The sequence below is a fragment of the Eubalaena glacialis genome, chromosome 4 (assembly GCF_028564815.1).
Source record: "Eubalaena glacialis isolate mEubGla1 chromosome 4, mEubGla1.1.hap2.+ XY, whole genome shotgun sequence".
NCBI lineage: Eukaryota > Metazoa > Chordata > Mammalia > Artiodactyla > Balaenidae > Eubalaena > Eubalaena glacialis.
The window spans coordinates 55803505-55863560 of record NC_083719.1 but is presented as its reverse complement, the minus strand read 5'-3'; the positions used below and the strand labels follow the sequence as shown (position 1 = coordinate 55863560).

General features: G+C 37.7%; 2 protein-coding genes across 4 annotated transcripts; one reads left to right on the top strand and one right to left on the bottom strand.

Moving 5' to 3' along the window:
• Positions 1-4142: 4142 nt before the first annotated feature.
• On the bottom strand, positions 4143-4856 carry LOC133089752 (high mobility group protein B2-like). The gene has a single exon (XM_061187890.1). It carries the CDS (start codon positions 4806-4808, stop codon positions 4215-4217), a length of 594 nt encoding a protein of 197 aa, XP_061043873.1. The 5' UTR covers positions 4809-4856; the 3' UTR covers positions 4143-4214.
• A 6550-nt stretch (positions 4857-11406) lies between these two features.
• On the top strand, positions 11407-59807 carry LOC133089751 (survival motor neuron protein). 3 transcript variants are annotated; one of them, XM_061187887.1, is made up of 10 exons: positions 11407-11537; positions 25942-26013; positions 27492-27611; positions 28483-28683; positions 28833-28988; positions 30464-30544; positions 31643-31753; positions 46635-46685; positions 54190-54215; positions 59488-59807. In XM_061187887.1, exons 1-8 carry the CDS (start codon positions 11454-11456, stop codon positions 46680-46682), a joined length of 873 nt encoding a protein of 290 aa, XP_061043870.1. In that variant the 5' UTR covers positions 11407-11453; the 3' UTR covers positions 46683-46685; positions 54190-54215; positions 59488-59807. The 3 variants fall into 3 exon arrangements, with proteins under 3 accessions (XP_061043870.1, XP_061043871.1, XP_061043872.1); XM_061187888.1 differs by having other exon boundaries at positions 59472-59807; XM_061187889.1 differs by lacking the exon at positions 54190-54215.
• Positions 59808-60056: the final 249 nt, after the last annotated feature.

Sequence of the window (60056 nt, the reverse complement as noted above, 5' to 3'; positions counted from 1 at the left end):
CACGAGCCACAACTACTGAGCCCACATGCCACAACTACTGAAGCCCGCGCCTAGAGCCTGTGCTCCGCAGCAAGAGAAGCCACCGCAATTAGACACCCGCACACCGCAAGGAAGAGTAGCCTCCGCTCGCCGCAACTAGAGAAGCCTGTGCAGTAACAAAGACCAAGCACAGCCAAAAATTAATAAATAAAATAATAAATTTAAAAAATAAAATAATAAAAAAAGGTATAATGAAGTCTGCTTGTATCACAAAGATTCTTTATGGGTCTGATTTCTGTAATTCTGTCTTCAGAATTTCTATACAGAATGGTAAGCCTTGAGTACAAAGAGCTTGTTATACTTTAAGCCATATCCTTTATTTCCTTTTTTTAAAAATGAATAATTTCCATGTTTAAAATATCCTGTGTAGTGGAATGTCTTTGGGCTTTTAAAATTTTAATTCTTAAAAATCTAGGAAAAACTATGGTGTCCGAAAGAACATATGTATTAGGGTAAGGAAGATCTCTAGGTTGTAATTAATCATTAAAATTTAAATGCAGGGGACTTCCCTGGCAGTCCAGTGGTTAGGACTCTGCCCTTCCACTGCAGGGGGTGCAGGTTTGATCCGTGGTCAGGGAACTAAGATCCCACATGCCACACAGCGTGGCCAAAAAAAAAAAAAATTAAATCCAAAATTCAATGTTCTTGATTAAATTTTATGGCACTTACTTAAATGAACTCATTATTCAGATAAAGCATTTAATTTTTAACTTCAATGTGATTCTTTAGGTAAATTCTTAATTGCCTTTGGTGATGAGGACCTATTAAAAAAAATTCAATTGAAGAATTGAATTATTTCTATGGAATTGTCAATCATGGTTTTCTATTAGATCAAATTGAGTAAAAACACTTATTAAACTGCTTCTTACAACTTTATCTACTGAAGTACTACTTGCTATATAGTAATCACATATTGGAATATATTGTCTTTACAGATGGCCAAGTCATGAAAATATCACTGAGAAAAGAAGAATGACTATAAGTTGCTCAAATGCACTTCCCTATAAATTCCAGAAAGATTTAAAACCTACTACACGCTTTTCCTTTTGCTCCTTAAAACCAAACAAAAACCTTTTAGATAGCCCTAATTAGCTAATACACATCAAAAGATCACAGGTAGCCTTTTATTGGAGCATTTGCCTGGGAAAATTGATTTTAAAATAACATAACTTTTATAGAAATACTTTCTATGTCACATACTACTCTTGCTCCTTTATCAGTTGGATGTGACTTTGCTTGCTGGTATATCAGTACAGGAACATTTCCTGGCACTATGGTTTGGTGGTTGCACGAAATTGCCTTCCAACCTGGCTTCAATCAAGACACAATGCTATTGGGAATTCCCTGGCGGTCCAGTGGTTAGGACTCCGCGCTTCTGCAGGGGGCCTTGGTTCAATCCCTGGTCAGGGAACTAAGATCCTGCAAGATGCTCAGTGAGGCCAAAAAAGAAAAGAAAGACACAATCCTATTGAATACTTGCCTTTTATAAACTTGTGTCACAAAGGCTTTTGTCGAGGACTTTTGGGTGGGGGAGGGCATCAAGGCTCATTTGGCCTTGTACCACTCAAAGTATCTATTAGGGTGGCTTACGAATGGACATTTAATATAGAGTTATGTATTTTAATGTATGCTTGAAGAAATTTAACCACATCTAACCTGTGATTTCATGGTATATTGAAATTTCTGTTTGCAAATAGAATCATTAGTTAACTTATTAATAACTACAATAATTATTTGAAAGGATGAGACACTCCAGAGTCCAAGGAAAAGTTGAAGACTCAAGGCTTTGGAAAGGTCAAGAGTTAGAACAGCTCCAGGTACTATGAGACAGTTCTTTCCCACAGTGCTGATATCAGGTTGAAATTCTGACAACCATTTTTAGTATTTATGTCACACACAGTGCCTCCAAATGGACTAGTTTGGATTATGTGTACACTCCTCAGTGATAGGAGTGCAGGTTGCCTAAGTTGACAGTATCACTAAGACTATCCAGTGAGGACTAGGTGGTCCCCCAAACAAACCTGGGGTTCTGTTGCCAGAAGGAAAGGGGAATGGATGCTGAGCAGTCCAATACTCTTATTCCAAGGCTATGACTGGAGTTTAAAAATACAGATAAATGATATGGCAAATCGTGGAGGTAGTAAGTGATTGTGTGTGGTGTGGGAAACTATGACGAAGCTTAGAGCATTCTTATCTCTATCAACTTTCAAACCCCCAAAATGCAATGCCTACTCATTATAGAAAATTGGGGAAAGGCAACAAAAGGGCTAAAAGAAATTTAGCAATAAATTAGGCAGTTACTTAAAAAACTAAACATACTCTATCTAACCCAGTAATTGCACTCCTGGGTATTTATTCCAGTGAAATGATAATAAAGAGCATATATTTTAAATGTACATGTTGATTGACCTTTACATATAAATATTCCACCCAGATCAAGATATGTAGACATTTCTAGCACCTTAACAGGCTCTCTGTGACCACTTTAGATTATACCCTCTATCAGATAATACCTATCACCATGGATTAGTTCTGCCTGTTTTTAAATTTCATGTAAGTGGAACCATCTAGTATGTACTCTTGTGAGTTTGACTTCTTTGCTCAACATTGTATCTGTGTGACTCCTCTGTCATGTGTGTAGCAGTAATTCAGTCTTTCATTGCTGTGTAGCATTCTGTTATATGAAGATAGCATGATTTAGTTATTTACTTTTCATGGACATTTGGATTGCTCTTAGTTTGTGGCTATTATGAATATTTCTGCCATAACATTTATATAGATATCTCTTGGTGGTCACAAGCACTTATTTCTGTTGAATATATGCCTAGGAGTGGAATTCTTGGTCATATTTGGGGTATATAAAATAGTTGTGTATTTCTCTCAATGCTCATGTAAACGTGTGTGTGTGTGTGTATATATATATATATATAAAATTAAGGGAGGTGGGGAGTTTCCTAGGGCTGCCATAACAAATCACCACAAACTTGGTGGCTTGCAACAACAGAACTTTATTCTCTCACACTTCTAGAGGCCAGAAGTCTAAAAGCAAGGTGTCAGCAGGGCCAGACTTCCTCTGAAGATTCTAGGGGAAAATCCTAGATTGCCTCTTCTAGCTTCTAGAGGCTCCAGGCTTTACTTGGCTTGTGGCAGCATAACTCCTATCTCTGCCTTTGTCTTCACGTGGTCTTCTTTTCTCTGTCTTCTTCCTGTCTCTTCTAAGGACGTTCGTCACTGGATTTAGGGCCCAGTCTAATCCCGGTGATCTCATCTCAAGATCCTTATTACATCAGCAAAACCATTTTCCCAAATAAGGTCACATTCATAGGTGTCTGGTGGACATATCATTTTGGGGACCACCATTCAACCCAGTACAGGGGAGTTTTTTTAAACAAAAATGGGAAACTTAGTTGTAACTTGGTACTTTTTTGAAAATAGCCATGGCTACAGGTCAGTGCATACAGGTCTAACCATGGTATGGTTGTACAGTAATGTATCCAGTCATTTGCTTACTCGTGGACAATCAGGATGTTTGGAAGCTTTTGTCACTATGAACAGTTCTGTAATGTATATCGGCATCCTTATCCCCATGTACTGGTGCATTTATTTCTCTAAGAATCAATTCTTAAAGATAGGATCCCTAGGGCAAAGGTATACTTGTTTGTAATTTTAACAGATATTGTCCAACAAGAGTTTAGTTCTTCATATCCCCATGTCCTCAATAACATTAGATATTATTAATCTCTAATAATTTTGCCAACCCGAGTGAAAAATGGTATCTTAGGTTATTTTAGTATAATTTTATTACAAAATTTTTTTTAAAAAACAAAATGCAACATTCTCATTCTAGAAAACCCCAAATTTACTATTGATACTAATTTCTATGAGTTTGCTGTGCTACCATACACAAGTCAAGAAGTTAAAGAAACCATTAAATATTCAGAAACATTCAACATCAGAAGCTTTAAAATCTAACTGTATGTAGTAACCCCTCAAAAAGCTACAACCTGCATTTTTAAAAAAGTATTTTCTATACGAAGAATCTTATCAGCTATACAAAAATCTGTACAGTTTTTATACTGAAGCTAATATTGAGCTGCACTTGAATTCACATTCTTAGCAAAACAATTGCCTAAGCACACACGCACATTCCACACACATCATTACAGGATAGCCATTTATTCCTCATCTTCTTCCTCTTCCTCCTTATCTTCTGGTTCATTCTTCTTGGAGCCTGTTGGCCTGCCAGGGCCCTTCTTTCCCGCTTCACTCTTGCCCTTGGCACGGTATGCGGCAATATCCTTTTCATATTTCTCCTTTAGCTTAGCTGCTTTCTGTTCATTGGGTTGTTTACCTTTGGCTGACTGCTCAGACCATATTTCACCCACTTTTTTTGCAGTATCTCCAATGGATAAGCCAGGGTGTTCACTTTTGATCTTTGGGCGATGTTCGGAGCAAAACCGGAAGAAGGCAGATGGAGGCCTTTTAGGCGCATTGGGATCTTTTTTCTTTCCCTTCTTGTCACCTTTGGAAGGAACATAATTTTTCATCTCCCTGTCATAGCGAGCTTTGTCACTTTTTGCCATATCTTCAAACTTGGATTTTTCCTTGGCAGACATGGTCTTCCATCTCTCGGGACATTTCTTGGAGAACTCGGCGAGGTTGGCCGAGGAGGCGGGGTGTTTCTTCTTGTGCTCCTCCCGGCAGGTCTGCACGAAGAAGGTGTACGAGGACATCTTGCCCCGCGGCTTGTTGGGGTCGCCCTTCCCCATGATGCTGCGGCGCCGGCGGCGGCGGCCCGTCCACCTGGCGGTAGCTTTTTCTCACAGTACCGCGCAGTGGCCGGGTCAGACCGTGACGCTGCTGCTCGCGGCTCCGGCGTGAACTGGTCCGTCGCTAACGCAATCCTCCGCCTCTTGTTTTGCAGACTTCTCCGCGCCTGGTATCTTAGTTTTTAATTTGCAGTTCTCTGACCAGAGAGGTTGAGCATTTTTTCATATATTTATTGGACATTTGGATTTTCTTTCTTTTTAAATTTTTATTTATTTTTATTATCAGATTGATTGATTGGCCACGTGGCTTGCAGAATCTTAGTTCCCCAACCAGGGATTGAACCCGGCCCCTTTCAGTGAAAGCACTGAGTCCTAACCCCTGGACTGCGGGGAAATTAATTCCCTGGATTTTCCTTTTTTGGGGGGGGGGGTTATATATGTATATTTTAATATTTATTTATTTGGTTGCACGGGGTCTTAGTTGCGGCACGTGGGCTCCTTAGTTGTGGCATGCAAACTCTTAGTTGGGGTATGCATGTGGGATCTAGTTCCCTGCCCAGGGATCCAACCCAGGCCCCCCCGCATTGGGGGCGGACTCTAAACCACTGCACCACCAGGGAAGTCCCATGGATTTTCCTTTTTGTGAAATACCTATGTTTTTTCTCTCTGCTTTATGCTTTTTGTTTCACTTAGTCTTCACATGTAGGTACTACGATTATGTCCATTTTCATAGATTTCATAGAAGTTGAGATTTTGGTTAAGGAATTTACCCAAGGTCGCCCAGCTAGTAAGTGGCAGGTTAAGGATATAAATCCAAGCAGACAGAATACAGAGCTTCCAGAGTATGGGCATATGTTCATATTTATTGGCCCTTTTGGTTTTTTCTTCTATGAATAGCTTGCTTTGCTGTTATTTTTATTTGACAAAGTTTTTCTTTAATATAAAAGAATATTCGTTTCTCTTATGTTACAAATATTTTCTAAACTATTGTTTGTCCTTTCATTTTATTTATGTTGCTTTTGCCAGAATTTTTATTCACATGATCAAATGCCTAGTTTCTTTTTTTTAATTGAAGTATAGTTGATTTACAGTATTGTGTTAGGTGTACAGCAAAGTGATTCAGTTATACATATATATACCTATTCTTTTTCAGATTCTTTTCCCTTATAGGTTATTACAAAATATTGAGTACAGTTCCCTGTGCTATACAATAGGTCCTTGTTGGTTATCTGTTTTATATATAATAGTGTGTATATGGTAATCCCAAACTCCTAATTTATCCCCTCCCTTTCCCCTTTGGTAACCATAAGTTTGTTTTCTATGTCTGTGGGTCTATTTCTGTTTTGCATATAAGTTCATTTGTATCTTTTTTTTTTTTAGATTCCACATATAAGCAATATCATATGATATTTTTCTTTCTCTGGCTTACTTCACTTAGTATGTTAATCTCTGGGTCCATCCATGTCGCTGCAGATGACATTATTTCATTTTTTTATGGCTGAGTAATATTCCATTGTGTATATATACCACATCTTTTTTTTCTTTTTATTTATTTTATTTTTGGCTGTGTTGGGTCTTCATTGCTGCACACAGGCTTTTCTCTGGTTGTGGCGAGGGGGGGCTACTCTTAGTTGCCATGCACAGGCTTCTCACTGCGGTGGCCTCTCTTGTTGTGGAGCACAGGCTCCAGTAGTTGTGGCACACAGGCTCAGTAGTTGTGGCTCGCGGGCTCTAGAGTGCAGGCTCAGTAGTTGTGGCACATGGGCTTAGTTGCTCTGCGGCATGTGGGATCTTCCCAGACCAGGGCTCGAACCTGTGTCCCCTGCATTGGCAGGCGGATTCCCAACCACTGTGCCACCAGGGAAGCCCTATACCACATCTTCTTTATCCATTCATCTGTCCATGGACATTTAGGTTGCTTCCATGTTTTGGTTATTGTAAATAGTGCTGCAATGAACTTTGGGGTGCATGTATCTTTTCAAATTATGGTTTTCTCCAGATATATGCCCATGAGGAGTGGGATTGCAGGATCATGTTGTAGCTCTATTTTTAGTTTTTTAAGAAACCTCCACACTGTTCTCCATAATGGCTGTACCGATTTACATTCCCACCAACAGTGTAGGAGGGTTCCCTTTTTCCACACCCTCTCCAGCATTTATTATTTGTAGACTTTTTGATAATTGCCATTCTGACCGGTGTGAGGTGATACCTCATCGTAATTTTTAATTAAATGCCTAGTTTCTTTATTAACTGAAGATGCAGACTGACAGCCCACAGACTTGTCCTGACATGTTAAAAAAATTTTTTTTCCACTTTTTCTTAAATTGAAGTTTACTTGATTTACAATGTTGTGTTTATTTCTACTGTACAGCAAAGTGATTCAGTTATACATATATACATATTCTTTTCCATTATGGTCTATCACAATATATTGAATATAGTTCCCTGTGCTATACAGTAGGACCTTGTTGTTTATCCATTCTATATATAATAGCTTGCTTCTGCTAAACCCAAACTCCCACTCCATCCCTCCCCCATCCCCTCCCCCCCAAAATTTTTAATATGAACTTGAATGCCTTTGGGCAGGGAGTGGGTGGAATGAGTGGGGGGGTGGGGTGGAGGGATAGTCTCGAGGTAACTGATTACAGTACCCACCACCCCTTATTGCTTACTCCTCTTTAACTCATCTCCTTTACCTGCCCAACCCCCAAAATGTATTCGAGTTTTCAATCCTTGCATAGTTTCTTATTTCTATCTTAAAATCTCCTCCATCCCAAGTTTATAAAAGTCACCTAGAATGTATTTTGGTATATGATGTGAGGGTAATGAATCCAAGCCTTACATACTGGATGACTAATTAGATCTGTGTCATTTATGAATTATACTACCATTTGTCCATAATATCATTCAAATATTCTTCCAAAACATCATTTGGAATTTTCAACTTTCTGCTACGGTAATAGTTCAGTGAGCAGTCTTTTTTTTTTATTTTTATTGGCGTATAGTTGCTTTACAATGTTGTGTTAGTTTCTGCTGTACAGCAAAGTGAATCAGCTATACGTTTACGTATATCCCCTCTTTTTTGGATTTCCTTCCCATTTAGGTCACCACAGAGCATTGAGTAGAGTTCCCTGTGCCATACAGTAGGTTCTCATTAGTTATCTATTTTATACACAGTAGTGTATATATGTCAATCCTAATCAGTGAGCATTCTTGTACACAAATCACTGACACATCTCTGATCTCCTGACCCTAGAGTCTGAAGGTAAGGTAAGGGTAAGGAACTAATTAGTTTTGGCCTTCTCTTTTGTTTATTCGCTATTCTACATGACAATACCAATATATATTATCCTAACTGGAAACTTGATCACTAGTCATTTGAATCCTTTATTTTATCATCGGCAAGTTCCAAGAGTCACCGAATGTAGGTTTTTGGTATGAGAATTCCGTATGCACAAAGATTGGTTCCAGTTCATGAAGTTAAATTTTTTTTTCTTCTAAGATTTATTTTATAACCGTGTTAAGAAAAGTTCTACATCAGGGACTTCACAGCATGGCACCGTGGTTAAGAATCCACCTGCCAATGCAGGGGACACGGGTTCGAGCCCTGGTCCGGGAAGATCCCACAGGCCACAGAGCAACTAAGCTCGTGTGCCACAACTACTGAAGCCCGCGCTCTAGAGCCCGTGCTTAACAAGAGAAGCCACCACACTGAGAAGCCTGCGCATCGCAACGAAGACCCAGCGCAGCCAAAAATAAAATAAATAAATTTTTAAAATGTTCTACATCATTGTTGGTTAGATTACACAACAACAGTCTGCCTTGAAACCAGTATGCTGTTCTCAAGGTCATCAAAGACATTCTGTCCTTTTAGTTCTTCAGAGAAAAAAATGGTTTGACTTCTAATTTACTTCTTGCCATGTAAGATTTAAAAGCAAATACTTATACATCAATTTATTTGTGCAGCAATTAATCTGTGAAGCCATGATTTGCTGTTAACTTTAATCCAAACTGCCTGTTAGCATTTCACCATAACTTTAAAACTGCACCATGTGACAGTGGGAAGGTTACTTTAGGCAAAAGAGCTATTGCCAGGAAGGAGTTCTGTTTCTTTGAGCCTTTTTGGACTGCTGTTACTTTCCTCACCAATTGGATCAGATGCTAAGACATGGCCCAACAGACCCTCTTTGGGGCCTCTCATGTACCTGCCAGCTTCCTTTCCTGCTCACCTGGGGGCAGATAAGTGCTTTCTAAAAAATATTCTGGACTATCTACGTGACTTTCCAGCAAATTCTTTATAAAGCTGGGTAAGCTTCACCTCGGATATGGCCAGATCATCAAAATTTGAATTTTATGGAGGTCTACTTAATGAGATTCTTTCTTATGCAAGTGCAATTTATGCACTTGTGAATAACCTTCCTCTTTTTGAATCTGGTAGACTAGCCTGCAGACAAAAGTGCCAGAGCTGGGTTGGGTTCCCACAATTCATTGATTTACGAAACTTTTCTGGCACCACTTACTCTGGACTGGCCTGGTAGGAGGAACAGAGATAACAACATGAAGACGCCTGGTCACAGGGGCTGCTAGCAGGGAAAACAGAATACGAAAATAAAGTGTTGTGTGTACAAGGCAGAACCATGAGGACTAGCCTGTAAGAGGATCCTGGGGCCTCAGAAAATGAAGCTGTTCCTGCAGCTGGGGGATTTACACATTCAGCCATGTGTAAGGGGGACCTGCCAGGTGCCAGGCACGGTACTCAGATTGGCAACCCCCCATGATCATAAAGTTAAATTTAATGTTTACGTAAGTGCCTTCAAATCTGATGAAACGGTTTCCTTTGGAAATCCTCTACACTATGCTTTGAGTGCTTTGTCTATCATATGGAATAACTGTAAAATACGTATAGTGATTCAAATCTGGATGTCACCATCAAGAAAAAAAGAACGTGTTTTCTTTGAGGACGAAAATGCCATAGGTTCATTTTTGTTGAGGAACAAGGTAGGTGGAAATCTACTTATCTACTTCCTGATAAGTAGAAATACTTTTTCAACAAAGAACTTGCCATTTAAAATTCATTAAAGCGAATTCCTCCTTGAAAACATTATACTAAGTGAAAAAAGACACAAAAGGTCACATGTGATATGATTCCATTTATATGAAATATCCAGAGCAAGTAAATCTATAGAGACAGTGGTTGTGAAAGGAGGAGAGACTGTGGAGTGACTTCTAATGGATACAAGGTTTCATTTGGGGGCGATGAAAATGTTTTGGAATTAGATAGTGGTGGTAGCTGCACAATCTTGTGACCATACCAAAACCCACTAAATTGCATGCTTTAAAATGATGAATTTTATGGTATGTAAATTCTATCTAAAAAATAAATAAATAAAAAGAAACCTGGTTCCAAATTGTTTAAATTTGTGCATCATATGCCACTGTGAGAATTATGATTGAAGAAATCTAAGTGAGCTTTTAAAAAATACATCTATTTCTGGTATCTACAGAAGCCAAAGGAAGCCATCAAAGTTCCCTGGGTGACCTTTAAAAAAAAGAAAAAATTACAATAGGTACTTGGAAGCCATTTAGCAATCCTAAATGTTTAATAAAGAATACTGGAAAAATAGAGGGTAAGCTCGTACTAAGAACTAAAAGCCTGCTTGACCCATGTAAAGATAAACATGAAAAAACGAGCAAACAAAAAGCACATTCTTAAACAGAATACAACAATTCATCTCATGTTTTTAAATTCAGAAAGTTACTAGAGGGCTTCCCTGGTGGTGCAGTGGTTAAGAATCCGGCTGCCAATGCAAGGGACACGGGTTCGAGCCCTGGTCCGGGAAGATCCCACATGCCGCGGAGCGGCTGAGCCCGTGCACCACAACTACTGAGCCTGAGCTCTAGAGCCTGCGAGCCACAGCTACTGAAGCCCGCGTGCCTAGAGCCCGTGCTCTGCAGCACCGCAATGAGAAGCCCCCGCACAGCAACGAAGACCCATTGCAGCCATAAATAAACAAACAAATAAATACATAAATTTTTTTTAAAAAGTTACTAGAGAAGATTTGGGATAAGAGATATTAAACTAAATGCCAAGGCTGGGAAATGTTACAGAGATGCTGGATTCCAGGCATTTGTGTAAACGCTCTGTGCCTCTGTTTCCCATCTTTAAATGAGAAAATAGCCCCTAATTCATAGGGTTGTGAAAATAAAATTAAAATAAGTATATAAAACTCTTAAAAGCACTTTTTTTTTAAGCACTTTTAAAAAATGGTAGCTATATTATTATTGGTTACCAAGGGACTGCTTTTTATTTTACTGCTTGCTTACCCATATTTTCTAAGTGACCTGCAACGAACGCTAGTTTCCTAAGAGGATTTATTGTTTAATACAAACAAAAAAAACCTCTGGTCGAGTCACTCTAGGAACAGACGAAAAAGTGAAATCAAAGAATTGAGAGGATACGGAGAAGAAACACCAACGCAGCCGACAAGGGTAGGCGGCGCCCCCGGGCAGAGAACGCGGGGACTCCTCCCCGCCGGCCGGCGGCCCTCGGGCCGCCATGCTCTTCCGCTCCCGGAGGCCGGGCGGCGGAAGTCGTCACTCGCCAAGGGACCTAGCCCGCGCTGCGTACCCGGCAGCAGGTTAGCCATGGCGATGGGTGGCGGCGGCGGCAGCAGCAGTGGCGTCCCAGAGCCGGAAGACTCGGTGCTGTTCCGGCGCGGCACAGGCCAGGTGAGGTCGCAGGCGGCACTCTCCCCGACCAGCCCCCCGCGCTCTTTCCCCGGCCAGTCGGCTCACTGCGGGGCGGTGGGTCCGCATGTTTCTACATCTTTCCCCACTTGGGAGCCTCAGCCGCAAGCTCGTTCCTCGCCCAGTTTGAGCTCCCTAATGACTTTGAGCCTAGGCCCTATTGCTACTAGATTGTGCCTTGATCTTCCACCTCTCTCTCCGACTGGGAGGTGTGCGGGGGCAGGCCAGGGCGAAGCAGGGAAACCAGTTAGGAGTCTCTTGGAATAATCCCGCTGTTAGCAGTGGACAGCAGGTTACTTGGCTTCTGGATATATTTTGAAATCAGAGGCAACAGGTTGTGCACGGGTATACGATAATACAGTCTTGAGAGAGGAAAGTCAATACTGCAAGATTGCTCTGAACAGCTGAAAAGATGAAGTTGCCTTTTACGGAGATGAGGAAGACTGCAAGTAAGGCAGGTTTATAAGGGGGTAAGATTAGAACTCATTCTTGGGTGAAATGTGATTGGAGCGAGTTCGAGAGTGGGAGAGGAGAAATTCAAGGCAACATATGTGAGCAAATATTTCAAGTTTTATTGTGGGTACTGGAAGATAGAGAAATTGACCAATGGATGGAGAGGGAAGTGAGATAAAGAGGATTCTTAATTGTGTTTTTGTTTTTAAGTTGGGAGAAATGTTTCAGCATGTTTCTGGGCTGATAGGAAAGATCCAGTAAGGACGGTATAATTGACGTTGCAGGAAGGGAGAGAATTGCGCAAGCAACATTCTAGCGTAGTAAGAGGGAATGGATTTAGTCTTTGTTAGAAATATTGACAGTTCATGTGGTGACAGTTATATGGGTACAGATTTGTGTGGATGGGCAGATATAGTGACAGGAGATTATGAAAATTCTGTTTTGATTGTTGCTGTTCTCTCAGTAAAAGAAGCAAGGTCATCAGCCTACTAGTGAGGAGGGGGTAGGGGGCAGGTGTCGGAGGTTAGAGAAGAGAGAAGGTAGGAAGTAAACCTCTAGGAGAGTGGATGAGTGTTGCGTTAGGGAAATGTAGTGGAAATGTTGCTAGGCAACATTAAAGGCCTACTTCAGATTTGTGGTTATGAGTTTAAAGGAGACTAGATAGGACTTCCCTGGTGGCGCAGTGGTTAAGAATCCACTGCCAATTCAGGGGACAAGGGTTCGAGCCCCGGTCCGGGAAGATTCCCACACGCCGCGGAGCAACTAAGCCTGTGCTCCACAACTGCTGAGCCTGCACGCCTAGAGCCTGTGCTCTGCAACAAGAGAAGCCACCGCAGTGAGAAGCCCTCGTACCACAACGAAGAGTAGCCCCTGCTCGCCACAACTAGAGAAAGCCCGTGCACAACAACAAAGACCCAATGCAGACAGAAATAAATAAATAAATAAATTTATTTTAAAAAAAAGAGAGACTAGGCAGCATGATTGTATTTTTCGCTAGCTAAATTCAAATTCAGGTGTGTGAGGGCAGACACAAAGTAAATGAATAGGTGAAATTAATAGGGTTGTAGTTTTACCTAGTATGAAGTGAGAAGGGGGCGGTACAGGGAGTTGTCTTAATGACCGATGGTGGGATTAAAGCTGGCTAAGAAAGGAAGTGAGGACATTACCATGGTGAGAAACAGTTTAAAAAGTTGAGGATCACTGTTTTACCAGTCCCAGTGAAGTGGAATGATTGTCATCATCAACCTACTAGAAGGAATAAGTTGCAGAGCCTAGAAGGTGGTAGTTGGAGAGTAGGATTCTTGCAGTTGAGTTTATGGAGAGATTATAGTTAATGGTTATAATAAAGACCATAGAAGTGAGTAGCTGAGATTGGGTACTATAAAAGGTCATTGGTAGCGAAGTGTTTAAAGACGTAGCAAGGGTAGGGTATTGGAAGGATCACGTACATGGGTTTTTTTTTTTTTTAATTATCTCTTAATTTATTTGGTTTATTTTTGAGTAATACTTTTTTATCGTTATTTATTATTTTTTTGCCTGCATTGGGTCTTTGTTGCTGTGCACGGGCTTTCTCTAGTTGCGACGAGTGGGGGCTACTCTTCGTTGTGGCGCGAGGGCTTCTCATTGTGGTGGCTTCTCTTGTTGCGGAGCACGGGCTGTAGGTGCGCGGGCTTCAGTAGTTGTGGCGCACAGCCTCAGTAGTTGTGGCTCACGGGCTCTAGAACTCAGGCTCAGTAGTTGTGGTGCATGGGCTTAGTTGCTCCACGACATGTAGGATCTTCCCACACCAGGGCTCGAACTCATGTACCCTGCGTTAGCAGGCGGATTCTTCACCACTGCGCCACCAGGGAAGTCCCTGTACATGGGTTTTTAAATAACCAAAAATTATGACAGGATTAGTGTTGGAGGGAGTACTGGGATATAAACCTCAAGGAATGAGGAAGAGTGACCCAGGAAGATATAGATGATTGCAATGAGGAGGGATAGTGGACAGTGGAGTTTGGTGACAGGATTTTCAAACCTGGGAGTTTTTAGGGAGGAAGAATAATCTGGAAGTGGAAGTGAGGAACAAGGAAGATTCCTTCCTCACCTCTGGTACAGTAATTTGAGGGATATGGAGAAGAAAACATTTCATTTTGAAATGCCTGCAAGGAAGGAGGTGGGCTTCTCTTGGTGACTGAGAAACAGATATAAAGGCAGTCCTGATGGTCTGTTCTCTTTGCTATTGCTGTGTAACAAATCATCCAAAACTTAGTGGCTTGAAACAGTAATCATTTTTTATTCTCTCTCATAGTTTCTGTGGGTCAGGAATTTGTGAAGGCCTTGGTGGGCCGTTCTCCTTCAGACATTTCGTGTAGTTGCATCCACATAGTACTCGGAGCTACAGTAGCTGGGGACTGAGCTGCTAGGGATTGACAGGCCATCTCTTTTCTTCATGTTGTCTCGGCTTCTCCGTGTGGTCCCAGTGTGTGGGATGGTTCGATTTCCTTACACCCCTTTGTAATCCTTCCCTTTCGTCCCTCCTCATCTCCTGTCCCCAGACAACTGCTGACCCACTTTCTGCCGCCATCGATTAGTCTGCATTTTCTAGAATTGTACAAATATGGAATCTTTTTTATCTGGCTTCTTTTACTCAGCATAGTTATTTTGAGTTTCATCCATTTTCTTGTGTATATCAGTCATTCATTTCTTTTCATTGCTGTAGGATCCTGTTGCACGAATATGCTACAATTTGTTTATCCATTCACTTGTTCATGAACATTTGGGTTGCTTTCAGTTTGGGGCTGTTACAAATAGAACCACCATGAGTATTAGTGCAGAAGGCTTTGTATGGGCATATGCTTTCATTTCTCTTTGGCAAACACCTAGGTCATGGAGTAGATATATTTTAATTTTTTAATTTTTCTTTTTTTCCCATGCCTTGTGGGATCTTAGTTCCCTGACCAGAGAGTGAACCCAGGCCCACGGCAGTGAGAGTGCAGAGTCCTAACCACTGGACCACCAGGGAACTCCCTATTTTAATTCTTCTGGTTTTTTTTTTAAGTTGAATTTTATTGTTTTTATTTATTTTTATCTATTTATTTATTTTTGGCTGCGTTGGGTCTTTGTTGCTGCACACGGGCTTTTTCTAGTTGTGGGGAGGGGGGGCTACTCTTCGTTGTGGTGCGCGGGCTTCTCATTGCGGTGGCTTCCTTTGTTGCGGAGCACAGGCTCTAGGTGCGTGGGCTTCAGCAGTTGCAGCATGCAGGCTCAGTAGTTGTGGCACACGGGCCCTAGAGTGTGCGGGCTTCAGTAGTTGCGGTGGCATGTGGGCTCAGTAGTTGTGGCTTGTGGGCTCTAGAGGGCAGGCTCAGTAGTTGTGGCACACAGGCTTAGTTGCTCCGAGGCATGTGGGATCTTCCTGGACCAGGGATTGAACCCCTGTCCCCTGCATTCGCAGGCACATTCTTAACCACTGCGCCACCAGGGAAGTCCACTATTTTGATTCTTTAAGAAGCTGCCAAACTTTTCTTCCAAGTGATTGTACCATTTTACGTTTCAACCAGCAATGTATGAAAAGTTCCATTTGTTCCACATCCTTGCTAACACTTGGTATGGTCAGTCTTGTTAATTTTAGACATTCTAATGTGTAGTGGTGTCTTGTTGTTGTTGTGGTTTTAATTAGCATTTCCCTAATGACTGATGATGTTGATTGTCATTTCATGTGCTTATTTGCCATCCATGTATCTTCTTAGGCAAAGTGTCTGTTCAAATCTTTTGCCTATTTTTAAATTGAATTATTTTATTTTTTGTTGAGATTTGAGAGTTTTTTTGTGTATGCTAGATACAAAACCTTTATCAGATAGGTAATTTGCAAATATTTTCTACCAGTTTGTGAGTTCATTCATTTTTTCATTCTCTTAACTGTATCTTTTTGGGAATTCCCTGGCAGTCCAGTGGGTAGGACTCCACCCTCACTGCCAAGGGCCTGGGTTCAATCCCTGGTCGGGCAACTGAGATCCCACAAGCCGTGCAGTGCAGCCAAAAAAAAAAAAACACACAACAACTTAGTCTTGAAGGACAGCTAGGGTGTATATAAAATCCTTGGCTCATACTTTTTTCCCATAAATTTCTATGAGGAAGTCTAATACTAACTAGTTTTCTGTATTTTGTAAATGACTTGATCTTTTTGCTTAGAGGCTCTGAGAATTCTTTTTAGAGACTTTTGTTTATTTATTTGTTTAGCTTTTATTCTTCAGGGACCCCATTTATACATACGTTAAATATTCTTTGCCAGTCCCCACTTCACTTATTTTCTTTCTCTTTTTTTTTTTTCCATGTCTTTTCCTTGGTACCCATTAGATTTTCAGTCAAATGTATTCTTCTTTGGGTACCTTGCAGTCAGTATTACTTTTTCTTCCATTTCGTTCTTGATTTTGTTTAACTCCTCATTTGACTTTTTCCCTTTTGCCTTCTTTTCTCATCTGAGTTTTTAGAAATTTTGATTCAAGGTGTTTTTTCCCATATTGCGAATGCTAGTTTAAGACAATTTAATTTCAGATGGTTATTGTATTTTCTTCTGTTTGTGATTGTCAGTTGAGAAGTTTTATCACCTAAAATGTTTCTTCTCATAATAGCTTTGTATGGATGTCTTTGTTTGCTGTTCATTTTGAAATGTCTTGTAACAGTTTTAATGTGATGAGTTTGGGTTCCTATGTATTTGTATCCTACTTTTAAGAGTGCCCACTTCTATTGATACAGTGGAGTACACTTTCCTTTATTAGTAGTACCTTTTCCATTTGCAGAATTGATATATCTTCTGCTTTAAGAAACATCTCCCATTCCAAGGGGCAGCATAACCTTGAACAAGTCAATTACCTGTTTGTGATTACTTTCCTTATCTGCAAAATGACTTAATGATTTTTAAGTACTTTTTATCATATAGCAAGATTAACAGTTTTATATCAGAACATATTTTCTATGTATAATGGAGATTAACAAGAAAATGACAAAAATTCACTTTACAACTAAATGAGTTTTATAGCAAACTTCTTCGGAGCTCATTGATTGACTAATATTGTACAAAATCCAGCATACTAATTGATGGTGTTTTATAACCTGTCTTCCCATCACCAACATTATGTATCCAAACTTACCTTCAACTACTCTGTAGCGTGAGAATGAGTCTAGTTGGACTTGTTGCTTCACTGATCTGTCAAATACAATTTGTTTTATTTTTGTTTTTAATTGTGGTAAAAAAAAACCCATAAAATTTATCATCTTAACCACTTTTAAGTGTACACTTCAGTAGTGTTAAGTATATTCACAGTGTTGTGCAGTAGATCTCCAGAACTTTTTAATCTTGCAAAACCGAAACTCTACCCATTGAACAGTTCCTTGTTTCCTGCTCTCCCACAGCCCCTGGTAACTGCCATTCTACTTTGTTTCTGTGAATTTGACTACTTAGGAGCCTCATATGAGTGGAATCATACAGTCAGTGTGTTTATTTTTCCTTACATGCTCTTTTTGGCTCATGGTTGTCCTTGGAGTGCTTTCTATTCTCTTTTCTATCTATCTAGATCCTTTTAGTTTTTATTTCCTAGCCTGTTTCCTCCATGATCATCCACCATACATTCCTTTCCCTTTTTTTTTCCTTTTTTTATTGAGGTATAATTGACATATAACATTATATTAATTTTAGTTGTACGACATAATGATTTGCTATTTATACATATTGCAAAATGATCACAGTAAGTCTAGTTAATATCTGCCACCATACATAGTTATAATATTTTTTTCCTTGTGTTGAGAATTTTATGTCTTTGCAACTTTCAAATATGCAATACAGTGTTACTAACTATAGGCACCGTGTTGCACATTACATCCCCGTGACTTATTTACTTGATAACTGGAAGTTGGTACTTTTTGACCCCCTTTGCCTGTTTCAGTCCCCTCCCCCATCCCCTCCACCCCCACCTCTGGAAACCACCAATCTGTTCTTTGTATTTATGAGGTTGGGGTTTTTTTGTTTGTTCTGTTTTTTGTTTTTAAATTCTACAAATGAGTAAGATCACATGGTATTCGTCTCTCTGTCTTACTTACTTCACTTAGTGTAATGACCTCAAGATCCATTCATGTTGTCTCAAATGACAAGATTTCATTTTTATGGCTGAATAATATTCTATTGTATATGAACAGTTATCCCCTGCTTTTTAAAAGTTTGCTTTATACCACTTCACTTTTATAAAAGACCTACATTAGTAACTATTTTCACTAACTGAAGGAAATCCAAAGAGGATTTTTGCTTTTATGAAAAAATAAAATAAAAAAAGGTGAAAAGCAAAAATAACATTCAGTGTTTTGTTTTGCAGCAAGCCATTATAGAGGCAGCAGGCAACCCAAGCAGTGAGAGTGGCACCACCAAGCTCCTTCCCCAGGAGCTACACTCAACATCTCAGCATCAAGCCACCATAGCTTTGAACTGTGCCTGTGAGCATCTGTACTTTATCCTGATTTATTTTGTTTATCCATTAGCAAGTTGTGTTCTAACATAATTGATTCTCTGCTTTACTCCATTTCCATTTACAAAAGCTTTCATAGGAACACTACTTTCATATAGTGGGGGAAACCTGTATACATTTTCTTTTTTAAAGATTTATTTATTATTTATTTATTTAATTAATTTATTTTCAGCCGTGTAGGGTCTTAGTTGTGGCACGCAGGATCTTCGTTGAGGCATGCAGCATCTTTCATTGCAGCACACAGGCTTCTCTCTAGTTGTGGCATGCGGGTTTCTCTTCTCTAGTTGTGGCACATGGGCTTAGTTGCCCCGGCATGTGGGATCTTAGTTCCCTGACCAGGGATTGAACGCACGTCCCCTGCATTGTAAGGCAGATTCTTTACCACTGGACGACCAGGGAAGTCCCTGTATACATTTTCTTTATCCATTCACCCATTGTTGGACACTTAGATTGTTTCCATGTCTTATCTGTTGTAAAATTTTTAATTTTTTGAGGAACATTCATACTATTTTCTATAGTGGCTGCACCAGTTTACATTTCCTACCAACAGTGTACTGGTGTCCCTTTTCTCTACATCCTCATCAACACTTGTTATTGTCTTTTTTTTCTTTTTTTTTTAATAAATTTATTTATTTATTTTTGGCTGCGTTGGATCTTCGTTGCTGTGCAAGGGTTTTCTCCAGTTGCGGCAAGCAGGGGCTACTGTTTCGTTGCGGTGTGCAGGCTTCTCATTGTGTGGCCTCTCTTGTTGCGGAGCTCAGGCTCTAGGTGCGCGGGCTTCAGTAGTTGTGGCACGCAGGCTCAGTAGCTGTGGCTCGTGGGCTCTAGAGCGCAGGCTCAGTAGTTGTGCCACATGGGCTTACTTGCTCCGTGGCACGTGGGATCTTCCTAGACCAGGGCTCAAACCCGTGTCCCCTGCATTGGCAGGCGGATTCTTAACCACTGTGCCACCAGGGAAGCCCAGTTATTGTCTTTTTGATAATAGCCATTCTAACAGGTGTGAGGTGATATATCACTGTGGTTTTAATTTGCATTTCCCTAATGATTGGTGATGTTGAGCATCTTTTCACGTACCTGTTAGCCGTCTGTATGTCTTCTTTGGAAAAATGTCTATTCAGATCTTCTGCCCTTTTTTTTTAAATAAGTTTATTTTATTTTGTTTATTTTTGGCTGTGTTGGGTCTTCTTTGCTGCACGTGGACTTTCTCTAGTTGTGGCAAGCGGGGGCTACTGTTCATTGTGGTGCACGTGCTTCTCATTCTGGTGGTTTCTCTTGTTGCGGAGCATGGGCTCTAGGTGCACGGTCTTCAGTATTTGTGGCACGTGGGCTTCAGTAGTTATGGTGCGTGGGCTCAGTAGTTGTGATGCACAGGCTTAGTTGATCCACAGCATGTGGGATCTTCCGGACCAGGGATTGAACCGTGTCCCTAGAATCGGCAGGCAGATTCTTAACCACTGCGTCACCAGGGAAGTCCCTTTTGCCTATTTTTAGTTGAATTGTTTGGGGTTTTGCTCTTGAGTTGCATGAGTTCTTTATATATCTTGGATATTAACCCCTTATCAGATAAGTGATTTGCAAATATTTTCTCCCATTGAGTTGGCTGCCTTTTCATTTTGTTGATTTTTTTTTTTGTTTTTTTTTTTGCTATGCAGAAGCTTTTAAGTTTGGTGTATTCCCACTTGTTAGTTTTTGTCTGTTGCTTTTGCTTTGGTGTCAAATCCAAAAACATCATTGCCAAGACTAATATCAAGGAGCTTACCGCCTATGTTTTCTTCTAGGAGTTTTATGATTTTAGGCCTTACATTTAAGTTTTTAATCCATTTTTAGTTAATTCTTTTTTTAAAAATTTATTTTATTGAAATATAATTCGTTTACAGTGTTGTGTTAATTTATACTGTACAACAAAGTGATTCAGTTATACATATATATATACATTCTTTTTCATATTCTTTTCCATTATGTTTTATCACAGGATATTGAATAGTTTCCTGTCCTTTACAGTAGCATTTTGAGTTAATTCTTATATGTGGTATAAGACAATGGTCCAGTTTCATTCTTTTGCATGTGGCTGTCCAGTTTTTTTTTTTGCATCATTTATTGAAGAGACTGTCTTTTCCCCACTATATATTCTTGGCTTTTTTGTCATATATTAATTAACCATATATGTGTGACTTTATTTCTGGGCACTCTATTCTGTACCACTGATTTGTCTGTCTTTATACCAGTACCATACTGTTTTGATTACTGTGGCTTTGTAATATAGTTTGAAATCAGGGAGCATGGTGCCTCCAGCTTTGTTGTTCTTTCTCAAGATTGCTTTGGCTATTTGGGGTCTTTTGTGGTTCCATACAAATTTTGGGATTTTGCTAGGGGTTGCATTGAATCTGTAGGTTGCTTTAGGTAGTATGGACATTTTAACAATATTAATATTTCCAGTCCATGAGTACAGAATATCCTTCCATTTATTTCTATTTTCTTCAGTTACTTTAATAATATCTTATAGTTATCAGTGTGCAAGTCTTTCTTTTTCTTGGTTAGGTTTATTCCTAGGTATTTTATTCTTTTTGATGCAGTTGTAAATGGGATTGTATTAATTTCTCTTTCTGATAGTTTGTTTTTATGGTATAGAAACTCAACACGTTTTTATATATTGATTTTGTGTCCTGCAACTTTACAAATTTGTTTATTCTAACAGTGTTTTGGTGGAGTCTTTAAGGCTTTGTATGTATAATGTCACGTTATCTGCAAATAGTGACATTTTTATTTCTTCCTTTACAAATTGGATGCCTTTTATTTATTTCTCTTGCCTAATTGCTCTGGCTAGGATTTCTAATGCTTTGCTGAATAAAAGTGGTAAGAGTGGACATCCTTGTCTTGTGCCTGATGTTAGAGGAAAAACTTTCTGCTTTTCATCATTTAGGATGATGTTAGCTGTGAGTTTGTCATGTATATAGCCTTTATGATGTTGAGGTATGTTCCTTCTATACCCACTTTGTTGAGAGTTTTTATCATAAATGGATGTTGAATTTTGTCAAATGCTTTTTCTGCATCTATTGAGATGATCATATGATTTTCATCCTTCTTTTTGTTAATGTGATGTATCACATAGATTAATTTGTGAATGTTGAACCATCCTTGCATCCCTGTGATAAATCCCACTTGATCATGGTATAAGATTCTTTTAAATGTGTTGTTGAATTCGGATTGCTAATATTTTGTTGAGGATTTTTACATCTGTGTTAATCAGGGATGTTGGCCTGTAGTTTTCTTTTTTTGTGGTGTCCTTGTTTGGTTTTGATATTAGGGTAATGTTGGCCTCATGAAATGAGTTTGGAAGTGTTCCTTCCTCTTCTTTTTTTTTTTGGAAAAGTTTGAGAAGGATTAGTATTAATTCTTATTTGAATGTTTGAAAGAATTGACCTGTGAAGCTATCTGGTCTTGAACTTTTGTTTCAATTAATAATCAAAGGCCTCTAACAATCTTCTTACTAGTAATTGGTCTATTGAGATTTTCTGTTTCTTCATGATTCACTCTTGGTAGGGTGTATGTTTCTTTGAATTTTGTCCATTTTTTCTAGGTTGTCAGATTTGTTGGCATATAATTGTTCATAGTACAGTCAGCCTTTCATATCCTAAGGTTCCACATTTGCACATTCAACCAACTTCAGATCAATCATATTTGGGTAAAAAAAAATTTCCAGAAAGTTCCAAAAAACAAAACTTGAATTTGCTGCATGCCAGCAACTATTTACATAGCATTTACGTTATATTAGGTATTACTAACAATAAAGTATGCAGGATTGTACACAAATACTATGCCATTTTATATAAAGGACTTGAGCAAGCATCAATTTTGGTATCTATGGTGGGTCCTGGAACCAGTACCCTGCGGATATTGAGGGATGACTGTAGTTAGTTAAGATCCTTTGTATTTCTGTGGTATCAGTTGTAATGTCTCCACTTCCATTTCCAATTATATTTATTTGAGTCTTATGTTTTTTTCTTTGTGAGTCCATCTAGAGGTTTGTCAATTTTATCTTTTTAAAGAACCTACTGTTAGTTTCACTGATCTTTTCTATTGTCTTTTAGTTTCTGTTTCATTTCTTTTCACTCTGATCTTTGTTAATTCCTTCCTTTTACCAACTTTGAGTTTCATTGGGTTCCTCTTTTTCTAATACTTAGGTGAAACTTAGGTTGTTTGAGATTTTTTCTTCTTTCTTTCTTTCTTTTTGGCTGCATTGGGTCTTCGTTGCTGCACGCGGGCTTTCTCTAGTTGCGACGAGCGGGAGCTGCTCTTTGTTGTGTGCAGCCTTCTCATTGCGGTGGCTTCTCTTGTTGTGGAGCACGGGCTCTAGGCGCACGGGCTTCAGTAGTTCTGGCATGTGGGCTCAGTATTTGGTGGCTCGAGGGCTCCAGAGCACAGGCTCAGTAGTTGGGGCGCACGGGCTTAGTTGCTCCGTGGCATGTGGGATCTTCCTGGACCAGGGCTTGAACCCATTGGCAGGCGGATTCTTAACCACTGTGCCACCAGGGAAATCCTCTTGTTTCTTGATATTGGCATTTATCACTGTGAACTTGTTGCTTAGAACTGCTTTTGCTAAGTTTGGTGCATTACATTTCTGTTTTCATTTGTATCAAGGTATTTTTTGATTTCTCTTTTGATTCCTTCTTTAACCTATTGGTTGTTCAGTAGCATGTTGTTTAATCTCCATGTATTTGTGAATTTTCCAGTTTTTTTCTTATAATTGGTTTCTGCTTTCATACACTGTGGTCAGACAAATGCTTGATATGATTTCCATTTTCTTTTTTTTTTTTTTTAAACATCTTTATTGAAGTATAATTGCTTTACAATGGTGTGTTAGCTTCTGCTTTATAACAAAGTGAATCAGTTATACATATACATATGTTCCCATATCTCTTCCCTCTTGCATCTCCCTCCCTCCCACCCTCCCTATCCCACCCCTCTAGGTGGTCACAAAGCACCGAGCTGATCTCCCTGTGCTATGCGGCTGCTTCCCACTAGCTATCTATTTTACATTTGGTAGTGTATATATGTCCATGACACTCTCTCACCCTGTCACATCTCACCCCTCCCATTTTCTTAAATTTATTAAGACTTGTGTCCTGACATATGATCTATCCTGGAGAATGTTCTTTCTCACTTGAGAAGAATGTGTATTTCTGTTGCTCTGTATATACCCATTAAGTTAATCTGATTGACATATCTTTCAAGGCAGATGGTTCCTTATTGATTTTTTATCTGAATGATATATCCGTTGCTGGGGTGTTAAAGTTCCCTACCATTATTGTATTGTCTGTCTCTCCCTTTAGGTCTGTTAATATTTGCTTTATATATTTAGGGGCGCCTGTGTTGGGTGCATAAATATTTCTGAATGTTGTATCCTTTTCATGGATTGACACCTTTATTATTATGTAGTGCTCTTCTTTACCTTTTATTTCAGTCTTTGTTTTAAAGTCTACTTGTCTTACAAGTATTGCTACCCCAGCCTTCTTTTCATTTCCATTTGCATGGAACATCTTTTTCCATCTCTTCACTTTGAGTCTATGTGTGTTCTTACATCTGAAGTGAGTCTCCTGTAGGCAGCATATAGGTGAGTTTTGTTTTTTTATCCATTCAACCAGTCTGTGTCTTTTGATTGGAGAATTTAAATTTAGTCCATTTACATTTTAAGTAATTATTGATAGGTATGTACTTATTGCCATTTTGTTAAATTTCTTCTGGAGGTTTTGTAGTTCTTCTGTTTCCTTCTTTCCTCTCTTCATTTGTGGTTTGATCGTTTTCTCTAATGGTATGCTTAGATATTTTTCTCTTTATCTTTTGTGTATTTCCTATAGATTTTTGCCTTGTGGTTACCATGAGTCTTACATATAAAAACTTATATTTATTACCATCTATTTTAAGTTGATAATAACTTAAATTTGAACTCATTCTAAAGCTCTACATTTTTACTCCCCTCCACATTTTGTCTTTGATGTCACATTTTACATTAAGCTCCTTTCTGGGAGGTACAGTGAGCTTGAGCCAGGCAGAGAGAGAGTGCAGATGTTGCATCCAGTAGCCTCTGAGCATCTTTGTAGATCCCTAGCTATGCACCAAACTAGAAGCCTCCTCCTCAAGACTAATTTCCTTTACAAGCAAATAGGCCTTTTTCACAGAAAGAATGGGGTGTGTTTCAGTCTGCTGTCTGTGCAGTTTCCTGGGGGTGGTAGCCCGCCAAGGACTGTCTCTTTGATTGTTAACAACCCCATGGGACCCAAGAACACAGTAAGCCCCACCCTGGGCTGCAGCTGTAAAAACCAAGACACCAGACATAAAAACTGGGACTGTCTCTTTGATTGTTACCAGTCCCACGGGACCCAAGAACACAGTAAGCCCCACCCTGGGCTGCAGCTGTAAAAACCAGGACACCAGACATAAAAACTGGGACATCAGATGTGCATAAAAGCTCCCCTTTAGGAGTTACTGCTGCTGTGGAGAGCAGCAGAGGGCAAAGATGGCCCTTGCTGGCTGGAGTGAGGCAGATAGCATAAAGATGGTGCTGCTAGCCTCTGTCCTTAGTGTCCCAGCAGGTCCCTAGATGTATGTTAAATTAAATGCCTACTCTGCAGGTCAGCACTTTAAGATAAGCACATGAGCCTCTGACAGAAAGTCTGGGCGCCTCTCAGTCAGCTGCTTCTGCGCTGGGTCGTTGGCGGGGAGGGGTGGTTCCAAGCATGGGAACCCTCTCAGTTCCTGTTCCCGTGTGGGTTTCGCGGATGTGAATCGCCTTGGTTTTTAAAGTTAGACGTTTTGGGAACTCATCTTTCAGGTGCTGGTCTTAAAACCTAGGGTGCCCAATTTGGGGTTCAGACCCGTTGCCCCTCAGGAAAAAGCTCCAGGTGGTGAGTTCACTCCTGACTGTGGGTCTCCACACCGGGAGAGGGGTTTATGGCAAGAGTGTTTCTCAGCCTCTCCTTCCCACTTTTGAATTAAAACATTTGTTTGTACTTTGTGTTTTAATATTTTATCATATTTATTTTATATTATTCTTTTGTGTGTCAGTATGTCTTAAATCCCTGGTGGCCGGTTGTTTTCCCGTTCTGCCAAACTAAACCCTTTATCTGCTCTTAGAAAAGACTGAAACGTGGATTACCCTTGAGCAGATCCACTTACAGGTGGTGGATAGGAATTAAATTGTGGAGTGTTTACTTCATGGCACTCTTAGAACATTTACGTATGTCTAGCTTTGGGGGTAATGTCCCATAATCTCTAAGCAGGTAGGCTTCTTGTGGTTTATTTAGGATTTAAAAAACCCATTTTTAATGTAATTTCATCATGTCTGAATTAAGATAGGTCTTATTACTTGTTACTAACACACATTTTTGATGAAATCCAACCAAACATGAATTGTTTTTATTCTTTACCCTTCCCAGAGTGATGATTCTGACATTTGGGATGATACAGCATTGATAAAAGCTTATGATAAAGCTGTGGCTTCATTTAAGGTATGAAATGCTTATTTATTCTTTTCCTTATTTCCTCATGTGTACTCGTTCGGGGAAAAAAATGATAGCATACTTACAGTAAAGTGTTAAAGTACATATTACTCAGTCTAATTTTGAAGATTAAAAGATAACAGGTTAGATAAATTAGTTATCTTCCTTTAGAAGTTGGTAACCAGTCTATGTGTCATCCCTTTAACAGAGGCAATTTAAGCAGAGTTTTAAACGTTTATAATTTTTAATGTGTTTAGACTGTATCAAACTATCATAGTCTTCTAATTCAGATTAGTGGAAGGACAATCTGAATTATACTTTTGAAACAGTTAACAAGGCTTTATTGAAATAATATTGAGGATAAATAGCCTAGTGCAGTAATGAATACTTGCAGAGTGTTTACAGTGTTCTAGGCACTGTTCCACGTGCTTTACATACATTAAATTAATGTAATCCTCCCCAGATCCTATGAGGTATCAAGTCAAGTGTTCCTGATGGTGGTGAATGTCAAGGAATATACATTTCTTTTGCAGGGCGAAGTCTATTTTTTTCTGGCTCAAGCAAGACATTTACACAGTTGTCCAATATCATCATTTTCCCCACTAAGGTGCTTAGTCTTATTGATCATCATACATGGGCCATCAGTAGTCCAGGCACAGAGCATACACTCATACAGAGCACCAAGCATGGAGTCCACTTCCATCCCTAGTCACTCCTGTAGCGTGAGGTAAAGGTCAGATCTGTATGTCATCCTTGAAGCTGAACTCTAAATTTGTCAATAACACGCTTTCCAACATACATTTAGACTAGACATAACACTAATGCAGAGTTACCGAGAGAGTTCTGTAAAACGCAGATTAAAATGGGGCTCGATGTGGGACGGGGTTGGTGATATTGCATGCGGAAGTTGACTGAGCAGAGAAAAAGAACTGATTTGGGCAAGAGATAGTTTACTTTTAATTGTGTTGCATTTGAGGTAAATGTGAAGATATGAAATTGGTAATTGGAAATGTTGAACTAAGGAGAAAAGTCAGAGCTGGATAATAACTTTGGAAGTTTGTTTGCAAAGAAAGTATAATTGAAGTAATAGGAATAGATGATCATAAGCTGGTAGAGAAGGATGGCCAGTTCTTGTTGGAAATGCCCAAGTTTTAGACTTGATCAGAGAAGTAATAAAAGCATTAGGGCCCAACATTGCTATGTCATCAAAAATGTTGTGACTATCAAAAAGAAAAATGATTGACAGAGTCTAATATTATGGAAAGGTTGAGAGTGAGGAGACTTGCTTAAAAGGGTCCTTAGAGCTGATTGTCAGATATATGATACCTTCAAGAGCAGTTTCTGTAGCATGTGGGATAGTGAAAAGAGGAAATAGAAGCTATCTGAGACGGTGGGGCCTGGAGACCAGTTTATAGTGACTGAGTTATATTGTGACTTTTTCAATATATCACCCTGTAACATGTACGTTTCTATTCATGTTTTCATAGCACGCTCTAAAGAACGGTGACATTTCCGAAGTTTCAGAAAAACCAAAAGGCACACCTAAAAGAAAACCTGCTAAGAAGAATAAAAGCCAAAGAAAGAATACCACAGCTCCCTTGAAGCAGGTTATTTTAAAACCTTGAGATTTAACTTCAAAGAATTTCTTGTTACTGTCCTTATTAAATAGTATAAAATACCTTTAAATTATTAGGACAGTGTTTTCTATTGACATATAATCATAAAATTTCTAAAGCACCTATTAAACTTTCTATTGTTTAGGAACATGCATGTTAATATAAAGAATTAGGGGGAAATGATAAATACTAAATTCAGGACAGTGTTTATGTTGGGGGTAGAGGGGAGGAAGGCAGTGCAACTTGGAAGAAGTACCTGAAGGCTTAAGCTGAATTGGCAGTGTTTGACTTTTCTAAAACTGAGAGAGGTATCCTTTTTTTTCCTTCAAAAATCCTAAAACTGTTAATACCTGGGGACCAGATATTCTGGGTAGAGTCATTTCTGCTATTTAAAACAGTCCACATAGAGGCTAATTATTTTGGTGTCTCATTAGTTGCTTTAGTTTCATCATTACCAAGGGGGAAGAGAGCTGATGTTTGATAAGCACGTGCTATGTGCTGGGCTAGCGTACTGGACACTTTACATGCTTCCCCTCCTTTCTGTTCTTCACAACAAATATGTGAGGCAGATTATACTACACCCACTTAACAGATGAGGAAAATAAGACTCAAGGAGATTAAGAAACTGGTCCATGATTATATAAACGGCAGGACTATGTCATGTTATATTTATATTAGAATTCAGATTTCTGTGGTTTTGGCCCCAAGTTTTTTCACTATAACATTCTGCCTCCCAGAACAGTTAACCGGAGACTGTCCCCTCTACCCCCAACCCTACCCCACCCAAACAAGATTATAGTTTACCCTCTTTTAAAGAAATGTGCGTGTGTGTGTGTGTGTCTATCTTTGGTTTCTTTTATAGTGGAAAGTTGGTGACAAATGTGCTGCCATTTGGTCAGAAGATGGCTGTGTTTACCCAGCTACCATTGCCTCGATTGACTTTAAGAGAGAAACCTGTGTTGTCATTTACACTGGATATGGAAATAGAGAGGAGCAAAATCTGTCTGATCTACTTTCCACAACCTCTGAAGTAGCTAATAATATAGAACAGAATGCTCGGGAGGTAAGGATAAAAAAATGGAATTCTTGGAAGCAGAAACTAGATGAGAAATTAAGCAGTAAAACTGGTTGTCAGTTTGATCCACTGAAGCATTATATTTTTCTTAATGATGCCTTTATAACAAAAATACATGTATTTCTTTCTCTTAAAAGAATGAAAATGAAAGTCAAATTTCAACAGATGAAAGCGAGAACTCCTCCAGATCTCCTGTAAATAAACCAAATAGCATCAAGTCAAACGCTGCTCCATGGAACTCTTTTCTCCCTCCACCACCCCATATGCCAGGATCAGGTCTGGGACCAGGAAAGGTAAACTTCTACCCAGAAAAGGTTTCCCAGGAAATAGTTAATATAGTATTGGAACATCCAGCCCCTCCATTAAGTGAATTGTAGCTTTTCTCACGAAACTTTTTTTTTTGGCTGCGCCCTGCAGCTTGCAGGATCTTAGTTCCCGGACCAGGGATTGAACCTGGGCCACCTGGACCGCTAGGGATTTCCCTCATGAAACTTTCGTAGCTTTCCATAGATGTTGTAAATACATACCTGAGAATTCTTTGAAAAGGAAATAAGATAGTAATGCGGAATAGTTTATAATGAAAGCCTTTCCTAACAATTTTGATAGAGTATTAGGTATATTAGAGTAATAACTTAACAAACTTTTGGAGATTGACATATATACTGTACTATGTGTAAAATAGATAACTAATAAGAACCTACTGTGTAGCACAGGGAACTCTACTCAATGCTCTGTGGTGACCTAAATGGGAAGGAAATTCAAAAAAGGGGATATATGTACATGTATAACTGATTCACTTTGCTGTACAGCAGAAACTAACATAACATTGTAAAGCAACTATACTCCAATAAAAATTAATTAAAAAAAATAGTTTAGCAAACTTAAGTTTGAAAGTATAATATTTTATCATCAGCTGGATGTTGTGCTGTAGTTCCCTGTGTCACTTGTATAAGGTATATAAAAATTGGAAGAGAACACAATATTTACATCTGATACAGGTGAAATCCAAAGAAGCTCCCAGACTGTTTCGTAGAGCAAAATGTAAATACTGTTTTTATTCATGGTTCTTTTGGTTATCAGTAGCAAATCAACTTAAACAAAAAGGATTTTTAGTTTAGGTTATATCATGGAATCCAAGTCCCTGTCCAGTAGTTTTGTATAAAGCATTGATTTCTTCAGGCAGTGATAATAATAAAGATTTTTAAAATCAAGCATGACATTAAAACATTTCCTTAGGATTCCCCGTTGAGAGCTTCCTTGTTGAGGTTTATATTCTATTACATTTTTCAGAATGGTCAGACCTCTTAATTTATATACATAACAAACATGCTTCATTGGTCTCAGGGGGCTGATTTTTCTTGTTAAGTGAGAGACACTAATTTTTATAATATATGCTCTAAATTAGCATATGTAATTGAAAGGACGTCCAATAGATTATGCGATTTAGTTAATGAAATTGCGGGAGATATGGTCTTTTATGATGGAAATGTCTTGCTGAGTATACGGTCTCTGATTTATTAGGTAATTTTAAATTTTTCTTTGGCTTTACTGCCTGAATGTCTACATAGAAAGGAAATGAGAAAAATCTAAATTTATGAGTCTATATGACTTCAGCATTTGGTACGTGAAATTCTATTTAACCTTTTTGATATGAGTAATATAGATATTATTCTGGGCAATTATTTCGATTCTTTTGACATTGAATTCTTTTTTGCTCTTTACATATTGAAACTGTTAAATTGGTCTTTCTTTGAAATGTTCTTTACAGCCAGGTCTAAAATTCAGTGGCCCGCCGCCGCCGCCACCCTTCCCGTCATGCTGGCTGCCTCCATTTCCTTCTGGACCACCAGTAAGTGCAAAAGAATTCAGATTAAACTTTGCTTTCATACACAGTTTGGGATTTAGCAGAACATAGGTAGTTCGGAAATGTCACAGCCAGGTTCTGATGGGTAGAAATTCGGACTAAACTTCAGGGTTTTGTTTTTGTTTTTTGGGTTTTTTAAAATTTATTTTTGGCTGCGTTGGATCTTCGTTGCTGTGCGCGGATTTTCTCTAGCTGCGGCGAGCAGGGGCTACTCTTCATTGCGGTGGCTTCTCTTGTTGCGGAGCATGGGCTCTAGGCACGTGGGCTCAGTAGTTGTGGCTCACGGGCTTTAGAGCGCAGGCTCAGTAGTTGTGGCACACAGGCTTAGTTGCTCCGCGGCATGTGGGATCTTCCCCGACCAGGGCTTGAACCCGTGTCCCCTGCATTGGCAGGCGGATTCTTAACCACTGAGCCACCAGGAGAGTCCCAGGGTTTTTGTTTTTAATGACCTTCTGCTACCCAGACTCAGTCCTCTTATAGCCCATATTATTCATGCTTCCTTCCTGGCAGCAGTATCTCATTCTAAGGGAGATAGCACCTATCCAAAAGGATTTAATTACACCGTACCTTAAGATTAATGTTTTACCCTTCCAGGCATGGTCTGATCACGTAGACTGTCCAGATATCTAATGGCAGACTTTTAGATATCAACAATAGGCAAAATACGAAGACACTTTTTGGCAGACTGTGTTGGGGTGGGGGCAGTGCAGATGTTCTAGCCAGAACTTTTACTTGAAACGCTGTGTGGGTGTTTTTTGAGGAAAACTATAGAAGTATTTATCCTTGGTTTTTACCTATAGCTTCATAATGGAACAGAAAAATAGGTCTAATGAAAGCAAAATGTTTAAATATTTTATGTGACCTGTTGCCTTTTGATTCTTGTTCAATTTAATTTTATTGGTCTCTTGTTGTTGTTACTGGTTGGCTTTCTCCAAATCCCAGATTTTTAAAAAAATTTTAACTAGGAGATGACATGGAATGTAGGGAAAGATACAACTAACATCCAGCATTCTGTACATAAAATAGGTTTCCAGACCTTATGTTTTTGTCTACTGATTTTAAAGTGTATCTTTCTCTTTCCAGATAATTCCCCCACCACCTCCCATATGTCCAGATTCTCTGGATGATGCTGATGCTTTGGGAAGTATGTTAATCTCTTGGTACATGAGTGGTTATCATACTGGTTACTATATGGTAAGTGATCACTCAGCATCTTTCCTGACAGTCACTTTGTGGTTTTGTGACTTTGTTTCGTTTGTGACTAAAAAGTGGTTTCTTATGTTAGGTATATCCTAAGAGTTGAAAACTATAGGCAGGTTCAGTTCCAGACCACTGCAATGAAGTGAGTGTCACAATTAAGCAAGTCATGAATTTTTTGTTTTCCTAGTACATATAAACGTTATGTTTACACTATACTGTGTTCTAGTACATATGTAATAGCATTATGTCTTAAAAACAGTGTACATACCTTAATTTTAAAATATTTTATTGCTGAGAAAAGCTAGCTACTATCTGACAACACAGGGTTGCCCCAGCCTTCAATTTGTGCAGAATACAGTATCTGCAAAGTACAATAAAACAAGGTATGTCTGTACCTTACAGTTTTAAACAATACAGCTATCTAAGGCTAAAATTACTCTTGTATTGTCCCCACTAAGTATAGTTGTAGTGCATTTAAAAATCTTTCATATTATTAGGTTATTTTTATTACAGCTGGCCCTCTGTATCCATGGGTTCTGCACCCATGCATTCAACCAACTGTGAATGTTCGAAAAAAAAAAATTCCAGAAAGCTCCAAAAAAGCAAAACTTGAATTTACTGCATGCTGACAACTATTTACATAGTATTAGATATTATAAGTAACCTAGAGGTGATTTAAAGTATATGAGAGGATGTGCATAGGTTACATACAAGTACTGTGCCATTTTATATAAGGGACTGGAGCATCCGCAGATTTTGGTGTTCAGTGGCAGGGCAGGATGGGGGTGTATCCTGGAACTCATCCCCCATGGCTATCAAGGGACGAATGTGTACATTTTCTAATTTAATGAAACTTTTTCTAAATTATTTTCCGATCTCATTAGTCTTTCTGTTTTGATTTGAAATAAAATGGGTTGTAGGAGATGGAAAAAGAAAGGATAATACCCCCCACTCCCCCAGCCCAAAAAAAAAAAAGGAAAAGAAAGACAAAAAAAATAGGTTATTTTTGTGCACAGTGAAAGTCTGGTGTGATAAATGCCAAACTGGACCTTAGGGACTGAGGCTCCCAACTTCTCGTTTTATGCATCTGTCTGTTGCAGACATGTTCTATTGTAATTTAGCAGGAAATTTTAAAGTTTTGAACAAATGAAACTAATATGGCATGCTAAGATTATGATGTGATACTTGAATTTTTAGTTAACTAATCTATAGAAGAAACTAAACAACTGACTTGAAGATGTAATTTTATAAGTATATCATCTGTACATTCCTCCACCAATATTCTTACTTTAAAGCTACTCTTCAGCTGTTGTATAACCCTGATATATTTGTGCAGTATGATGAAGTTCCCCTTTTAATGACCGAAACGATAATGGAAACTAAATTAATAGTTGGTAATGTGTTTTGAGACCAGTCATCTGATAACTCTCTAAGCTTCCCCCTTCTGCACTTCAAATTTCTCTGCATGTTTTCTGTAAATTATGAAATATAGTCGTTTCTCGGTATCTGCAGGCGATTGGCTTCAGGATCCCTGCAGGTACCAAAATTCAGGGATGCTCACGTCCCTTATAGAAAATGGCATACTACTTGCATATAACCTACACATATCCTCCTGTGTACTTTGAATCATCTTTAGCTTACTTATAATACCTAATACAATATAAATGATATGTAAGTAGTTGCTGGTATGTAGCAAATTAAAGTTTTGCTTTTTGGAACTTTCTGGAATTCCTTTTTTCTAATATTTTTGATCTGCAGTTGGTTGAATCTGCAGATGTGGAATCTGGATACAGAAGGCCAACTGTATTTTGAAAAATAATTATATATAAAATATTGGCATAAGTTATGTTTATTTTTAAATTTTTTAGACAGGAAAGAGGGGGCAAAATTCATCCATAGTTCTAGTACCCAGATGCACCATATTTTGCCGTGTTTTCAGGTTCATATTATGCAAAGGTTCATGGCTTTGTTTGGTTGTTGTTATTAGTGTAAACTTCTTATTGAACTATGCAAGCAGCAGAGTACACATATTAGGGCTTCCCTGGTGGCGCAGTGGTTGAGAATCTGCCTGCCAATGCAGGGGACACGGGTTCGAGCCCTGGTCTGGGAAGATCCCACATGCCGCGGAGCAACTAGGCCCATGAGCCACAATTACTGAGCCTGCGCGTCTGACGCCTGTGCTCCGCAACAAGAGAGGCCGCGATAGTGAGAGGCCCGCGCACCGCGATGAAGAGTGGCCCCCGCTTGCCGCAACTGGAGAAAGCCCTCGCACAGAAACGAAGACCCAACACAGCCATAAATTAAAAAAATTAAAAAAAAAAAAAAGTACACATATTAGAAGTCTACAGATTGATGAATTTTCACAAAGTGATCACATTTGTGTAATCAACGCTAATATCAAGAAAAAGACCACAATCCTAAAGTTTCCTTTTATCCCCTTCTAGTCATTACCAATCCCTTTCCTAAGGGTAACCCTTTTCCTGACTTATAAGGTCATCAAATTTTTTAATTTTGTGAATAGAATCACACACATACTCCTTTATGGCTGGCTTATTTTGCTGAGCACTTTGTGAGATTAATCTACATTGTTGTGTGTGGTTGTAGCTGTATTTCATTCCATTGTATACATATACCATAATCTGTTTATTCATTTTAACCGTTGACGGACATTTGGTTTGTTTCCAATTTGGGGCTATTAAATATTTTTAATAATTAAGCTTTATTAAGATACAGTTTACATGGTATACAGGTCACCCATTTAAAGTGCACAGGTCAGTGGTTTTAGTTTTTATTATATTCACAGTTATGTAGCCATCACTATAATCAATTTTATTTCATTTCATTTCATTTCATTTCGTTTCATTTTGTTTCATTTCATTTTATTTGTTTTTGGTCAGACTGCATGGCATGTGGGATCTTAGTTCCCTGACCAGGGATTGAACCTGCGCCCCCTGCATTGGAAGTGCAGAGTCTTAACCACTGGACCTCCAGGGAAGTCCCTACAATCAATTTTAGAATAATTTCATTATCTACCCCCCAACCCCAAGAAAATCACATACCCTCATTTTCCCCAACCTCCCAGCAGTAGGCAATGACTAAACTACTTTCTATCTTCTTTTGGATTTGCCTATTCTGGACATTTTGAATAAATAGAATCGTACTGTATGTGATCTTTTGTGTGTATCCTTTTTCACTCAGCATAATGTTTTCTAGATCCATCTGTGTTGTAGCATATATCAGTACTTCATTTTTTTAAAAATTATTTATTTATTTATTTATTTATGGCTGTGTTGGGTTTTCGTTTCTGTGCGAGGGCTTTCTCTAGTTGTGGCAAGCGGGGGCCACTCTTCATCGCGGTGCGCGGGCCTCTCACTATCGCGGCCTCTCTTGTTGTGGAGCACAGGCTCCAGACACGCAGGCTCAGTAATTGTGGCTCACGGGCCTAGTTGCTCCGCGGCATGTGGGATCTTCCCAGACCAAAGCTCGAACCCGTGTCCCCTGCATTGGCAGGCAGATTCTCAACCACTGCGCCACCAGGGAAGCCCCCAGTACTTCATTTTTTATTGCCGAATAATACTCTGTTGTGTATGCCACATTTTATCCATTTGGGTTGTTTCCACTTTTTGGCTGTAATGAATAATGCTGCTACGTACATTCGTGTACAAGTTTTTGTGTGGATGTACGTTTTCATTTCTCTTGGGTATATACCTAGGAGTGGAATTGCTGGGTCACATGGTATGTGAAGGTTCAGCTTTGGTAGGTAACCAGGCCAGAATACAAGTGTGTTGTTGTTGTTTTAATAATTTCAGACTTACAGAAAAGTTGCAAAAATAGTACAAGAATTTCCATGTGTAGGTTCCCCAAATGTCAACTTTTTACCCCTTTAGGTTTCTCATTCTCATTCATTTCATTTTTCCTTCTCTCTCCTCTCTCTTTCTCTCTCTTTCTCTCTCTTTCTCTCTCTTTCTCTGTATCTATCTATATTTTTCCCCCCGGAGCTATTCAGAATCCGTTGCAGATACAATGCCCCTAGCATTTAAATACTCTATGTATTTCCTGAAAGCAAGAACATTCTTTTGTATAATCACCATATAGTTATCAAATCAGGAACTTAAATCGATTAATACTGATACTATGATCTTATCTACTGGCCTTATTCAGATTTTGCCAGTTGTCTTATGAATGTCCTTTACAACAAAAGAAAGTTGTTTTTTTAATCTAGAATTCAGTCCAGGGCCACATGTTACCTTTTGTTGTCATATCTCTTTAGTCTTACATAACTGACTTTTTAAATATAGTTTTGTCCTCATACCATTTACATTGTTTTGTATCCTTTAAAAATATATATTTGTTAATTACAAGTGATAAACGTAAAACCTTGTAAAATTTTCAAAAATTAAAGGTGAGACAAAAATCCTGTTGGTGACCAAAGCCATGCCTATAAATTGGGAGACTGAGATTGACATATGCACACTACTATATATAAAATAGATAACTAATAAGAACCTACTATATAGCACAGGGAACTCTTATTCAGTACTCTGTAATGACCTATATGGGAATAGAATCTAAAAAAGAGTGGATATATGTATACGTATAACTGATTCACTTTGCTCTAGAGCAGAAACTAACGCAACATTGTAAATCAACTGTACTCCAATAAAAATTAATTAAAAAAAAAAAAAAAGCCAGGCCCAGTTTCTAACCTTCTCCAGAGGTCACCACTGATATTAGTTTGCCGTATAGCCTATCAAAAATCTCTTTCTCTGAGTTCAGGTATATATGAGTGCTCATAAGAAATGTATTGTTTTTATGTTCATCTTTCTATATATAAAGACATTCTATAAGAATTTAGTTCAGGATTTCCCTGGCAGTCCAGTGGTTAGGACTCCATGCTTCCACTGCAGGGGGCACAGGTTCGATCCCTGGTTGGGGAACTAAGACCCCGCATGCCACGTTGTGCAGCCAAAAAAAAAAAAAAAAATGAAGTTGTCTTTTCTTACTCATCATTCTGTTGGTGACCAATTTCACTAAATTTACTGACCATTTACTTCAACTATATTCTTTCTAACTTCCCTGGTGATCACATCATTTCTCTCCTCCGCTTCATAGACAAACTTCTTCAAAAAATTACCTCTAGTTGTCCTCTTTACTTCCTTATCTCACATTCTCTTCAGGCCTGTCAGGTAGACTTCTGTCTTTCCTACTGTACTGAGATTTTTTTGTTTTTAAAGATTTTTTTAAATTAATTAATTAATTAATTTTTGGCTGTGTTGGGTCTTCATTGCTGCGTGTGGGCTTTCTCTAGTTGCAGTGAGCGGGGGCTACTCTCCGTTGCGGTGCGCGGGCTTCCCATTGTGGTGGCTTCTCTTGTTGCGGAGCACAGGCTCTAGGCACGCAGGCTTCAGTAGTTGTGGCGTGCGGGCTTAGTTGCTCCACAGCACATGGGATCTTCCCGGACCAGAGCTTGAACCCATGTCCCCTGCATTAGCAGGTGGCTTCTTAACCACTGTGCCACCAGGGAAGCCCTGTATTGAGATTTTACCTCCAGATTGCTGACTCAGTGGTCAGTTCTCTGCTTTATGTCTCTTACCTCTCAGCAACATTTTAATATATTTGACTACACTTTGAAAGACTTTTTTCTCCTGCCTTCAGTAACATATTTTAATCTACTAGTCTTATACCTTCTTCCTTGGCTGCTCCTTTTAGACTCCTTTAACAGCTTTTCCTCCTCTACCCAGTATCTATGTGGAATTCCTTATGCCCAACCCATAGCCCCCTTCTCTTCTCTAACTATAAACTCTCACTAGGTGACCTCATCTGCTCTAGGACTTAAAATGGCATGTCTGTACTGGAAGTTCTCAGATGTCTAGCTCTGAATTTGAGACTTGTTTATCCAACTGCCTATTTTCCCTCACCACATGGATGTCTGTTAGGTGCATCTCAAACAAAATACAGCCAAAACCGAACTGTTAGTGTTATTTCATACACCTCTATGCCCACAGCCTTTCCATCTCAGTAAGCAGTAACACTGATGCACCGGCAGCACCAGTTTCTCAAGCCATAAATGTGGAATTAGCGTTGATTGATTCCTCACTTTCCTTCACTTTTTGTGACCAATTTGTAAGAAAATTCTGTTGACTATTTCCATATGGATCCTGAATTAATGCACTTTGATTTCTCTCCACTAATACCCATTCAAGATACTATCATCTCTTTTTTTAACCGAGATATATTGGGTTGGCCAAAAAAGTTCGTTCAGGTCCCCATTTCTTTTAATTGCTGAATAATATTCCATTGCATGGATGTACCACGTTGTGCTTATCCATTCATCAGTTGATGGACATTTGGGTTGTCTCATCTTTTTGGCTACAATGAATAATTCTGTTATCAACATTTGTGTATAAAATTTTGTATGGACATATGTTTTCAGTTTTCTTGGGCATATATTTAGGCATAGAATTGCTGGCTCAAAAGATCGCTGTATCAAAAATTAAATATAAAGAAAACATATTAAAAGCAGCAAGGGAAAAACAACAGATAACACACAAGGGCATCCCCATAAGGTTAACAGCTGATCTTTCAGCAGAAACGCTGCAAGCCAGAAGGGAGTGGCAGGATATACTTAAAGTGATGAAGGAGAAAAACCTACAACCAAGATTACTCTACCCAGCAAGGATCTCATTCAGATTTGATGGAGAAATTAAAACCTTTACAGACAAGCAAAAGCTGAGAGAGTTCAGCACCACCAAACCAGCTTTACAACAAATGCTAAAGGAACTTCTCTAGGCAAGAAACACAAGAGAAGGAAAACACCTACAATAACAAACCCAAAACATTTAAGAAAATGGGAATAGGAACATACATATCGATAATTACCTTAAATGTAAATGGATTAAATGCTCCCACCAAAAGACACAGACTGGCTGAATGGATACAAAAACAAGACCCATATATATGCTGTCTACAAGAGACCCACTTCAGACCTAGAGACACATACAGACTGAAAGTGAGGGGATGGAAAAAGATATTCCATGCAAATGGAAATCAAAAGAAAGCTGGAGTAGCAATTCTCATATCAGACAAAATAGACTTTAAAATAAAGACAATTACAAGAGACAAAGACGGACACTATATAATGATCAAGGGATCGATCCAAGAGGAAGGTATAACAATTGTAAATATTTATGCACCCAACAGAGGAGCACCTCAATACATAAGGCAAATACCAACAGCCATAAAAGGGGAAATCGACAGTAACACAATCATAGTAGGGGACTTTAACACCCCACTTTCACCAGTGGACAGATCATCCAAAATGAAAATAAATAAGGAAACACAAGCTTTAAATGATACATTAAACAAGATGGACTTAATTGATATTTATAGGACATTCCACCCAAAAACAACAGAATACACATTTTTCTCAAGTGCTCATGGAACATTCTCCAGGATAGATCATATCTTGGGTCACAAATCAAGCCTTGGTAAATTTAAAAAAATTGAAATCGTATCAAGTATCTTTTCCGACCACAACGCTATGAGACTAGATATCAATTACAGGAAAAGATCTGTAAAAAATACAAACACATGGAGGCTACACAATACACTACTTAATAATGAAGTGATCACTGAAGAAATCAAAGGGGAAATCAAAAAATACCTAGAAACAAATGACAATGGAGACACGACGATCCAAAACCTATGGGATGCAGCAAAAGCAGTTCTAAGAGGGAAGTTTATAGCAATACAAGCCTACATCAAGAAACAGGAAACATCTCGAATAAACAACCTAACCTTGCACCTAAAGCAATTAGAGAAAGAACAAAAAAACCCCAAAGCTAGCAGAAGGAAAGAAATCATAAAGATCAGATCAGAAATAAATGAAAAAGAAATGAAGGAAACAATAGCAAAAATCAATGAAACTAAAAGCTGGTTCTTTGAGAAGATAAACAAAATTGATAAACCATTAGCCAGACTCATCAAGAGAAAAAAGGAGAAGACTCAAATTAATAGAATTAGAAATGAAAAAGGAGAAGTAACCACTGACACTGCAGAAATACAAACGATCATAAGAGATTACTACAAGCAACTCTATGCTAATAAAATGGACAACCTGGAAGAAATGGACAGATTCTTAGAAATGCACAACCTGCCGAGACTGAACCAGGAAGAAATAGAAAATATGAACAGACCAATCACAAGCACTGAAATTGAAACTGTGATTAAAAATCTTCCAACACACAAAAGCCCAAGACCAGATGGCTTCACAGGCGAATTCTATCAAACATTTAGAGAAGAGCTAACACCTATCCTTCTCAAACTCTTCCAAAATATTGCAGAGGGAGGAACACTCCCCAACTCATTCTACGAGGCCACCATCACCCTGATACCAAAACCAGGCAAAGATGTCACAAAGAAAGAAAACTACAGGCCAATATCACTGATGAACATAGATGCAAAAATCCTCAACAAAATACTAGCAAACAGAATCCAACAGCACATTAAAAGGATCATACACCATGATCAAGTGGGGTTTATTCCAGGAATGCAAGGATTCTTCAATATACGCAAATCAATCAACGTGATACATCATATTAACAAATTGAAGGAGAAAAACCATATGATCATCTCAATAGATGCAGAGAAAGCCTTCGACAAAATTCAACACCCATTTATGATAAAAGTCCTGCAGAAAGTAGGCATAGAGGGAACTTTCCTCAACATAATAAAGGCCATATATGACAAACCCACAGCCAACATTGTCCTCAATGGTGAAAAACTGAAACCATTTCCACTAAGATCAGGAACAAGACAAGGTTGCCCACTCTCACCACTATTATTCAACATAGTTTTGGAAGTGTTAGCCACAGCAATCAGAGACGAAAAAGAAATAAAAGGAATCCAAATCGGAAAAGAAGAAGTAAAGCTGTCACTGTTTGCAGATGACATGATACTATACATAGAGAATCCAAAAGATGCTACCAGAAAACTACTAGAGCTAATCAATGAATTTGGTAAAGTAGCAGGATACAAAATTAATGCACAGAAATCTCTTGCATTCCTGTATACTAATGATGAAAAACCTGAAAGTGAAATTAAGAAAACACTCCCGTTTACCATTGCAACAAAAAGAATAAAATACCTAGGAATAAACCTACCTAAGGAGACAAAAGACCTGTATGCAGAAAATTATAGGACACTGATGAAAGAAATTAAAGATGATACAAATAGATGGAGAGATATACCATGTTCTTGGATTGGAAGAATCAACATTGTGAAAATGACTCTGCTACCCAAAGCAATCTACAGATTCAATGCAATCCCTATCAAACTACCACTGGCATTTTTCACAGAACTAGAACAAAAAATTTCACAATTTGTATGGAAACACAAAAGACCCCGAATAGCCAAAGCAATCTTGAGAACGAAAAATGGAGCTGGAGGAATCAGGCTCCCTGACTTCAGACTATATTACAAAGCTACAGTAATCAAGACAGTTTGGTACTGGCACAAAAACAGAAATATAGATCAATGGAACAGGATAGAAAGCCCAGAGATAAGCCCACGCACATATGGTCACCTTATCTTTGATAAAGGAGGCAAGCATATACAGTGGAGAAAAGACAGCCTCTTCAATAAGTGGTGCTGGGAAAATTGGACAGGTACATGTAAAAGTATGAAATTAGAACACTCCCTAACACCATACACAAAAATAAACTCAAAATGGATTAAAGACCTAAGTGTAAGGCCAGACACTATCAAACTCTTAGAGGAAAACATAGGCAGAACACTGTATGACATAAGTCACAGCAAGATCCTTTTTGACCCAGGTCCTAGAGAAATGGAAATAAAAACACAAATAAACAAATGGGACCCAATGAAACTTAAAAGCTTTTGCACAGCAAAGGAAACCATAAACAAGACCAAAAGACAACCCTCAGAATGGGAGAAAATATTTGCAAATGAAGCAACAGACAAAGGATTAATCTCCAAGATTTACAAGCAGCTCATGCAGCTCAATAACAAAAAAACAAACAACCCAATCCAAAAATGGGCAGAAGACCTAAATAGACATTTCTCCAAAGAAGAGATACAGATTGCCAACAGACACATGAAAGAATGCTCAACATCTTTAATCATTAGAGAAATGCAAATCAAAACTACAATGAGGTATCATCTCACACCGGTCAGAATGGCCATCATCAAAAAATCTAGAAACAATAAATGCTGGAGAGGGTGTGGAGAAAAGGGAACCCTCTTGCACTGTTGGTGGGAATGTAAATTGATACAGCCACTATGGAGAACAGTATGGAGGTTCCTTAAAAAACTAAAAATAGAACTACCATATGACCCAGCAATCCCACTACTGGGCATATACCCTGAGAAAACCATAATTCAGAAAAAGTCATGTACCAAAATATTCATTGCAGCTCTGTTTACAATAGCCAGGACATGGAAGCAACCTAGGTGTCCATCATCGGATGAATGGATAAAGAAGATGTGGCACATATATACAATGGAATATTACTCAGCCATAAAAAGAAATGAAATGGAGGTGTTTGTAATGAGGTGGATGGAGTTAGAGTCTGTCATACAGAGTGAAGTAAGTCAGAAAGAGAAAAACAAATACAGTATGCTAATACATATATATGGAATCTAAGGGAAAAAAAAAAAAAAGAGGTCATGAAGAACCTAGTGGCAAGATGGGAATAAAGACACAGACCTACTAGAGAATGGACTTGAGGATATGGGGAGGGGGAGGGGTGAGATGTGACAGGGTGAGAGAGTGTCATGGACATATATACACTACCAAATGTAAAATAGATAACTAGTGGGAAGCAGCCGCATAGCACAGGGAGATCAGCTCGGTGCTTTGTGACCACCTAGAGGGGTGGGATAGGGAGGGTGGGAGGGAGGGAGATGCAAGAGGGAAGAGATATGGCAACATATGTATATGTGTAACTGATTCACTTTGTTGTAAAGCAGAAGCTAGCACACCATTGTAAAGCAATTATACTTCAATAAGATGTTTAAAAAAAAAAAAAAAAAGATCGCTGTAGCGGAACCATGGTCAGGGAGCTAAGATCCCACATGCCTCTCGGCCAAAAAACCAAAACATAAAATAGAAGCAATATTGTAACAAATTCAATAAAGACTTTAAAAAAATGGTACACATCAAAAAAAAAGTCTTTAAAAAATAAATAAGTAAATAAATAAAGTGACTGCACCATTTTATTATAACCACCAGCGATGTGTGAGGGTTCCTATTTCTCCACATCGTCACCAACACTTACTATTGTCTCCTTGTTTGATTATAGCCATCCTAGTGGGTATGAAGTGATATGTTATTATGGTTTTGATTTGCACTTCCCTAATGACTAAATGATGTTGAGCATCTTTTCATGTGCTTGTTGGCCATTTATATATCTTTTTTGGAGAACTGTCTATTCACATCCTTTGCCTATTTTTTAAATAGGTTGTCTTTTTGTTGATGAGTTGTAATAGCTCTTAATATAGTCTGGATAAGACATCATTATCTCTTACCTCACTGCAGCAGATCCCAAGTATTCTTTTTGCTTATGAAATTTCATGTCCCATCCTGCCAAATCCATTCTGAATACAGCAGCTAGAGTGATATTTTATTTTATTTTTTCAAATATTTATTTATTTATTTGCATGGGGTCTTAGCACCATGAGGGATCTTTAGTTGCACCATGCAGACTTCTTAGTTGTGGCATGTGGACTCTTAATTGCAGCATGCATGCAGGATCTAGTTCCCCGACCAGGGATCGAACCCGGGCATTGGGTACATAGAGTCTTACCCACTGGACCACCAGGGAAGTTCCTCCACACTCTTCTTACTCAGTACACTCCTGCAACACTGGCCTCTTTTCTTGCTCATGTCCAGATTTATACCTTCTTCTGGGCCTTTGCACTCGTTATTCTTTAGTCTGGAAAGCTGTTACCCTGTATTTCACTTGTCTGTCTTGTTACTCAGATCTCAACTGAAATTTCATCTTCCTGATTAAGCTAGAAGTGATCCGCCCTCATTCTCTATTATATCACCCCACTTAGATTCTCTCTGTGGCATTTATCGTTCTTGGTATGATTTTCTTTACCTGTTTATCTGTCTCCTTCCAGTAGAATGTGAGCTCCACGGGAGCAGGGACCTTGTCTGTCTTATAACCTTGGATCTTTAGCATCTGGAATAGTGCCTGGTTCATAGTAAGTCTGGTTCAGAATAAGTTCATCATTTGCTAAATGTTGAACATTAGCAAGTTTTTCCTCTGGTAATTAGATAACCATTCTTATATATAAAGCTTCTTGCAGATTATTTCCTTATGACATCTGGAAGTATCATTATTGGGTCAAAAAGTATAAACATTTTATTTTAGTTTAGTTTTTAAACATTTTAGTAGCTTTTGATACTGTTGACTGCCTTTCCACAGTTCTTTCCATGTGTATTGCCACTGGCGCAACTTGAAAATGTTTGTTTTACCACAGCCTTAAATAGTTGTGCACATTATTGCTTTCTTCTTTGATAACTCTAGCAGCAGTTAAAAAATATGAATGTTTTAACGTGTCAGAATATATTTGATTTGAGGGATGACCTGGATGAAAATTAAAGTTGGTTAATTGTACTCATAAACATTCATATTTCACATACTTGATTGTACTGTTATTAAAACCTAGCAGATTTTCAACAGACTTTGAACTCTGGTCCTAACCAACAAAATGCAGATGTTTCTGTTTCTTTTGTGAGTTCAAGCAGCAGTTCCTAGGAAAGCAGCCTTGTCCAGTATATTTGCCACAAATTCAGGGCTAAGCTATGATTAACTTGTTCCAGAGAAATGATCTTTACTTTTTGCAGTATTATTTGTATATCTGCATAAATTAAAATATAAACCTATGTTCATATTCAGAAGTGTAAACAAATTGCCATTTCCTCGATCTTGCATTTTTGTCTCTTGGAAATTTTTACCATTAAAAAGGAGAAGCTACCGTTCATTGTCATGTTTTTCAATGGCTTATGTGTGTTTTAGAGAGCGTTGCCCTCAGGTAGCGATTCTTAACCATTGCTCCACAGAAGCATACATGATTGACAACTTTTCCATTATTAACCTGTTCCCATAAGAGCAGCCAGACAGGATTTGGGTCTAGCTCTTAACCTATACATTTTTCTTTTTCTAGAAATCCTAGCAGAATGCAGATGAATGAGAGTAATGTTATTGAAATAACATAGCACAGGCTCTAACTTTGGTACTTATTAGTAACAAATCCCCTTTAATACATCTTGTGGCCTCAAAGATATAGATTAATAGTGAAGTCGAAAGCTAGTATGTATGTAGGGAAAGATGGAAGGCATTGAGGCCAGAAGAGAGAAGAGAGGAGTAGGACATTTGTGCTAAGTATAACCAGGAAAAACAGTAAATATTTGAGTCTTGATTTTCTTTTAACTTCTAAAATATTTTTGTCTAGTGAGTACTGGTTTTTAATGGTTTTATTTTAATAAATGAGTATGACACATTATATATTTTATTTGACAGAAAATAAGATATAAGTTGGCTCAGGAACATCTTCAGACTTAGTGAAAGAAGAAAACTTTCTTAATTTCAGCCTAATTGTTTACTTTGGAGTCACTTTTAAAGTACATTTGAAGGCTGTAAACTTATTTTCTGATGATATTTTGTTAAAGAGAATTAATGAAATGTCTTATGTGAAACAAAATGTTCACTTCTGTATAAAATGTGTGTTCTATTCTTTTTTTTTAAAAAAAAATCTTTATTGGAGTATAATTGCTTTACAATGCTGTGTTAGTTTCTGATGTATAACAAAGTGAATCAGCTATATGTATAATATATCCCCATATCCCCTCCCTCTTGCATTTCCCTCCCACCCTCCCTATCCCTTAGGTTGTCACAAAGCACCAAGCTGATCTCCCTGTGCGATGCAGCTGCTTCCCACTAGCTAGCTATTTTACACTTGGTAGTGTATATATGTCATTGCTACTCTCTCACTTTGTCCCAGCTTACCCTTCCCCCTCCCCGTGTCTTCAAGTCCATTCTCTATGTCTGCGTCTTTATTCTTGTCCTGCCCTTAAGTTCATCAGAACCATTTTTTCTTTTTTTTTTTCCGATTCCTCATATATGTGTTAGCATACGGTATTTGTTTTTCTCTTTCTGACTTACTTCACTCTGTATGACAGACTCTGGGTCCATCCACCTCACTACAAATAACTCAATTTCGTTTCTTTTTATGGCTGAGTAATATTCCACTGTATATATGTGCCACATCTTCTTAATCCATTCATCTGTCGATGGACACTTAGGTTGCTTCCGTGTCCTGGCTATTGTAAATAGTGCTGCAATCAACATTGTGGTACATGACTCTTTTGGAATTATGGTTTTCTCAGGGTGGGATTGCTGGGTCATATGGTAATTCTATTTTTAGTTTTTTAAGGAACCTCCATACTGTTCTCCATAGTGGCTGTATCAATTTACATTCCCACCAACAGTGCAAGAGGGTTCCCTTTTCTCCACACCCTCTCCAGCATTTATTGTTTGTAGATTTTTTGATGATGGACCTTCTGACCTGTGTGAGGTGATACCTCATTGTAGTTTTGACTTGCATTTCTCTAATGATTAGTGATGTTGAGCATCCTTTCATGTGTTTATTGGCAATCTGTATATCTTCTTTGGAGAAATGTGTATTTAGATCTTCTGCCCATTTTTGGATTGGGTTGTTTGTTTTTTTGATATTGAGCTGCATGAGCTGCTTGTACATTTTGGAGATTAATCCTTTGTCAGTTGCTTTGTTTGCAAATATTTTCTCCCGTGTTCTATGCTTCTAAATTCCTTTATTTTCCTTACAGGGTTTCAAACAAAGTCAAAAAGAAAGAAGGTGCTCGCATTTCAATTAAGGAGTAAGTCTGCCATCATTATAAAAGAGAATCTTACTTTTTTATAAATTTTGTAGTTTGTAGAAAATATATGTTTAAAAATTGAAATATTGAAATTAGAAAAGTTAATGTAAAACAATATTAAAGACATTTTGATGCAAAAACTATTTGATAAAAGATTGATCTAAATCACCTCTAGAATTCTCAGGATGTCAAAGTATCATCTCAGCAAATACTTGTTGGTTGGTTGTATTGAAAGGAAAACGTACCTTTATAATAAAGTGATCCTTAGAATCAGAGGTGAAACTTTACGTCACTGTAATCAGACAGTCAGACTTGCTTTTTCATTTGAGATGCAGTATGAAATGCACTGTATTACCTATGAAGTGTTATGGTCAAAAAAGTTTAACTGGAATTTAAACAAACCTTTAGGATCTACTTTCCCATTTATCAGAAATACTGGGGATAGAGCAACAAGTTAAATGACACCACAAAAGAAATGATCAGACAGGTCCAGAACATGGAATGTTGTAGAAGATAACTGGCCTCCTTTCTTCAAAAAGTCACTGTCATGAAAGAAAAAATGACATGGAGTGGGTAACTATTCCAGATTAAAAGTGACTTGAGATATAACAGCCAAATACAATGTGGCATCCTTCATTATTCATTAGACCCTGGTTTTGAAAAGCTATTTATAAGAGACTTGGGAGTTGAGGAAATTTGAATATAGACTGGATTTTAAATGATATTAGATAACTATTGCTAATTTTATGAGCTGTGATAAGGGTGTTGTAGTTTCTGGAAGAATGTCTTTAAATTTGCATAAAGTATTTAGAAGTGAAGTATTAACAGTGTTTGTAATACATTTCTAAATGATTTAGCAAAATGTATATATGTGTGTGCATGAAGCATATATGGCTGTTATTGAATCTAAGTGGTGTTCATATGGATGTTCACTGTACTATTTTTTTCTATTTTCTGTGTGTTTGAAAAGTACATAAGAAAAATGTTTAGTATTTTTAACTAAATTAGTAAAATCTATGTGTCTATTATTGTATTCCCTTTTTACATATTATTTCACACTTTTGGTCCATATTCATCTATATTTTGATGTTTGTCATCAGTATTTTGTGCATATGTGTGTGTGTATATATCCCCACTTAATATCACATTTTTAATGTTTTTACATACTCTTCCTATCAGCTTGTTTGCCTGTATGTTATGCCGCTGTTCCTTTAGTTCAGTAGCTTTTGGCATTCTCAATAACATTAGTAAATACCGTCTTATATGTAGTACTTGATTCTATTCTGTCATAGCGTTAGGGTAACTTTCTGTGTTGTGACTATTTAGTAAAAGGTTGTGGACATTATGATTCTTAGTGGATGTTTCCATGTTGCCTTGAAAAGCAAATTTCAAAAAACATCTTTCAAAATCTATGCATTCCTGGGAGGGATATTTTTAAAATTATATAAATCCTCACATTTAAAAGTGTAGTTACCTGTATTTCATTCTTCGATTAAAGTCGGTTTTATTCAATTGAAGTTATTCAGCTAGGTTATTCAGCTAAGTCTAAAGAGAAGAATAGAAAAACTAGGCAGGGGATGAATTGGGCTGAAGTATTCCAGGCAGAGAATGCACAAGCTAGAAGCATTAGGGCAGTGTGTTTCAAGGCCTAAGGCTAGCCCAAATGTCATACCACTGTTATCTGTTCTCCATCCATGTAAGTTCCCCTCTTTGAATCTGTTCTCTGCTTATTTCTATTACATAGCTTTTCACAGTATATTATCTTTATTGTTTATATATCTGTCTTTCCTCTGTCATTAGAGGCAAGGCACTACATCTCATTCTTCATCATGTCTACAGTATCTGGCACGGTTTTTTGAAGTCTAGAATGGGCTTAGAGTACAGATTGGAGGGAATGTCAAAGAAGAGAGAAAATGAAGTCAAAACAGCTTGTTTTCTGGCTTTCACTGTAGTAATTGTCCTTGTGGTTATGAAGAATCCTAGATGGAAAATTCCATGGTCTGTACCTATATTCAGAAGATAGGCAAATAGAAGGTGAGATGCCATATTTGAAGAGTACCTTCATTAAATGATCAGCCAGAGATTACTTTATCTGAGTCATGTTGTAAGTTTAACTTTTCTGTATGGTTGCCATTAACAGAAATAAACTGCAGGGTTAATGGTTATGAACTTATGTGTTGTTTGAAGCTCTTGGTGAATGGAAAACAATGAATTCAATTCAGAAATAAAATTCTGGAAGTTTAACCAAAGCAACTCCTGCTTCTGCAGAAATCCATGTTTATATATAGCAATCAGTAGAAGACATTCAGTATTCAGGTATTTCACAAAATACTTGGCATTTTATCATTTTTATGTATGAATTGTGGCCTCTCAAGAGGATTCAAGAACATTTTTACCTCGCTCTCATTTTTTTTTTCCAAATACTTCTTTCGAGATTAATTTATATACAATAAAATGCACAGATTGGGACTTCCCTGGTGGCACAGTGGTTAAGAATCCGCCTGCCAATGCAGGGGACATGGGTTCAATCCCTGGTCGGGAAAGATCCCACATGCTGTGGAGCAGCTAAGCCCATGCGCCACAACTACTGAGCCTGCGCACCACAACTACTGAAGCCCTCGTGCGTAGAGCCCGTGCTCCGCAACAAAAGAAGACACCACAATGAGAAGCCCGCGCACCGCAACGAAGAGTAGCCCCCGCTCACCTCAACTAGAGAAAAGCCTGCACGCAGCAATGAAGACCCAACGCAGCCAAAAATTAAATAAATAAATAAACCTTTTTTAAAAATGCACAGATTTAAAGTGAAGAGTTTGATCAGTTTTGAGAAGGTATACCATTGTTACTACATCAAGATAAAAGAACATTTCCCTCAGTCCAGAAGTTCCTTTGTACCCCTTTCTAGTCATTCACCACACTTACCTATCCTGGCAATCACCATTCTGACCTCCATGAACAAAGATTAGTTTTACTTAGTTTAGAACTGCAATCATACAGTATGTACTCTTTTGCACAGGATTGTTTTCAATTATTATTACTTGTGGGTTCAGCTATTGTCCTGAGATTATATATGTAACATATTTTGAAGACACCAAGTAATACAGTTGGAGAAGCTTTTGGAGAAACTAATTTCTTTTCTTTCTTTTTTTTTAATTTTTTTTAATGGAAGTATAGTTGGATTTACAGTGTTTTAGGTGTACAGCAAAGTGATTTCAGTTATACATATACATGTATGTATACCCATTCTTTTTCAGATTCTTTTCCATTATATGTTATTATAAGATATGGAATATAGTTCCCAGTGCTATACAGTAGGTCCTTGTTGTTTATCTATTTCATATGTAATAGTGTGTATCTGTTAATCCCAAATTCCAAACTTATCCCTGTTCCCCCTTTCCTTTTTGGTAACCATAAGTTTGTTTTCTATGTGAGTCTATTTCTATTTTGTAAATAAGTTCATTTGTATCATTTTTTTAGATTCCACATGTAAGTGATATCGTATGATGTTTGTCTTTCTCTGTCTGACTTACTTCACTCAGTATAATAATCTCTAGATCCATCCATGTTGCTGCAAATGGCATTACTTCATTCTTTTTAATGCCTGAGTAATATTCCATTGTATATGTATATACCACATCTTCTTTATCCATTCATCTTTCAGTAGACATTTAGGTTGCTTCCATGTCATGGCTATTGTAAATAGTGCTGCTATGAACATTGGGGTGCATGTATCTTTTCAAATTAGAGTTTTCTCTAGATATATGCCCAGGAGTGGGATTACTGGATCATATGGTAGCTCTATTTTTAGTTTTTTAAGGAACCTCCATACTGTAGGAGAAAGTAATTTTCTGAGCTTCGAAGTTCTGATCCTTTCATTACTAGTTATTGTGACACATAAATTGACCTTTTACATTTTAAAATGGCATATAATTTAGAGTTGAGCTGCATTCCACTTTAAATAAAACTTGGTTTCTAGGCAGAAGAAGAAAGATGTGAAGCAGTGTACCTGAATATTAATGAGTCTTAGTGTTTAGATAAATACTTCTGGTTAAGAGTAAATAAAATCTTATTATATATATATATGTATAAAAAAAGATAGCATAGCTACCTTGTTTGATACCACTCAGTTGTTAGGGGAGCAGGGATTTGATTTGAAATTTGTTTGCTTACAAATTTCATGTTTTTTCCAGTTAAGCTGCTGATCTGGAAAGTTGTACGTTGTTTGGTAAAATTTGGACTCTGTAGTTTCCCTACTCTTGCAATTACCTGTAGGTAGAATTTTGACTTCTAGGATGTTGTTCATTTTACTTTTACTGTAAAATTTATAATAAAAATTTAAATTAAATTTGTAAAAAAAAAAACTTACTTTATAGAACTTCGTTTCAGTAGACTCTTAGCTCTGTGTTAGTTGGGTTTTTATTGTAAAGGAAACTAGAAACTGTCACATTTTTCTTCCCTTTACAAGTAATAATAGCTATATTTTTTGAATGATTACTATGTGTTTCTAGGCATTGTTATTTCATTGAATCTTAATAGCACTCTCAAGTTAGTTACTATTATTATTCCCAAATGACTTGCTTTGGACCACATGGTAAGTGGTAGAACTCTGTATGACTTCAGAACTCTCTCTCCAGCTCTTAGCCCCCCAGCAACTGCTTCTGCCAGGCTCTGTGGAGTCTTGTCCTACATGTGCATAATTTAGGATCTGGGCAAGGACCTAAGTGGAAATCCTACACAGATTTCTGGGGCTCCTTCTCTTTAAGTCCCTCCTCTCTAGACCTTACCTCCTTAAATTCCAGCTGCCTTATTCCAGAGCCTAGACTCCAATCTCTGTTTCTTCCACCCACCCAGGAAGAACAGTACTCTCTACTCAGGCTCCACCTTTCATGCTGCAGTTTGGAAATTGTGTCCAGCCAAAGGGGGTGAATGCAAAGCTCACCTGTTTCCCTTTCTCAAGAATCTCACCCTGTGGTCTCTGTTGCCCAATGCCTGGAAAGAGTTGCATCATAAATTGTGCCCAGTTTTATAACCTATCACAGGAAAACAAGTACACTACCAGCTATTCCTCCTATTTTTAAACAAACATTTTATCATTTTTTTTGAACACTTGGTTGGATGGCACAATTCATCGCATCACCTTTTCATTTTGGAACAATTAATTTTCAGTTGTTGGATGATTTCTGAAAGATTAATCTGTTGTGATGGTTAAAACAAAATGTGCTAAACAATGATATTACACTCTATCTCTCAAGTACATAAGGTTCATATGTCAAATTTGGGGTTATGATATGTGTGTGTGTGTGTGTGTGTGTGTGTGTGTGTATATATATACTTCTGTATGACAGTAGTAGGTCTATTTTGGGCTTTTTTTGTTTAACTGTAGTTCCATAGAATTATTTTTGTGAATTGTTGATTAGTTTCATGTATTGGGCCTCAGAATCTAAATAGTGCTGTAGATCATCATATGTTGTCATATTGCTTCCCCAAAAGAATAAATAGTTACTAAAGCCCTCATCCTTTACACTTATCGTTATTAGAGTATCTACTTGTTATAGTTTATTTAAATTATTTCTTTCTCCATTGTTATTCATGTTATAAAATAAAAGTTCTAAAATAGTTTGAATCAGTTTTTGAACATTATTCAGTTTATTCTTTTAATTCTTTTTGTGTGTGTGTTTTTCTTAAACTACATTGTTGCTTGTTATGTATAGCAATCTGATAGGAAAATATATTTAAATGAAAAAAGTAAGATGCAGAACTGTGTGTATTATGCTACCTGCCATTTGTGTAAATATGCATTTACATGTATGCATGTATGTGCATTGATTATCGTCTCACGGCGATAGTCTAGTTGCTACTGAAGAGGGACTGGAAGACACAGGGAGGTGAGGGAAACTTCACAGTGTACCTTTTTGTATTTTTTCTACTTTTGTGCTGTGTACATTTACTGACAGTAAAAAAATAAATATGTAATTAAGTTAAACTTGATAAGATATTGATATATCATCTTACTCCTTTAAATTATTTTTCTTAATATTTTTTTATTGAAGTATAGTTGATTTACAGTGTTGTGTTAATTTCTGCTGTACAGCAAAGTGATTCAGTTTTACATATATATAGTCTTTTTTTTTTTTTATTCTTTTCCATTATGGTTTATCACAGGATACTGAATATAGTTCCCTGTGCTATACAGTAGGACCTTGTTGTGTATCCATTCTATATATAAAAGCTTACATCTGCTAACCCCAACCTCCCAGTCCATCCATCCCCCAACCCCCTCCCCCTTGGCAACCACCAGTCTGTTTCTATGTCCGTGATTCTGTTTCTGTTTCATAGATAGGTTCATTTGTGTCATACAGTAAGTCCCTTACATACGAACCTTCAAGTTGCAGACTTTCAAAGATGTGAATGTGCCCCTCTATGCCAGCTGCTGTACTGTACTACTGTGCTTTTCAAAGTACTATACTGTAAGATTAAAAATGTTTTATTTTGGGGGACTTCCCTGGTGGCGCAGTGGTTAAGAATCTGCCTGCCAATGCAGGGGACATGGGTTTGAGCCCTGGTCCAGGAAGATCCCACATGCCGCGGAGCAACTAAGCCTGTGCACCACAACTACTGAGCCTGCGCTCTAGAGCCCGCGAGCCACAACTACTGAGCCTGCACACCACAATTATTGAGCCCACGTGCCACAACTACTGAAGCCCGTGTGCCTAGAGCCCATGCTCCGCAACGAGAAGCCACCGCAATGAGAAGCCCGCGCACTGCAACGAAGAGTAGCCCCTGCTTGCTGCAACTAGAGAGAGCCCGCAGGCAGCAACGAAGACCCAACACAGCCATCCATCCATACATACATACATACATACATACATACATAAATAGAAATATTTTTTTAAGTTTTATTTTTCTTGTTTGTTTTTTATGTATAATTTGTATGAAAAGTATTATAAACCTATTACAGTACAGTACTATATAGCCGATTGTGTTAGTTGGGTACCTAGGCCAACTTTGTTGGACTTACAAACAAATTGGACTTACGAACATGCTCTTGGAACAGAACTCATTCGTTATGCAGGGGACTTACTGTATTTTAGATTCCACGTATAAGTGACATCATATGGTATTTGTCTTTCTCTGTCTGACTTACTTCACTCAGTATGATACTCTCTAGCTCCTTACATGTTGCTGCAAATGGCATGATTTCATTCTTTTTAATGGCTGAGTAATATTCCATTGTATATATGTACCACATCATCTTTATCCATTCATCTGTCGATGGACATTTAGGTTGTTTCCATGTCTTGGCTATTGTGAATAGTGCTGCTGTGAGCATAGGGGTACATGTATCTTTTTGAACTATGAACTTCACAGTATACCCTTTTGTATTCTATTTTTGTGCTGTGTACATTTACTGACGATAAAAAATAAATAATATGTAATGAAGGTGCACTTGGTAAGCTATATCTATCATCTAACTCCTTTAAACTTTTTTATTTTTCCATTTTTATAGGTAATTCGTATAGTGTTTTATAATAGGTAAGTACTCTTTCCTCAGTATTTCTTGGAGAACATATCAGTATGTAAAACTGTCTTGTTTTAAACATTTGCAAGATATTCTTATATATAGATGTGTACCATACTTATTTGATTGAGCTCTTACGGATGGAAGTTTAGGTTGCTTCCAGTTGTTTGCTATTTAATACTATAGTCCGTGTTCTTTTACATAATTCTTTTTGTCTGAATACATCCTTAAGATTATCTAAATAGATTGAATTAGAATCAAGAATTAGATTCTAGAATTAGAACTCCTGGATTGAAGAAGATACACATTTATAATTTTAAAAGATTTTTGCCAAATTGCTCTCAGTAGAGATTGTATTAATTTCCATTTCCACCAACATTGTATGAGAGTCGCTGTTTCCCACAGTCTAGCCAATAATTTATCAGACCTTTGGATCTTTGTCAGTCTAATAGTTGGAAATGATTGTCTCATTGTATTTATAATTTATTTATCTTATTATTGTGAAGTTCAGCACCTTTTCTTGTGTTTAAGAGAACTGTGTATCTTTTCTGAAAACTTTAGAAACATCACCTTTGCCTACTTTTCAACTGGGATGTGTGTTTTTCCTTTTTGATTTGCAAGAATTCTTTGTGATATGAGTGGCAAATACTTTTTTCCTAGCTTGTCATTTCTTTTGGCCTTGCTTATGGTTGTAGTGGTTGTTGTCATTTTGACAGAAATATTTGCTTTTTATGTAGTCATAGTGCTTAATTTTCATATAGTCAGAATCATCCCGCCTTTTCAGGCTTTTCTTCTAATGCTTCTACTGTTTAATTTTTTTCCTGTACCTATATGGTAATTTTTCCATTATCATTTTAGATATTTGTGCTTACTTTCTCTTTTCAACTTTTGCTTATAAAATTTTATCTACAGATGATCCTCATTATTCATAGATTCTATATTTGCAAATTTGCTAGCTTGCTAAAATTTATCTGTAATCCTGAAGTCATTATTTGTGGAGCTTTCACCATCATTCATGGACACATGCAGAGGGTGAAAAATTTGAGTCACCTGACAGACATTTTCAGCTGAGATAAAGCTGAAAATGTAGTGCTCTGTTTTCTTGCTTCAGCTTTCATACTATAAACAAGGGTCATTTTCACAATCTAGTCAGTTCTGCACTTTTTACATTTTTCTGTCTTTTGCGCCTTTTGACTTCACTCTTTAAAATAGCCCCCAAGTATTGTGCTGTAGTGATATGTAATGTTCCCAAGTGCAAGAAGGCTGTGATGTGCCTTACAGGGAGAATACATGTGTTAGATGTGTTCAGGCATGAGTTGTAGTGCTGTTGGCTATGAGTTCAGTGTTATTGAATCAACAATATATATGAAATAGTTTGTCTTTCAACAGAAACACGCATAAGGTTATGTACTGATCAGCTGGTAATGTGACCAGAGGCTTGCAGGAACCTAGCCCTGTGTTTCTTCTAGGAGTAATGGCTCAGTATCCACAAATTCATTGTTTGTGGTGACTTTTAAAAACAAAACTGCCATGAATAATGAGAATTGACTCTATGTAATTTCAAGTCATTTTACAGTTTACAGAATAAAGAGATAGTGAAAATAACTTTGTTAGCAATTTCAATGAGAATTTAAATACAGCAAACCCCAATTTTTATTATGTATTTTCCTAGTATTGAATGTTTATATATATCTCCAAATCAGATAATATTCTTTGAATGCAACTAACTGTTCATTGGCGGTTATGCATGAACCTGAAATATATTTATCTTATAAATACTGACTCTAATAAATTTCTTTTTTTTTAATTTTTAAATTTTATTTTATTTATTTTTTATTTATTTTTTATTTATTTATTTAATTTATTTTTGGCTGTGTTGGGTCTTCGTTTCTGTGCAAGGGCTTTCTCTAGTTGCGGCAAGTGGGGGCCACTCTTCATCGCCGTGCGCGGGCCTCTCACTATTGTGGCCTCTCTTGTTGCGGAGCACAAGCTCCAGACGCGCAGGCTCAGTAGTTGTGGCTCACGGGCCTAGTTGCTCCGCAGCATGTGGGATCTTCCCAGACCAGGGCTCAAACCCGTGTCCCCTGCATTGGCAGAATCTCAACCACTGCGCCCCCAGGGAAGCCCTATTTATTTTTTTATACAACAGGTGCTTATTAGTCATCCATTTTATACATATTAGTGTATACATGTCAATCCCAATCTCCCAATTCATCCCACCATCTCCCTCTCCCCCCGCCGCTTTCCCCCCGTGGTGTCCATACGTTTGTTCTCTACATCTGTGTCTCTGTTTCTGCCCTGCAAACCGGTTCATCTGTACCATTTTTCTAAGTTCCACATATATGCGTTAATATACGATATTTGTTTTTCTCTTTCTGACTTACTTCATTCTGTATGACAGTCTCTACATCCATCCACGACTGACTCTAAGTTTCAAATGTACCTGTGCTGTGTTCTAGCTTATCATTACCTTGATTCTTCATGCACTTGGTTCATCAAAACAGTACTTTTGAAAGCTTCTATTTGTTGGATAGACAGATGATAGCTATCCTCTTTGTTGCCTAATAGCAAAACATTTCGTTTTTTTTATAGATACCAGTTAGAATGATCTTATTGTTTTTCATTTCTACATATTTATTACCTTCCAATTACTTTGTATACACATCTGTCTTCCATATCTGTCCACAAACTGTAAGTAAATTTTAGTGTACAAGCATTATAAAAGATGAAAGAATATTGTCACATGTCCTTTTAGCAAAATGGGATGGTTCAGGTTTTTAATCATAAAATATTATATAATGAAGTCCTTCCTGTTGAAGGACTAACTAAATGATACTACCATATTTTCTTTTTTGTCCTGAGAAGTATATCAGTTCCTTTGTTTACAAAACAGAAACAGACTCACAGACTTAGAGAACGAACTTATGGTTACCAGGGGGGAAGGGTGGGGGAAACAGATAGGGAGTTTGGGATTGACATGTACACACTGCTATATTTAGAATGGATAACCAACAAGGACTTACTGTATAGCATAGGGAACTCTGCTCAGTATTATGTAACAACCTAGATGGGAAAAGAATTTGAAAAAGAATAGATACATGTATATGTATAACTGAGTCACTTTGCTTTACACCTGAAACTATCACAACATTATTAATCAACTATACTCCAATATAAAATTAAAAGTTAAAAAAAAAGAAGTATATCATTTCTTGAGTTTGGGAAAATTCACCTAAGTAGAATATGTCATCTGAAGACTCATCGTCTGAGACTTTACTTATATGAACAATTTCACCATTATTAGTCCAGAATAAAGATCAAAATTTTTTTCTTAAAGGGTTAGATAGTAAATATGTTAGGCCATAGTTTTCCAGCCGCTGGCCTAGATGTTACTCTCTATCCCTTTACATTCATCTTCTAATTGCTTTAATAATTTTGAAATGACTTTCTCTGTCGATTTTGTTCTCTTTGCTATTATGGACAGAAAATGAAAAAGTCTGAATTCTCCACTGTGTTCAGGGAAAGCTTTTAAAAAAAAAAGAGAGACTACAAGGATTGTGTCTCCATACTTCCATTAAAACTTCTTGAAAGATAATCCAGTACTTAGGACAACAGAATAAGAAAACTGAAGGATGGTGTAATAGTGATGCTTTATTTCACTACTAATGATTTATTTCATCATCGTTTTAGGTGATTCCATCCTTTCATGTCCTTATTTTAGTCTTTTTTCTTATGCATAGCTAGAGGTCACTGGTGAATGTATTATCTATTGCTACATAACAAATTACCCTAAAATTTAGCACCTTAAAACAGCAAATATTTATTTATTTATCTTTAGTTTCTGTGGGTCAGGAATGCAGGGGTAGCTGAGGTGGGTGGTTCTCCTAAGGCTGCAAATCAGGTTGTCAGCCTCAAGGCAATAGTCATCTCAGAGTTCTGCTTGGGCTGGAGGATCTGCTTCAAGCTCACCCAGATGGTTGTTGTCAAGAGGCTCTCTTGCTACCTGGGGTTCTCCATAGGCAGCCTGAGAGTCCTCACAAACTGATAGTTGGCTTCTCCAGAGTGGGTGATCCAGTACAGAATGAGCAACACCACACGTACTTTCATAACTTAGTCTCTGAATCACACACCATCACTTCCACCTTTTTCTATCCTTTTGACATAAGTGCAGCTCACAGCCAACTGGAGGGGATTAGACAAGGGCAGGAATCATTGGGGACCATCTTGAAGACTGGCTACCACAATGAGTTAAAATAAAATATATCCTGAGATGAAGAATAACAAAATGTTTCAAGATAAGGGATAATAAAATCACTAAGATTCTATATTGTAGATTTATAAAAGAGTCCAGTAGAGTTACAGCATAATTGCAAGATAGGAGTTTTATTTGTTTGTTTATTTTTTTAAATAAATAAAACTTCTCTTCGTTCTTTGGCAGACCTCTAAGAGTGAGTCATGAATGTAAGGACAAATAGTTAGAACTGATCGAATAAGACACTCAAAAATTGGGAACTCCCTGGCGGTCCAGTGGTTAGGACTCGGTGCTTTCACTTCCGTGGCCCAGGTTCAATGCCTGGTTGGGGAACTAAGATCCAAAAAAAAAAAACTCAAAAATTAAAATTGGGTTCATTGGGCCCAGATGATATACTTGGGATTAATTTCCACTTTCTGCTTTCCTTAGAAGTTTTTAAAAATTTTCTTCCTATCTGTTGTTTATTAAAATGGATATTTCAGGACCATAAATTTTTCTCTGACAATTTAGTTGTATTCTGTAGAATTCTTATTTTCTAGATATTCCAAATTTCAAAATTTTGTTTTTAACTCTAGAAATGTTTTAATTTCAGGTTAATTTCAATTAATTTCAGTTAATTAATTTTTAGGTTAATTTTAATTTCAGTTAGGTTTTATTTCTAGTTTTATTGTATTGTAGTTATAGAATGTTGTTTGTATTGTTCTAATTACTATTTTTTTAACACATAATTTTGATCATTGTTTTTAATATGTTTTAAATTCTGTTAGGACAGATCAAATACCAGTGCTTCTTAAGAATTTTTTAAAAAAATACTCTTGCCCATTTATTCCTTCACATGAATTTCACAATTAATTTGTCTAAATATCTAACTATCCCATAAAGATTGAAATTAGTATTGTTTTTTACACTAGCATATTTTTATTCTAGTTTTATTTACCATGATGAGTGTGTTGCTTTCTGTTTTCTTCTTTATGATTTTATAAGAAAATAGATTTTTAAATTTCATAATTGTATGTAGACTTTTTATCTTTCAGATTCAGTGCAGCTCTCTCCCAAGGAGGATGGTATATTGATGTGCCCTGGTCAATGTGAACAGAAGTTTCATCATTTTCTTCACAAACACTTGGATGGGTGCATGTCATCTTCATCTCCCCTTGTTGCATGTGACTCATGCTTAAATAACCAGTTAGCTATTTTGAGGGAATAATCAGTTTGAATAACTGAACAATGGAAATATGAGTGATTAAAAGAAATTCAAGGTCACACACAGTGCAGAAAGTCAATCTGTCAGAATCACAACTGAACCCATTTGTATATTGTAACTTTCTTAGTAAGTATGTTAAGATTTTTATTAATGCCTTTAAAAATAAATAACTTTTTTTTTTTAAACCTTGACTATCTGAATATTTTTCTTTGGAATATATATGGTAGGTTGGAGTCTGTCTAAAGATGTAGAGAAAACTACTCAGGCTTATTTGGGTAAAGGGTAGTATTGTAAAGATACAACCAATTGTAAAACAATGTTGCTGATGATCCGAGGTTAGGGAACAAAGCCTAGCTGAAGCTGAATGTCAGAGGACTGGACCTGGCCAGTCAGGAACCA

What these genes read in the sequence shown, in the direction of transcription:
- LOC133089752 (XM_061187890.1), bottom strand. Translation starts at nt 4,808, where the DNA reads ATGGGGAAGGGCGACCCCAACAAGCCGCGGGGCAAGATGTCCTCGTAC.
- LOC133089751 (XM_061187889.1), top strand. Translation starts at nt 11,454, where the DNA reads ATGGCGATGGGTGGCGGCGGCGGCAGCAGCAGTGGCGTCCCAGAGCCG. An exon ending in CCACAGCTCCCTTGAAGCAG is followed by an intron (nt 27,612 to 28,482) that starts GTTATTTTAAAA and finishes TTTCTTTTATAG; the next exon opens with TGGAAAGTTGGTGACAAATG. An exon ending in TAGAACAGAATGCTCGGGAG is followed by an intron (nt 28,684 to 28,832) that starts GTAAGGATAAAA and finishes TTCTCTTAAAAG; the next exon opens with AATGAAAATGAAAGTCAAAT.